Consider the following 55949-nt stretch of genomic DNA (forward strand, 5'->3'; position numbering starts at 1 on the left):
CAAAACTTCAGAAATCAGCCTAAGGTCATATCATACTCCTCCTCTTCAAAAAGATTTATCCCCAAATCTTGCTAAGTAAAACAATAAGAAAGATGATAGAATGATAGTAAATCGAACTCAGAGTGTGATCTGATACCAAATGTTGTGAATCTCCCAAGAACTCAACACTCTGAATTGGCAGGGATAATCCTTGACTTCAATGAAACGTAAAATTCCAAAGAAACAAGGCGGTGGAATGAATGGTGACACAAAAAATACGGAAAGCTCTTGAGTTACCATGGATCGTTAGGTTGCACAGAGGATGCAGAAGTACTATGATATTCCAACTCAAGCCTTAGGATATGACGCACTTAGGACGAATCGGTTTGATCCCTTGGATATGACGCACCAAAACGGATCAAAAAGATCAATGGATTTTACATTGAAAGAAAAGTGAGAATCATTCTCAAGGTTCCAAAAATAATACTCAAATCTTATTTTATTTTAATGGAGATTACAATTTATTTATAGGAAAACAAAACTTGCAAACAAAGCTAGGTATTTATTATTCTAGGAAATCTCAAAAGCAATGCAAGGAGGAGAATAAATGTTCTTGAAACAAGCATTCATTGCATGCAAGAAAGAGAAACTTTTCATGCAATTTAATTGTTGATTTCGTCACTTTCTTGGAAATCAAAGAAACCACTTAATTTTGATTCTTCTTGGGCTTGTAACTTCATAAAAATGGGATAGAAATGTTAGCTAACATCCTGGGTTGGTTTTTGAAACTTTATAAATCAGCCCAAGATCACATCATAGTCTTTCATATGTTCATGCTTAAAAGATGGTTGTTGAGGTCAAAATCGGTTACGACAAAATCAACGTCGGAAAAACTTCCAATAAAAAATTATCTTCCATAAAAACAAAAAAGAAGTTCAGAAAGAACGGAAAAAACTATCAAAGGTCTAGTGATCAGTTCATCGGATCGAACAAACTAGATCATCCGTGAAATTCAGCTCGGCCATTCGCCGAGCTGGATCGAACACGGATTCAGATCAGCCGTTCGCCGAGCTGGACCAAGTTCAATTCGGCGAACGGCCGAGCTGAATCGCACATGGATTCAGCTTGGCCGTTCGCCGAGCTGGACCAGTCCTGTTCGGCGAACAGCCGAGTTGGATTGACCGAAGTCCGTCTTCACCTCATCCTCATAACTCCACTCCCGAGATTGCATCGAGCCCATTCTTGTTTCATCTAGATCGGAGGTATCATTGGAACTTTACAATTTAAAAACCGCAAGAAATCGTTTTTTCTCGAAGAACATTCGAATTGGTCGTATAAAATGGGAACAGTTAGCTGAACACCCAAGGTTGCCTACGCTATACAAGGAATTTGAATGTTATTCGGAATCGACGTCCTTTCAGAAGCATTCTTATTATAAAATTATAAAAATGCCAAAGTCAGAAAACGGCCCAGAAAGGACCAGAACACGGAAAAGAGCACACTTATGATTTTATAGAACCAAGCCCAGTCGTTACGACATTTTATCACTTATCGCCTAAAAAAAGATAAATGTCAAGTTTCCAAAGATAAATGTCATGTTTCTGAAGATAAATACAGAGATCAAAGAAAAATAGAATATTTCCGCGAAGCGATAAACCTGACCGAGGGCAGAAAGGAAAAAGGTAAACCACCTTAGAAGGAGTATATAAGGGGATCGAAGCTGAAGGGACAGGGGACACAAGAATTATTACTCAGAGCAATACTTAGAGCAACAACTTTCCGTTTTTGTTGAACTGCGACTCAATTAGGTTTTTTGTAGTCTTAGGTGATAGAACTAGGGATCTCGCCGACAGCTCTCGCAGCCAAGACCCTTACCTTTTGTAACACCATACGCAAATTCGGAATAAGATCAATTTTGCTCTCTTTTCGATTCTCATCTTTTTTCGTCTGTCTTTTCGTGTTCTTGATTGCTTGACGTGTGGTTTAGCAGATATTCGAGACCTCTGTGAAATTAGGGTTTTTCTCACTTTCCTAATTCAACAAAAATCGACAGTGCGAATTTCGGTTCCCACATTGGTTTCTTTTATGTGATTTATGAACATATTGGAATAAGAAAAAATGTGAAATGAATCTCTGCTTTCTATGTTTACTCTCTGCTTTCTTTCGGCAATTGGGTAAATCTCTAGAATTGATTAACATCCCTACGCATTGTATAGGAGTAAGAACATGCGAAGAATAGATGATCGCGAGTCTCATCCTTTTCCCCCACACAAAACACACTCATGATGAATCTCCCAAATCCTCATTCTATCACCTGTTGAAAGCATGCTCCTGACTGCCAACCAAGTTATGAATGCATAACGCAGAACCCCCTGCGGAAACCAAATGCTACAACTCTAACTCACCTCATCACGCTTATCTGCGGAAACCAAATGTAAGTTTGTTTCTCATTTTTATTTCCTAAAAAAATTCACCTGATTTTGATTTTTTTCTCTAATAATTCATTTTTATCAATTTCTTACATATTCATTTCTTAATTTCTTATTTATTTCTAATAAAATCATTTATTTGATAAGATTTAAAATAATACTCATTTATTTTAAAATTTTAAAATTTGAACTAGGCTTTAATTTTATTAAAATAAATTATTTATTAGCTTACAATATTAAAAGGGCTTAAGCTCAATTCTTAGCGTGACCACATCATTTTAAAAATCACAATGAGAATAATGTGTTTTCGCCATGACATTCGCTCTTTTATGGTGGCCTGTTAATAATTGGTGTTGGCCAGTAACCCAAATCATCTCCCTCATGACCGTCTATATCCTTTTCGCCCCTTTCACTTTCCTATCTTTGAAAGAATTGAAATGCCTCGGAACGATGGAGATCATCGCAACCGATAAGTTTACACTGTGGCCACATCCATGCTTACGGTGATCATTAACTTATGGTCAAAGCTGGGTTTCTGGCATTCTTTCCGAAGACGTGAAGATCTATGCTGCGTCGTTGGTGTTAACAATAGTGTATCCATGCGCCAACGTCTGTTCTATACATGATTAGATGTCCAAGCTTCTTTCTCTCTTCCCCAACCTTCACGCTGCCTTCCTCTCCCGTGGTCCCAGTGGCGGCTCTGCTACTGCCTTTCCCAGCGCCGATGGGAAATCACCTTTATGGGGATCGAAGAACGCGACGCAGATCTATCCGATCAGAATGATTAGGAGCAGCGATGTAGTGAATACGGGTTCATGGGTTTCGACCTTGGTTCTGGATCTGACCCGGTTATCCAATTGACGTTTTTTCTCAAGATGATGTCAGTTTTAAAACTTACTTCTATGTTTTTAGTAGTTATTATAATCGACAGCTTCTGATCGATTTCTTTGTTCATTGCAGATATGGTTATTTTCCTGTCATTAAACACAACATGGTGAGTTCTTCTAAATGCTCTCCCATTACATTTTCCTTTTGTGTCGATCGCTCGGTGAAATTAAATTGTTTGTTTTCTACAGAAGATGAGGACATCTCAAAGATCCATCATGAATTTGAGCGGACGAAACATATGCCTAAGATGAATCCTCAAAGTTTGCCATTGACTTTAACAAAAAAGGGTTTATTATGTTCTTTGATTCTCAATATTGATTTTGTCGATTCATACATTTAGCTATATATGTTAATAAGAATCTCATATTGGATGCATACAAGTTTACTGATTTGATTGTGATTACCCATTGGCACATTATATTGCGCCTCTTACTTGCCCAGTTAGGAATTTCCAAGAAGCACATGGTTAATGAGGTTATCTATATGACCTTTTTCTTTGTTGTTCATGTTTTTACAGACTTGTGTATTTCTTGAGAAGTATATGAGCTCTAGTCTTGCAGTTTTGATATAGTTTTTGTGCAGACAACTATTTTGGTTGTCGTAAGGTATTGGTAAGCAAGAAAATTTCTTTCTGAATTGCAGCTTTGTGATAAATGATTTGATCTCTTCACCATTAATATGATTTTGCAGCTTAGTAGTACGGTAAACAAAAAATATGTATACATGTGTCATGATCAAATGAGAGGTCTGGTGTGATTCATGGACTTCTTATGCTTCAGCAGGGTCAGTTAACATACATTTAAGCAATTTGGGCAGAGTAAAATTAGAGACATAGATGGATTTTCATCCTACAATTCAAAAAACATCAAGCACAGATCTACGTACTTGCAAGCCAACTTCCCCTAGAAAATTATAACGTTTCTTAAAGTTTGTCGGTGGTGATAATCATGAATTTAGGTTGCTCTCTTAAAATGGGTTTCCATCGTCTAGCCTATACATATATTTTTCATTCCAAGAGATGTATATTATATATCTTATTTTGGTACGATGCAAATTTTCTGATGAAGGCAGCTCATATAACAAGTGCGTTGCACAGAAAATATGGCAAGCTGCACCAGGAGTTTGTGAAGAGTCTATGCACATACAAAGACATATTTGAGCTTAGAAACCGAGTCGAAGCATTTGCTTTGCAGTATGAGATGCATGCTTATAGCTATCAGAGAGATTGTACACTTGGTAACCATTTCTCCATCATCATCTTAAGATTTCTCCTGTTATAGTTATGTCTCCCATCAACGAGTTTTGTTGTTTGCCTTAGCTGAACCAAGTAACATCCGTATTACACACTTTACAGAGGACTTCTGACTTCTAGGTTTTGATTCCTATAATTCTATAGAGTATGATCACCATTGAGCCAAACGGTTGCCGCTTTTGAGTCACTCTCAGGTTCTTCCACCTTTTTGTTTCGCAATTTTCTTAGCCTTTTCATTCATAGTTATAGATGATTTGACATAGTGTTGATATTGTTGTGACAGACTAGATGCTTGACAGTGCTTCCGGCTATTACTAGAACCAGACCAATGGTCTGCACTATAAATTAGATTCTCGATTCAATTATAGTGACTCGATAGGTACATAACAATTATAGATTTTTTTTTATTTTCTTTCGGATAGAATTGTATTCAATTTCTTTCTTCGTGTGGGAGTAAACTGATAATGAAAAAGGACGTTGGATGACACAAGATGAAGCATACTTTGCCGTTAAAGAAAACGTGGCATGAGGCAACCAAGTGAAGTGCGCCTAGGATGGTTGGTAATCTGCTTTATGGAGTAAGTCCAGTGTCAGCTACACTCTCTGTTGGGAGACAAGAGCTATATGCTCTGTTTGTTGAAGAAACTTTGGATTTGAGCAGTATCCATAGGTAAAAACTCAAGTAAACTTTGAAGCATCATTTTAACACGGTTCCTGATAAGAGATACATTGTTTGAGTTTGATCCTGATTTCAGTCTGATGGAAAATGAACAAGAAGGAAATGGATTGACTAGGAGTCTAGGAGATTCTTCAAGGAGGGATATATTTTTAGTGGCGCAAGATCAAGAAATCTGCTTCGGGGATGTTTCATAACCGATGAAAACTTTTAATGCAATGCATGTGCAGGAGTGACAGAGTGAGAGTACATTTTGGATTATATGCAATGCATGTGTATGAATGAGAGTACCTTTGTATATGTTTTAAATTCCCACTACTCTATTTCATACTTCCTTAGAATCTATGGTGAAAGTCAAATTTTCTTTCACACTGAGAATTTCATTCAACCATGGAAAAATACAGAGAAAGTATATATATTTGAGTCATGTATATAAATAAATCTCAAATTCTCATAATAGATAAAAACTGAATCCCAATTATTCGTTCATCCACACATATTATACACACACATCGAAGTAAGATAAAGTGCCGGTTTCTGTAATTTGGTTTGAATTGTCCTTATTATTATCCCTAAAGAATTATTTATTTTGGTTTTATCATTGTATGTATTACAATAACCAATATACTACCGAGATGGCAAATTTGATTTAGAAGTAACATAAATTTCATATTTTTAATTTTCTTTTAGTTTGAGTAAAAAGTTTCTCATATTTAAAATGTATATTATTTAGTTTTCAAAAAGTATAGTCACATTCAACCACATTAAAATTTTCTCTAAGTTATAATATATTTTTTTGATGTTAAACATGGCTAATTATATATTTGATACAAAATTTGGACTAGGCACAGTCTGTACATCATAGACGAGGCTGGAAAGAATAAGATAACAAATGAAGTAAATATGAAAAATTGCAACAATACATTCAAAACAAAGTTTATGGCCGAAAACCGAAAAGAAATAAATAAGATGAACCAAAAGTTAGAAAAGACATTTAAAATTGGTTCAAATAAAGAATTTAGACGAAAATTTATGACAAAAACGGAATCATAAAATCACTATAAATATATTCTCAAAAGTTAACACCAATAACTAACTTCACAAAAATCAGTAAAATATAATCACATAAGTATTAATCATTGTTGTATCAATCATCCCCACAAAACAATTACATACAATAACAACAAATTAATGTTAATGTAGAAGTAAAACATTCAATAACGACATGTATCCGCAAAAAGCTGAACCATAAACACATAAAACAAGCAGTTAAAAGTGCTAGCTTGACAACCATTTTTATGTGATACATGATAAATCTATATACCAATAATTAATCGACTGGTTAGAAGTGTTAATCAAAAAATATATAAATGTACTTTCACAACAAATGAAATCCTACTATCAATTACAACATATATTAAACCCAATTAAAAGTAAGAATAGAAAATTAATATTCACTTTTATAGCAGGAGAAAAATCCTAGTCTGATAAAACAATAAGTTGTATCCGGTGGTTTGGAGAATATGAAATTCACAAGTGTAAATATCATATTTAATATATAATTGTAAACGGACATCAACTTCAAAAGAATATAAAATGTGACATTTATTGAGTTCAAAATGCATTTTCTCATATAAATAAATATGTTATAATATTATTGCAACCAGAAATGTAATATTATTGAAATAAAGATAATATTTGTTATTAAAACATCTCCTCTTTATAAATAAGTGTGTTTCTTTATTCACCAAAACATAAAAATTTAAAATGAAAAAAGATGAACGACTATACGACACATGAGAGTAAAATAATCTAACAATACTCAAAGTTCTTAAAGCTCAAAGGAGAGGGTGTACACGTCACTTTAAAAATTGACCAATAATGAAGCTTCCTTTTGCCACATCACTATTATTCATCTTTCCAACTCTTCACTTTGTCTTCAACAGGTCGGTTTCTCTGTAATCTCGGTTATTCCAGCTCTTCGTCATCAATCAAATGTGCTCTTAATGCCTTATTTACTGTTTCGTTCTACCTCCCCTCTTTCTCCTTATCTATAAATTTCTAACTTGCTTCATCGACACTTGCTTCCAAGCAAACTCCAAAACCTTTTTCCCCGTTATAGTGCCGTAATTTTCTACAACGAGGACGACATCTCAAGGATCCGTCACGAGTTTGATCTGGCGAAACAGAGGTTCCTTAATGCGCCTAAAGCTCTAATTAATATGCCTAAGATGCAAACCTCAAGGTTTGCCATTGACTAAAACAACTCTTGTGGGTTTCCTGTTGTTACACATTCACATATTATTCCTATGATATATGATCACTGTTAATGAGGTAATCTATATAACTTTTTTGTGTTTTTGGTTCATTTATTTATTGTTTCGACAATCGATTCATTGACTGAGTTTCTTATGGTTTTCCGTAGCTTCGTGGCACCAGAATTTGATTTGTAAGCTCAAGAATGTGAATTTGCGTTGTTTAGGTTATAAGTGCGTCTTCTGATTTGTGTTATTCTCTTTTTGTGTTTGTGATGCAGATACTCTGATCCAGATTTAGTTATGTGAGAAGAAAGATCTTAGGACCTAGATAGAAGGACTAACAAAACGATTCACGTAACAAAAACTATGCACGTTACTTATCTTTTAAATGGCAGTGAGGTGAATGTTGGTCTTATTGAACTGCAGATTCTTGCTTGGAATCCGTGTTGAGTGACTTGAGTCTCTGATGCGAAATTCAAACAGTGAATTCAGAGTATGTTACAATATTCACCTGTTATTTTTATGGGAAAGAGTTGCATTGAGTTTATGTCCACTAAACTGAACATAACGAACTCTTTTTCAGGTGGTTATATCACAGATGAATGAACAAGACTGTGCATTCAGATCTCATATCTTTACCGTTGGAAAAAGTGGAAAAATTGTCTTAGGATGGATAACAAAGTCTACATCCATGCAGGTATCTTGAGATTGTGAACTGACATATGTCCTCATGCTATTTCAGAAGAAATAACTCTTTTTGACATTTTATGAAACTTTTTTACAACTGTATATGTCTTTTTGGTATATCAGTTATTCAGCTCTGTGGAGTTAGAGGCAATAATAAGACTCTTTCCAAGGCATCTGCCGGCAACCAAGAAAAGAGCCTAACACAGCCATAGTCCTTGCTCACAATTTCGATTTCATTGTAAGCAAAACTATCCAGAATGTTAAATATTTTTGTTAAAATTATATTTCTAGACATTAGAAATCACTGTGGTTTTTACACAATACAATTATAAACATGGGGGATTACATGAGAGCCTTACTTATATCTGTTGTTACATAGCTTGGGCTAGATGATTAAACAATGGTGAATGAGACACTCTCATTAACCACAACCACCAGTTTTTATTGTTTTCTGTGTCGTCTGTTTTCTTTGTTCTGGTTCAAAGAAGGAAGTGCAAGTTTGGGTTTTCAGTTTCTCACCGATCATCCAATTAATATTGCGGCATACAGTTTTATTATTGGCAGCAGATTTTTTTATTTTCTTTTTCCCTTCTTTTTCTGGATCATCAGTTTGGTTTGGTTGCCATTTCTGATTTGTTTTGGTTTGTTTGATTAATTTTTGGATCATATTGTTAAGTATGGCCAGGTCGCTATTTAACATCGCTCTCAAATACCACACAGCCGATAGAGAAGAAGTTCCCTACAATCTATGGGATTAACATTGCGGAAAATAAATTTTTCTTATGATTTGTCTTACTGGTGCTGTTATGTCACGGCGACAAACACTCTTACCTCAGCAACGATCATAAGACTTGACATGGTGCAGCTGCAGAGAACACATACACTCCGATTAACTTAGCTCATAATACATATTGGAACTTGGCTGTAGCGAGTCATGAAAAGTTTTTGACCACATGATCTAGATTTGGGATCCGCATGTCACCTGTGTGGATAAACACACAATTCCTACATGCGAGATTTTGCCGGGAATGGGAACTCCTTTCGGTTTCACCAATGAGAAATGGATAGTAGAGTCTATAGGAGAGGTTGGTATCCGATATGATAACAACTACGCATTGGACTGCCCTGATTAAGAGAAGGACAGGCTGAAACACGTGACAAAGCTAAGGGAAGGTGCGAGTGGAACAGGTGGTTTTAGATGTATGTGGTTTTGGTGCTAAAGGATTGAAATAAATGGCCATTAAATAGCGTTTGAGCTCTTCAACTTTGGTATGATCCTATTGTTCTAAAATGATCTTATGGAATTTCCTGTAATCTCTTTATGTTTTCTTTACGATGGCTTTGTCTCCGGGAAGTCGTTACACTTCGCTGGCTTTGGACTCCCATAATCATTTGGGCTTTGTATCGGTTCATCCGAGTGATACAACTCAAATTACCCTAAGGAGTGTTACTCTCATCAAAAGAAGTTCAGGTGTAGTACTTAGGGATCGAATCCACAAGGAGCTAGGGAACAATTAAACATAGTGTTATTAATTCTAAAGGTTGTAAATGTTTAAATGAAATAGCAATAGTAACAAGCGAGTAAATAATAAATGTAACTTGGTTGGAAATGATATTAGATGCAGGGCCACTATTCAGGTGTTGGAGATTATAATACCTATAGATGCCTAACTGTTGCATGCATGATATATTAGAGCTCATTTGCTTAACTCAGTGATCAGCTGTCGCATGTACTACTGGTTAACAGACTAGATCTCGTGTCTCACCGGTTAGTATGCAGACAACGAGAGAGTGTCGATCGATACTCTATTAAGACGTCGACCGATACACCTTTGCCAACGTCGATCGATTGTCAGTTGAGGACATCGATCGACGGGTTCTAGCCAGGCCTATGCGCGAGTATGAAATGCCATACTAAGATTCTAAATTGGCGGTTAGCCCTCTCTAGCAATCCTAATATGATAGATAGATGCCAGGATGGGATAACAAGGGTGCTTGAATATGCAATCCTATGATCAAGTTCTAGTTAGCTAGGCTAAAACAAGCAATGAATACAAATCTATCATGAATATCACAACAAGGCAGATCTATAGTTTTGGGCTAATCCCACAAATCTATCTGAACCCTGGATCTAACAGTTGAACTACTCAGACATAGCAAAGCAATTCATATCAATAGAGAAATAGAAACTCATAGAATAGATGAAAAGAAATAGAAACAAGGAGTTCCAATCACAAGTGATCTTCTCTCCCAAATGAAACTTGTAACAAAACTAGGTCTAGAAAAAGCTCTCTTTTTCTGCCGTCAAAATACTTAGGCAATATATATTCTACTAGGTTAAAAACTCGTCAGGGCATTTTGGTAATTTGGCTTCGCCTTGGTTTTTAAGTCTGCTGAATCCAAAATGTCGTGTCTGGTGTCTCGACATCGATCGATGGTACTTGTGTACATCGATCGATATTAATCTTCATCTGTCGAGGCATTTCCTGATATCGATCGTCAGCACTGATGCGCATCGATCGATTGTTCTTCCTCTCGTCGACCTCTAAGTGGTCAGCTCGGGTGAAATATCTTTTAGGCTCCAAAATGCTCCAAAGTCATAGCTTTACTCCGAAATGCACCTGAACCTGAAAACATACCTAGAAGAGTAGAAAACATAGATATATATATATAGTAAAATACTTATATACCATGGATAAAAATGGGTCAAATCCAAGGTATATCAACTCCCCCAGACTTACCCTTTTGCTTGTCCTCAAGCAAAACATACAGGCAGTCTCTCTGAAAGAGGTTTGAAAATATTTGGAGATTTAAGATTTTAAAACATAGAAATCTTTCCTCAACAATTTTGCAACCACATTTGAAAAGTCCTAATCACAAAAGCACACTATGAATATCCTAGCTTAGCAACCGTCTCTAACATAACACAACTCATCAATTCACGTCTGACATCCCCTCTACTGATTTCATTTCTTAGCATAAATATAAAGTGAATGCTTTACCTTGGGAGTATCGATCACATGATGCAAGGATTTCAGACAGATATCTGGAGCTGCAGGTAAAAGTTAGTTCCTAGTTTCTCTCTCTCTAAATTTCCCTCTTGAGTCAAAGTCTGCTTCCATTGTAGGATCAGTGACCAAGATTGGACAGGCTTCCATGAATCAAAACTTAATGGTGGTTGCCACCAAGTTCTGTTCACTTCTTTTTGACCTATATCCAAGAGTTCTTTGCGAAAGCGAGCCTTGAAGATTGCTGCCTCCAAGTCCCGTTTCGAACTCTTTTATTTGAGTCCTTATGAATCAAGCCTTAATGGTTTTAGCCACCAAGTCCTGTTCAGACTCATCCTAATTAAACAATAGATCTTATTTATTATTATTATATTTTTATTATTATTATTATTATTATTTTTTTTTTTTACTCACTAACTAATCTAGTGTCGAAATTTAGAGAGAGAAAATGTGATAAATAATCTAAACCAGACGTTACCTTCCAGACCTGTCTGAAGAATCCGATCTCATGTATACCAAGCCCCAAGACAAGCGGTTATGTCAGGTTTAGTGTTGGAAATCATCTTTGGTTACTTCATACGGTTCAAGGTAAGTGTGTAGTTGATAGGTTGATCCGCTTTAGCATCTTTAGTGCTATCTGCAATCAGTAAATCTAAAATGGTGCTAAAGATTGGTTAGATATTCATGTTTAAATCAATATAAGATTATAGTCCCTATTTTCAATAGCTAACCATAATTTATTTGAAATTCCTTTTTACATAAGAATAAAATAAATTATATCAGTAAATCTCCCCCTAGACTTAAATTACACTGTCCCAGTTTAACTCAGCCGGAGTTATGATGAATAGTTTATGATGTACGAAATGTAACAAGTAGGGAAGATACATCTGACCGGATTAGATATCGATCGATGGTTAAGTGTTACATCGATCGTCGTGTGGTTACCTATGTCGAACGATGTTGACGTCTCGTCGTCGGTCGATATTCAGGTCCTCCTACTTGGGTCTCCTTAATCTGAAAGAAATAAAACGAAAAAAATTAAATGCTAGCTAATAAAACCTAAGTAAAATACCTAATAGTGGGTTGCCTCCCACTCAGCGCTTGGTTATAGTCATTTAGCTTGACTGTGGTAGTGATTGGCTATTGGGTGGAGAAGCAGCTGCTTGTTGGAAAGCAAGCATCCACGTCATCTCTGCGCATTCTGGACCAAGATGCAATGAAACTTCTTGTGGCCTCATCATTTCTTGTCCATTTGTCATCCATCTTCTCAAGTACTTTGGAGATGTTTTGTAGCCTTTCTTGAACGTTGTCAATGCTGACCTGGTGCCAGCCTATGTTGTCATAGGCGTATGCTGAAAGTTCTGTCAGTTCCTTTTGCATTGACTCTACCGTCTTGTGTATCAGCTGCTCGCCGATTGGTGTAGACTCGGCGTCGATCGATGCGATTATGTTTTCGTTGGTCGATCTCGGCGAGTTACCATCGATCGATTTCGCTAGTGTCCTGTCGATCGATGCTGATATCTGGTGTTGAGCTGCGAGTTGCCTCTGAATGGCTTTGACTTCTTTCTGTAGCCATTCTGCGTGGTTGTCTAGTCCACTGATTTTGTTGTCGAATGGAAAGTAGATGTCATTGCAGCGTTTGTCAAGTCGTTCCTCCATGGTGTCTAGAGCAGTGTAGATCTTGGATGTGATCTTGTCAACCTCTGCTGCTGTGTAAGGAAGTAACTCCACAGGTTTCTTGCCATCGATCCAAGGCCCTCGTAGCCTGTCGATCGATGCTGATTTTGCCTGCAAAAAACTTTGATTAGTAATGTTCTCAATATCCTTTTGGGCATGAAGTAATTGACTAGACAATTTGTTTAAATCTATCATGACTGGTGATATAAAGCGGTCATGCATATCCTCGTAAGTCCTCAGCCTCTCATTCATGGCTGAGACTTTAGCGTCGAGCGATGTGAAGGTACACATGTCGATCGATGTGGCTGGTTGTTGGTCCTTCTTGCGAATGGTGTCCAGATCTTGCTGTAGTAGCTCGATTTTAGTGCTTAGCCAGTCCACGTTGTTGTTGAGAGGGCAGTAAACGTCGTTTATCCTTGTGTCGATGTATGAGACTTCCCATTCATCCCTGTGTTGTGTTGAACATTGCGGTTCTGCAGGGATCTGAGCTGTAGGAAGACTGACGTCGATCGATGTTGCATGTGGTGCGTCGATCGATGCTGAGGTCGTAGCTTCCTTCTCAAGTTGCTGACGTAAACTCTCAATTTCTGTCCTCATTTCTGCCATACATCTGAAAAGCTCATTGTAGCCTCTATCCAAAGGCTGATGTGTATCTTCTACCAATGTTTTGAGCTCCTCTCCCAGTTTCTCCTGAGCTCCACAAATACCAAACACCATCTCATCGATTTCATCTTTGGTGTAGAGTTCTGGTGCCAGTCTTGTGAGTGTGAAGGAAGTGGCATGTTCTGGAAGACAGATGTGGCTCTCTTCAAAAAGAGATGCTCTTTCCAGTATTTTCCTGATGTTGTCCTTTGTGACAGGTATCATCTCACCAGCTACGCCTCGTGCGTGTCCACGCTCATCTCTGTAGACTCCATACTCGTCCCTTTGTTCCCAAGTGAACTTTCTGGCTCCGTACATGTCGAAAGCGCGGTTCCCACATTCATACCGTCTGTCGATCGACGTCGGGTCATCCCTATCGATCGACGTTGGTGTTACCCTGTCGATCGATGTCTCCGTTGTACCGTCGATCGATGCTTGCCCTTTTGGTTGGCGTGATAGATCTGGGTTGATCTCTGTTGTGGCGACTCCTGCGTGGTTGTTAGGATCTGTTTGAATGACGTCTGGAGTGCCACGTTGCTGTGAGAATAGGTTGTCAGGTCCATTGGCTACTTGAAGGATGTCTGCTATGTCCTCTCTGGACACTTGTAAAATCCTTCCATCCATTGCACGTGCGTTGCCATCTGGGTCCCTGAAAATACCAAATTCATCAGGTGTTAGAAAACCGTAATCAATGTTTAAATAATCATTCAATTTAGAAATAGAGAGATTAGGGTTTAGAGTAGTATCGATCGATGTAGATACAGTTGCATCGATTGATGGCAAAGTAATTTCTGCAGAACTTGTGTTCTTAAGATGATTGCTCTTCATGGCTTTTTCTGTTGATGTAGATGGAAGAGTGTTCATCTTTTTTGCTTGTGTGTTTGCTCTGATGTGTGTAGGTGGTTTCGGAGGTGCAAAACGATTTATATAGGTATCTATAAACCTAGTTGGGGAGGGAATATTCTCCTGCTCCTGAATTTTCGCTATGGCGCGAATATCGATCGATGTTCCTTTACGGGTATCGATCGATGTGAGCGGTTGTTTTGCTGGACGAGGGTGAGTATCGACCGATGTGGAGTGCACAGCGTCGAACGATGTTGCAAACGTGTTGGTGAACTTATGTGTTTCAAGTCTTTCATCCTGCAAAGACATTTCTATTGCACGTTCTTTCCAATAATCCTCATCGTATTCTTCCGTATGTTCCTCATTAGGTGAAGTAATTACAGTGTCAACTGCATAAGTTTAATGGAAACCACTGTTTGCCCAACTGCCTATGGAATAATCATCATGTCCTCTCTTGCTTGGAGGTTGGAAGGCAAAGTGTTGGTAACAATGATTAGGTGAAGCGAAATGGTCAACTGGGTGCATTACATCGACTAACATGTTGTTGCGGTCATCGGTCACCGTTGACACATTGGAATCGATCGATGGAAAGGTTGGGGTGTCGATCGATTCTGAGTACTCTGTTTTGTACTCCGATTCATACTCTGCTCCACAATGGCATGCGCCATTGAAGCCGAGTTCTTTCCCATAATCCACAGAATTAATGACCTTTCTCTTAGGTCAGATGGGGTCGTAGTGGATGTTTGGGTCTATGAGCGTTAGACAAAATTTGTTTTTGTTCATGTCACATACGGCTCCTACTGTAGCTAGGAAAGATCTTCCAAGCAGAAGTGAAGAGTTTCAGTTAAGCTCGATGTCTAGGACATGAAAATCTACAGGGACAAGGGTATTACCAATCTGTACCTCCAGATCTCTGATGATACCTCCTGATCGTTTTTCTGAAAGATCCACGAAATTGAAAGATTCCGTTGAGGGTTCGATGGTTAAACCAAGCTGGTCTGCCATGATCCTAGGGAGGATACTAACTGATGCTCCTGTGTCACACATTGAATGGGGAAATTCAACACCCTTGACTACGCATGGTATTGCAAACTTCCCAGGATCACTCTTCTTCGTCAATGTGATCATGTGCTTCATCTTCTCTCTGACTTGATGAAACATTCTCCTAATGTCCTCCTCGGCTACCTTTGTTTCTCTGAAGAACATCCACAACCGGTGTGTGAAGTAAGCTTCATCCACAACCGGGATTCTGAGGACTCGTTTAGTGAAACCATCCATCTCCTTATCATTAGCTTCCCTCTTAAGATTTTTAGGAATCTTCTCTTTTCTTTTCCTTAACCTTTTCCCTTCAGATTCTTGTTCTTCTTGAACTGATTCTTGTGAACTATTTAAAGGGTTGGGTTTTGGTTCGGGTGGGTTTGCTAATGGTTTAGGTGGTGGTCTGAGTGCGTTGATGTAATCATTATCGATTGAGGGTAACCGCACTCGGTATGTCAGAGGTGTCTGTCGATCGATGGGAGGTATGTTGTGACGATCGACGTCGGACTCACTCTATCGATCGATGGTTGGCTCAACTGATCGATCGATTTTATCATAGAAAGGGGAGGGTGGGTGAGGATGCTTAGCTGCGAATTTTTCATGAGTTAGAATTCGAACCGCATTGCATTCAGTCGATTTGGCAGACGACATCGATCGATGATTGGAGTAATCCGTCCATCGATCTTGATCATGGTCTGTCGATCGATGCGAGTTCATCGACATCGGTCGACACCATTGGGATCCGCCGAGACTCATGAAGCTTTCGATTTCGCCACTGTTTACCCAAATGCCTATGGAATAATCATCATGTCCTCTCTTGCTTGGAGGTTGGAAGGCAAAATGTTGGTAACAATGATTAGGTGAAGCGAAATGGTCAACTGGATGCATTACGTCGAGTGACGTGTTGTTGCGGTCATCCGTCACCGTTGACTCATTGGAATCGATCGATGGAAAGGTTGGGGTGTCGATCGATTCCGAGTACTCTGTTATGTACTCCGATTCATACTCTGCTCCACAATGGCATGCGCCAATGAAGCCAAGTTCTTTCCCGTAATCCACAGAATAAATGACCTTTCTCTTAGGTCGGATGGGGTTGTAGTGGATGTTTGGGTCTATGAGCGTTAGACACAATTTGTTTTTGTTCATGTCACATACAGCTCCTACTGTAGCTAGGAAAGATCTTCCAAGCAGAAGTGAAGAGTTCCAGTTAAGCTCGATATCTAGGACATGAAAATTTACAGGGACAAGGGCATTACCAATCTGTACCTCCAGATCTCGTATGATTCCTCCTGATCGTTTCTCTGAAAGATCCACGAAGGTGAAGGATTCCGTTGAAGGTTCGATGGTCAAACCAAGCTGGTCTGCCATGATCCTAGGGAGGATACTAACTGATGCTCCTGTGTCACACATTGAATGGGGAAAGTCAACACCCTTAACTACGCATGATATTGCAAACTTCACAGGATCACTCTTCTTCGTCAATGTGATCTTGTGTTTCATCATCTCTCTAACTTGATGAAACATTCTCCTAATGTCCTCCTCAGTTACTTTTGTTTCTCTGAAGAACATCCACAACCGGGGTGTGAAGTAAGCTTCATCAAATGGTTTTTCGATTGGGATTCTGAGGATTCTTTTAGTGAAACCATCCATCTCCTTATCGTTAGCTTCCCTCTTAAGATTTTTAGGAATCTTCTCTTTTCTTTTCCTTAACCTTCTTCCTTCAGCTTCTTGTTCTTCTTGAACTGATTCTGGTGAACTATTTAAAGGGTTGGGTTTTGGTTCGGGTGAGTTAGCTAATGGTTTACGTGGTGGTCTGAGTGCGTTGATGTAATCATTATCGATTGAGGGTAACCGCACTCGGTATGTCAGAGCTGCCTGTCGATCGATGGGAGGTTTGTTGTGACGATCGACGTCGGACTCACTCTGTCGATCGATGGTTGGCTCAACCGATCGATCGATTTTATCATAGAAAGGGGAGGGTGGGTGAGGATGCTTAGCTGCGAATTCTTCATGAGTTAGATTTCGAACTGCATTGCAATCAGTCGATTTAGCGGACGACGTCGATCGATGACTGGTGTAATCCGTCCATCGATCTTCATCATGGTCTGTCGATCGATGCGAGTTCATCGACATCAGTCAACACCATTGAGAACCGCCGAGACTCATGGAGCTTTCGATTTTGAAGTCTTCATCCTCGAGCTTTTCATTTCTCACCACTTGCCAGAAATCATCATCTATGATGGCATTTACGTGGTGTTTCCCTTTGTCGGCTCCTGCCTCTCTAGCGAAAACTTCTTGCCTCTTTATAGTCTCGCCCATCTGAATTACTTGGGTTTCAAGTTTTCTCACCTGAGTCCCTAAGGTCTCAATTTTGGTGTTCAGATTATTGTAGGCGGAGTCTATCTTACCGTTGAAATCCACGGTGATTTGTTGTTGTCCCAACAGTACTCGATCAAGCATTTCTTCGATTTTGCTTTCCTGAGTCTGGGGTGGTGGATTTTGGTAGTACGAGTTCGAGTAGCTTTTGCTGTTGTTGAAGCGTTTTTGAAATTATGAACTTTAGTTACTTCTTTGACCATTTTCAAAGAATTTTCTGTTTCCGCCCTCGTTTCCAAATTTCTGGAATCCGGTACCTCCGATCTAGTTCACATTTTCTTCTCCTTCTGTATCTGCTACTTCTCCTTCAGCTGAACAGACTTGCTTCCTAAGAAGCTCGTGCACCACATCTAACTTAGCTCTTACTTCGTCCATCTGTTCCTTCCCGATAGAGGCTACAGACTTCTTCCGTTCAGAGTCAGTGTTTTTGGTGCTGCTGCTGTTAGCAAGGTTTTCGATAAGTCTCACAGCTTCCAACGGATTTCGAGTAGTGAAGTTTCCTTCACTCGCCGTATCAAGAGCCATTTGATACAGTAAGGCGAGACCTCGGAAGAAAGTGCTTAGCAGCTGCACTTCGTTAAATCCGTGGTGTGGACAGTCTCGCTGGAAGAACCTAAATCTAATCCACGCATCTTTGAAGGACTCTCCAGCCTTCTGCGAGAATGTGGAAATTTTGTTCCGAAGTTCTTCAGCGCGCGCCTCATCGAAGAAGTTTCGTAAGAAAGCATTCTTGATGTCGGTCCTGGATGTTAAAAATCATGTGGGTTGCTGCCTAAGCCAGTGCATCGCTTCTCCATTCAGCGTGTATCTGAAGAGCTTGCACAGCAGGTAATCTTCGGGGACTCCTTCCATCCGAATAGCAGCGATTAGATCCTCGAACCGTTCCAGATGGTCCATAGGATGCTCGTGCGGTAACCCAGAGTAGGATATCTGCGACACGAGAGTGTAGTATTGAGGCTTCAGCTCGAAATTCTGCTTTTCGATCTCCGAAAGTCGAATAGCTGATCTTTTGGAATAGTACTCATCTGGGCGATTGTAGTCGGCCAGTGGTTTCGATCGAGCGTCTTCATCTACAGGTTGAGCAGCTCCTGTAGCATCAGCATCAGGGATTACAGTCCCCTGAGCATCTATTTTATGACATGTTGCATTACGCAGATGACCGGCCTGGTCATACAGGTTTCTGTTCTCGTCCTGTGTTAGAATAATAATGTTTACCATTTTTGACGACACGGTATCGATCGACGATGATGGTCTGGTGTCGGTCGACGGTTGGTTATGCGTATCGATCGACGACGAAGTTGTTGGGTCGAGCGATGTGGAACGTTGACCTCTACGGATGGTGCGTTCCAAATGAGCAGGATCGTCTGAGAACAGCAAGTCTTTCTCCTTGTTGCTTCTGGTATGGCTGGGAATGCACCTGAAAAGACAAGAAAAAGATTATTAGAAAGGGGTAGAGAAAAGAATAAGAATCAATAAAACTAAATCTAATGGTGATCAAAGCTCCCCGGCAACGGCACCAAATTTGATACCACTCAAATTACCCTAAAGAGTGTTACTCTCATCAAAAGAGATTCAGATGTAGTACTTAGGGATCGAATACACAAGGAGCTAGGGAACAATTAAATCTAGTGTTTATTAATTTTAAAAGTTGTAAACGTTCAAATGAAATAGCAATAGTAACAAGCGAGTAAATAATAAATATAACTTGGTTGGAAATAATATTAGATGCAGGACCACTATTCAGGTGTTGGAGATTATAATACCTATAGATGCCTAACTGTTGCATGCATGATATATTAGAGCTCAATCGCTTAACTCAGTGATCAGCTGTCGCATGTTTCACTGGTTAACATACTAGATCCCGTGTCTCAACGGTTAGTATGTCGACAACGAGAGAGTGTCGATCGATGGTCTATTAAGACGTCGACCGATACACCTTTGCCAACGTCGATCGATAGTCAGTTGAGGACATCGATTGACGGGTTCTAGCCAGGCCTTTGCGCGAGTATGATATGCCCTATTAAGATGCTAAATTGGCGGTTAGCCCTCTCTAGCAGTCCTAATATGATAGATAGATGTCACGATGGGATAACAAGGGTGCTTGAGTATGCAATCCTTTGATAAGGTTCTAGTTAGCAAGGCTAAAACAAGCAATGAATACAAATCTATCATGAATATCACAACAAGGAAGATTTATAGTTTGGGGCTAATCCCACAAACCTATCTGAACCCTGGATCTAATAATTGAACTACTCAGACATAGCAAAGCAATTCATAACAATAAAAGAATAGAAACACATAGTATAGATGAAAAGAAATGAAAACAAGGAGTTCCAATCACAAGTGATCTTCTCTCCCAAATGAAACTTGTAACAAAACTAGGTCTAGAAAAAGCTCTCTGCCGTCAAAACACTTAGGCAGTATATATTCTACTAGGTAAAAACTCATCAGGGCATTTTGGTAATTTGGCTTGGCCTTGGGTTTTAAGTCTGCTGAGTCCAAATGTCGCGTGTCAGGTGTCTCGACATCGATCGATGGTACTTGTGTACATCGATCGATATTAATCTTCATCTGTCGAGGCATCTCCTGGTATCGATCGTCAGCACTGATGTGCATCGATCGATTGTTCTTCTTCTCGTCGACCTTTACGTGGCCAGCTCGGGTGAAATGTCCTTTAAGCTCCAAAATGCTCCAAAGTCATAGCTTTACTCCGAAATGCACCTGAACCTGAAAACATACCTAGAAGAGCAGAAAACATAGATATATATATATAGTAAAACATCTATATACCATGGATAAAAATGGGTCAAATCCAAGGTATATCAAAAGGAGAAGAAGAAAATGACACTAGGGTTCCTTATCTCACCAGTGACCAGATTTACAAAGAAGGCAAGGAGAGATCTGGACATAGGATTGGATCGGTTCATCGGGGGATCTCCAACGGCTTGGCTCCGGATACAGCAAATGACGAGGAGAAAGAGGGATGCAACAGACAAAAGTGAAGAAAGAGGTTGTCCACGAGAGAACAAAAGAGAAACTATGACGGCTAGGGTTTTTAAATCTCTCTGAACACTGCAGGGCTTCACTCCCTCTAGTTTCTAAATGAAAGAGAAGAGAAGGGGAAGACTCATTTTTATAGGAAAAGAAGAGGAAACCCTAGGGTTTACTACACATGCTAGAAAAGAAGCACAAAAGCTAATGGGCTTTGGTCTAAATCAAGTTTACAATTAAAAAAATCAAAACCATTCCGGTTTGGAAGAACAAGGATGTGACAACTCTCCTCCACTTAACTAGGAATTCGCCTCGAATTCCATACGGAGCTAGGGAGAACTCAACCATTAAGTAAGAGATTAGGAACAAGTTCAATTCATATTGGTTTGAGTCGAGACTGACCCTCTAGGTTACGACTAGAGAGTCTTTCCTCGGCTCTTATACCACTTGTGACACCCTGACCCAGCGTAGCTGTAATGGTCGGCGATATCATGACACTTGTCTCCAGCCACAAGGCTGAAACAATGTGTCTTTAGGAGCCCAGGACGTCTCTGACAAAAAAAACCACCAACATGAGTCGAACCTGAAATGAAAAGGAAGAACAAGGGGTGAGCATTTCGACAAAAGCTCAGTGAGAGAACCTCCAAGAGCCCCGAAATCATCACCCGACATTCACCACACAACATAACAAAAGCTCTACCTAGAACATCCAATAAAGCAATATCAAACAACAAGGAACGACGATAATCCCTGATGGTGCCAACATGAGACTAACGCCACATCACGCTGTCTCCACGCCTCTCATGTCGTCGTGTGAAAACTCAACACATCACGCTGTCTCCGTGAGTTCCACACCTTCACGCGATCACGCCACATCATGATGTCTCCACGTGATCCGCCACCATGTTCATATGTTTCACGTTATCTCCACGATATCACGCTACTATGTTACTTCACTTACAGGCACGCCGCATGCCCGCTCCGGCGATGAATCATGCCAACTCAGGCGATTGCCACATGATCCAACAAGAAACAATGTAACGCCCGAGACATACATATATGTCATTCCACCACGTTACACCTACACACATAGGCCTTATGCCTTTCTCTAACTCATATACATCTCCCACATATACATCACCTACATATACCATAACTCCAGTCAATACAATCATTAAATACAATCCTCAAACATCATTCAACCATATTCATTTAGCAACATGTGAATAGATCTAGTTGTTCACACATTTCAATACAATATAATATATCTTTATACATAAAGTACAGTTTGAATCCCTCCTAGGACATCCACATCAGAAGACACGTAACAAATTTGCTTCATGTCGTCGCGACACGTGTCGGGTATGGACGAAACTCGTGTTTCATTAAAGCTCGAATGACAATGGACTTCACTGTGATTTGCATGTTGGGCTCCGGTTTTGTCGCTCTTTTCGGCCCGAGACCATGGGATTCACCCTCTAACCCTAATTTCTCTATCGGCAACCTTGCAGTTCATCTCTCCCTTTCCTGCGACAGCCACTCCTAACGCCTGAGTTTCCTCTCCCTGTATGAAACGGACGGAGTTGTGACTTCGCCTTTATTCCAATTAATTTTCATGTGTCGTTCGTCTCTCTGAGGCAGTGTTAGATCGGTATAAATAAGTGGTTATTTCTCATATCGAACTCATCCTCTGTTTCTATCTCTTGCAATATACTGATTCGTGTTGTTATGGCTAATTTCGAGAGTTTGCTTCTCCAACTTGAAGTCCGGCGGTTGCTCTTCTGTCGTGGAGGCTAGGCTGCTGTGGTTCTGGGAGGCAAGAAATGTCATACATGGTGTTGGGCTCATGTGGGTTGAAATGATCTATGTAAATGTAAGTTTGTTGCTTCCAGTGTTTTTTTAGATATGTGTTCGATCGTTCCGGCGACTTTCTTATTGTCTTTAGTGTAGTATTAGATATTTAAAATCAATATAAAATTGTGTGTTGAGCTACACAGAGATTAGGGTTCATCATCTTCTTTCAAGTTCTGAATAACTTAACCGATGATGGAGTTTCATGAGGTTGTGTGAGACGAATATTCGTGAGGAGTCTTTGGGTTGGTTATTGTCTTCATGATTTCAGCTTCTGTCTTTTCCCATGAATACAGGCTCCATTGGTTAGTTCCAACCACAAATGCTTCTACAAGTCTCACTGATTGGGTTTCTGATAAACGGTTTCAAGTCGGAGACACCAGTTGTAAGTATACACCTAAACCCCGATAAATTTTTCACTTCAATTCTTTTTTTATATCATTATTCTTTATGTTTGTTCTTTGTTTAGTTCTCTGTGGTTAAAAGGATTAAGTACAAGAAAGATTCGATTACGTAAGATAAAACTCCTGGGAAGAGAGATTCAGTGAACACAAAACAAAGAAATGCTGCTGGGTTGGATTGAAGACGTGTTCCAGAAATGTACACCAAACTGGGATCGGAAATCTTTGATTAAAGTGCTCGACTTTGTTAGTAGGATATTACGTGGAAGCGAAGATCCACGAGGTACTACACTATTGTGATTTAGCAGAATCAACATCTTAATATTAATGTTTTCAAGTTCAAACTTAAAATTAATAATGGTAAGTGTATCGAATTTTGTTTATTTATGAATGAATATTATTTTGATTAGTCTAGACGTTTTCTTTACCATGTCACTGAAGCTTGATATTGAGAGCTAGAAGAAAGCAGAGAGGAAGAACTAGAGAGAATTGTGAGGCTGAAGCAAGCAAAGACAGACATTCTCCACCTAAAAGCTAACAAAGAAAAGTGGAGGCTGATTGGTGGATTATTTGTAAGGACGTGGACAATATTCAAACGCTAGATGCAAAGCTGTTTTGATTACTTGATTTGCTAACACCACCGTCAGTTTATTCTTACCTTCATCACCTTATCTCTTAAGAGTTGCACAGATTTTTTTATTTCTTTCACTAGAGAAACAGATGCTTATCATTAATTTGTTCCTACTATTGACCACTCTATTCTGTTTTCATTGTTTAAGGTATGTGCATGTTGCAGAGTTTAAACACCTCCTCCGTGTTAAGCTAACACCAAAGAATGAATACTTATGTTTACCTGTTCTAAGCCATGACAGAACTCTCAAGCTTCCAAAAGAATATGATACTACAACCGTTTGGTGTTTGTGCACCAGTATTGGAAGGATCCTCGGTCAGTCTTATATGCTTGCTCCAACGGGATTGTGCATCGGTGGCACAAATTACATGGTAATCCAGTGAGAGCCATATTTTGTCATTCGAGGGAAGAAGGTAACATAACTGATTATGATGAATCTATTACCTTGTTTTGGTAAAAATCTTTTGCCTTTTTGTTCCAAGGCAGTTGTTTTTAGTGAATTAGTTATACTTTTTGCTTTACATTGTTGGGATCTGGTGGTGTTTAACTCAAGAAGACCACCCAACCTTTTGGTCTTTTCTGTGAAAAACCAATGACTCCTGGACAATGCAATATGGTTGTACAGAGGCTTGGTGACTACCTGATTGAATCAGGAATCTGAAACTCAAGCTGCTGCTATGTTCATGTCACCAATATTGTCTTCATATTGAGAGGAAAACTATTTATATTATGAAATGGGTTCGATCATTTTAATATTCCAACTGTGTCTTACTTTCTATCATACGATGGATCTCGGGATTGTATGATTCTAAAGCAGTCTGGTATTGTCTTCATTTGTGTCAGTAGGAAATTGTAATTCATGGCAGTGTCGTACCACAGCTTTTTATAGAGTTTATGATTAGTTCTTGAGATTAATTTTTTCTGTGGTGTGTTCAAAGAAAAAAAAATATTTCTGTGAATCCGAATGTAGAATTGATTCACAAGATCATAGACACATGTAATTACATTACAGCTAACAAGTAATCTCTTTTCTTTTCTTTTTTTGACTAAAGGCATAACTAACAAGTAATCTATGTACATCAATCCACTAAAGAAAGAAAAACAAAATCTTAATTGTACCAATTTCTAGACAAAACCATTGAAAAAGATATCTCTCATTTTTCTTACTATTGTTACATACTTACATTCACTCTGAAAATACGTCAAAATATGCAAAAATGATATGCACTACAATAAATTAAATAATTAAAATAAAAATGTTAACCTAATAAAAGTTTTAGAACATTAGTTAGAAATTCAGTCTACAAATTTACCAATTTCTAAAGTATTATTATCAACTATAAATAATGATATACTCCCTATGTTCCCAAAAAAAAAGATTTTCTAGAGTATTCACGAATATTAAAGAAATAATTATTTTTTCACAATTGAATTTATTATTTATTTTACTATACATTATCCAATAAATATCAATAAATAGTATTCAACCAATTCAAATATTTTCAATTAATGTTTCTTAAAAGTATACAACTTTTCAACATTAACTACTAAAATTACCTTAAAATTTTTGAAAATCTATCATTTTGGAACAAAAAATAAATCTAAAAAATCATATTTTCAGGAACAGAGAGAGTAGTTTTTTTTGTAGATTAGGCAAGTTTCTAAAACAAAATAAAACAATAAATGAGTTCAGTTTTTTTCCTTTTACCCAACTAATTTATAATCAGACAGCATAAATTTCAAAATTATTTTGTAGAATTTTTTTATATAAAAATTAATTTATAACTAAAAATAGTAAGAAACAAATTTATAAAACACAATCCGCATTGCATGCAGACAAGAGATCTATGGGTATTGCTTCGTCAGATGCTGGGACGGGTACGGTCGGCACTGCACATAAGAAGACGGATGTGGCATCGTCGAAGGTGGTCAAGAAGGCGCATGTTGGTTGAGATGTAGCAACAATTAATTTAAGATCAGACTCTCAGTTTTATAATGTTTATGAACCTTTGTGTGCTTTCAAGTCTTTAATTAGTTATGTTTTGGATATTTGCAATTATATGGACAATTTAAGTTTGTTTCCGACTATCTTTATTCGACTATGAATATAAGTTTCTTAACCAATAGAATAGCTTTATCCTGACTACTACGAGTATTAGGTGCCATTAGTAATGCATCATATATATATATATATATATATATATATATATATCTTTATATATATAAAAGAGTTTTCTCTCCTCTCATGCTGCCACCTAGGATTCCAGCTAGGAAATTCGCTTATTGTGAGTGCAACACGTGTCTCTTTTCATTAAAACTTTGTGTTTCATTTATTCAACTTTTAATTTCGTTTGGGCTTTTGACTGTACATGGTTTTTAATAAGTTTGGTAAAGTCCATCCTGAATAAGAGACACGAAACGCGTCGTTTTCTATCTCACGGGAAGGGTTGAACTCTCATCATTCTCCGCCTTCACGCTCCAACTCTAGGGTTTTGATTCATCTTCTTTCTCCGACCCAGAATTTTACCAGACGAAGGCGTAACGGTCTACTTACATTCAATTTATGGCTTTTACGTTCTCATTGACTCCATCAAACCACGACTCCACTAACTCACATTCAAGAAGAAGATCGTCTTCCTCGACCTCGAAGGTTACGAATCTGAACCTATATATATAAAGATATATATATATGGATGTAGACTTCAGTGAAATTCATCACTTTCTCAATCTTTAAATGTAAAGCTCCTCCTTCTGCTTGCCGACGTAAAATCTGGTCGTTGTGCTAAGACTGTTGACTTGAAGCCCGGCAGGCGGCGAGCTTACAAGTTGAAATGTTGTCCTTCGATGAGCAGGTGATTCCGGCGACCATTGACTGCCTATAAGTACTTTTCGGGTGGGCTTTGCTTTTTAGGTAATCCACGGTTCCCTCAACGCTCTCTCTCTGATTATACAATTACCATGTCCATACGCCTCTCGCACACCTTGGTGTTTTCATTCTTATATCTATGAAAGATTAAGGTATGGTCTTTTCATATTTTTAGATCAATCACCTAGAATACTGAAATTTGCTGTGTTGATGTTTTGATTCACCTTTAGGCATTTGAAGAAGCCATCGTTGAGCTTCACACACTGGGAGAAGAATCCTACAAAGCAAACACTCTTATTATGCAGTTGTTGAGAGACAATCTAACCCTCTGGTCCTCTTCATATCCTTTTTTTACTCACACCTTGATTCCCTACTTGACCTTCAAAGTCATCTTTAAAGTTGTTTTCTACTTGCAGTTTTACTTTCTTCACTATGAGAATCATGTCTTTAACCATGATATCAGTTCATCAACAAAAGAAAGATGTGTTTGCTTGACAATATTCAATTGGTTGAAAACTGTGAGTAACTTGATCTTTTACGTTTTCTTCTTTCTAACAATTTCTTTTCATGACCAAATGTGATTACATAAAAAAAAAAGGTGATTACATAAGCAGTATTAATATACAGCCCTTAGCTTTTGTTTCCAGCTCGGTGAGACAATTGATGACTTTATCATGGTCCACTTTCAAACTTCTTGCACATATTGTTGTATGCTGATGGTATCTTGAATCGTTGGGTCTGCAGTCAGTGCAAGCACTTTCAGATTTATGATAAGTGAGAGCTTTTCTTTTCGTTTTTGCTCCTTGATTTTTATAAAAAAAAATTGTTGTTGTCTGGCATATAAGAATACTACTCATTAATAAAATGTTATCCTCCTCCTTTTTAGGGGTTATGAAAGGTGTTATGAGGCTAAACAGAGGCATGAAGACATGAAAGATATCCTGTTAATTTCAAGTACACTACAAGAAAACAGCGTAATTCTGATGGATATTCTGACGGAAAATGAGATCCTCGGAATATTCCGACGAATTTCCGAGGAAATTCCGAGGAAAACCAAAATTTCGGTTTCCTCGGCATTTCCTCGGAATATACCGATGAAATACCGAGGAAATAATATTCCTCGGAAAACACCGACGAATATCCGAGGATATATTATAGCCGCTACAGAGCCCTTGGGGGATTTTAAAAATTCCGAGGAAATTCCGAGGGATAATAGGATTTAGGTATTTCCTCGGAATAGTCCGAGACTTTTCCGAGGAAGTAGGGTTTATAAACCGAAAATAACGTTTTGCGGTTTGAATAACACTTATATAACCTTTATTAAGTGTCTTAGACTGATTATGAAGTCAAAAATTTGTTTCTTACCCTATAATAAACACTTTTCCGATCGTATGAACGAAATCCCCACAACATAAGAGAAACACTTATACATTTTAATGAACGGTAAAGGGAATACTTACAATTCGTTTTGAAATTTTGTTATTTCATGGTTTATGATCATCTATACAAAGATTCCTCAATGGTATGCATTGCATTTGTATAAGAAATGATATAGGACAAAAAAATTTGATGTTTTGAAACCCCAAACATGTGTTCCTCGGAATTTCCTCGGAATATTCTGAGTAAATTCCGAGGAAGTAGGGTTTTTAAACCGAAAACAACGTTTTGCGGTTTGAATAACACTTATATAACCCTTATTAAGTGTCTTAGACTGATTATGAAGTCAAAAATTTGTTTCTTACCCTATAATAAACACTTTTCCGATTGTATGAACAAAATCCCCACAACATAAGAGAAACACTTATACACTTTAATGAACGGTAAAGAGAATACTTACAATTCGTTTTGAAGTTTTGCTATTTCATGGTTTATGATCATCTATACAAAGATTCCTCAATGGTATGCATTGCATTTGTATAAGAAATGATATAGGGCAAAAAAATTTGATGTTTTGAAACCCCAAACATGTGTTCCTCGGAATTTCCTCGGAATATTCCGAGGAAATTCCGAGGAACACTTGTTTTTCCTCAGAATTTCCTCGGAATATTCTGAGGAAATTCCGAGGAAGTAGGGTTTTTAAACCGAAAACAACGTTTTGCGGTTTGAATAACATGTATATAACCCTTATTAAGTGTCTTAGACTGATTATGAAGTCAAAAATTTGTTTCTTACCCTATAATAAACACTTTTTTGATTGTATGAACAAAATCCCCACAACATAAGAGAAACACTTATACACTTTAATGAACGGTAAAGGGAATACTTACAATTCGTTTTGAAATTTTGTTATTTCATGGTTTATGATCATCTATACAAAGATTCCTCAATGGTATGCATTGCATTTGTATAAGAAATGATATAGGGCAAAAAAATTTGATGTTTTGAAACCCGAAACATGTTTTCCTCGGAATATTCCGAGGAAATTCCGATGGATATTTAAGTGGCCGTCGGAATTTCCTCGGAATATTTTCATTTAACCGGGCAAACAAGCCGCCAAATATTTCGCGAAAATTGAAATTAAAAATACCGAGGAAATTCCTACGGATAGTTTCCGTCGGACCCTAGGTTTTATAGACACGAAACACTTCTTCTTCCCCCATTTCTCTCTTCTTCCTCCGGCGATCTCTCTCTTTTTCTGGCGATTTCCCCCTTCTCTCGCGACGATCTCTCTGGCGAATCCTCTCTATTCCTACACAAATCATGTAAGGACCCTATCCCACTCTCTTAGGTTCTATTTGTTAGGTTTTTAAGTAGATTTGATGATTTTAGAAGTTTTTTGTTAGATTTTTGTTAGGGTGATTGGTTAGGATTGTGATTTGGTTGTGTAATAGGTTTAGAATTGTGATTTGGTTGGATAATTTGTTGTGTTGAATTGATTTAGAACTTTTTTATAAATTTTTTCTTATTTTTGTATTTATAAAATCGATTTTGGATTTTACAAAACGTTTTTTGTATATAAATTCAATTTTTGGATTTATAAAAGATGATTTCATATTTATAAAAATATTTATATTTATTAAAACTAATTTTGTATTTATAAAACATTTTTTTGATTTATAAACACTATTTTATTAGTTTTTTGTATTTATAAAAACTATTTTGTATTTATTAAAAGATGATTTCATATCTATAATTATTTATATTTATAAAACTAATTTTGTATTTATAAAGCATTTTTTTGTATTTTGTATTTATAGAACATTTTTTTGATTTATAAACACTATTTTATTATTTTTTGTATTTATAAAAACTATTTTTAAATATATAAAACGTTTTTTGTATATAAATTCGATTTTTTTATTTATAAAAGATGATTCATATTTATAAAAATATATATATTTATTAAAACTAATTTTGTATTTATAAAACATTTTTTGATTTATAAACACTATTTTATTAGTTTTTGTATTTATAAAAACTATTTTGTATTTATAAAAAGATGATTTCATATCTATAAAAATATTTATATTTATAAAACTAATTTTGTATTTATAAAACATTTTTTTATTTATAAACACTATTTTATTATTTTTTATATTTATAAAAACTATTTTGTATTTATAAAAAGATGATTTCATATCTATAAAAATATTTATATTTATTAAAACTAATTTTGTATTTATAAAACATTTTTTTGATTTATAAACACTATTTTATTATTTTTTGTATTTATAAAAACTATTCTGTATTTATAAAAAGATGATTTCATATTTATAAAAATATTTATATTTATTAAAACTAATTTTGTATTTATAAAACATTTTTTTTTATTTATAAAAACTATTTTATTATTTTTTGTATTTTAAATATGTTTTCTATTTCAATTTTAATTTTATATTTTCGAATTTCAATTTAAAAAAATAAATTTATAATTTTTTTAAAAAATTTTGGAAATATTCCGAGGAAGTGTATCCTTTGGGATATTCCGACGACATCTTCCTCGGAATATTCCGAGGACTTTCCGACGAACTTGTGGTCCTCGGAATTTCCTCGGAAATTCATTTCCTCGGAATTCCGTCGAAAATTTCCGAGGGATTTCCGACAAAATATGAATTTCCGAGGAGTTATTTCCGAGGACTTTTTTCGTCGGTATGTCGTCGGAATAGCGTTATTCCGACGACATACCGATGATTTTTTCCCTCAGTATGCCGCTGTTTTCTTGTAGTGGTATATGCATGTATTATAAACCGTCCAAAAAATTGAGAACAAATTTTGTAATGCTCAGGTTTAATTCTTAGAATATAATAATTTTGATAATTAGAGTTAAACTTTTCGAATGCATGGTTTTAAATATAAACAAGAATAGGTTAAATTTATATTTTCACAAACACAAAAACTGTAAATTCTGATTCTTATTTCTGATTCTTTTACAGTTTAAGCAGACAGGAATGTAAACATGGTTGCCGTGATGCAGCTACCTTTTTAATATTGTAGGCTTGGCCCATATTCGCGTTTTAGCAAGCTCATCTTATTGTTTTCGGTGTAGTTTCTAATTTCTACAAATTAGGTGAAGGATTAGGATTCGGCTTTGCTTAAGCACCTTATTAGACCATAAGTGTAAAACTATTAAAAGAAATTTAATTATTAGCATAAATTAAAGATGATAAAGATTCAAGCTTAGTATAACTATATTTTACATAACATTCCTATGGTTTAATCAAATAATTTATAATTCATATTAAAATTCTAAAAATATTACTCAAAATCTTGCATGAAATAAAAAAAATACACTGACAGAAAAAGTAAAATAATATAACTAAAACCAATAACAAAATAGAAAACTCCACGGCATCATAAAATACTAAACCACTTAAATTATTTGGTCTATTTATTGATATAGATAATTATGAGCTCTATAATTGTTACAAGTGTAAGACGAAAATGAGAAACTAAAGCAATAACAAACTCTTATAAATACTGAAAAGTGGCAGAAGACCCATATGTCAATGATGTTTTCACTTTTAATATGCAAACCATAATGTTACTGATGCTTTGACTTTTTAGAGATAGAAACGAGAAATCACATATATGAGAGTACAACAACGTAGCTTGCATAAACTGGAGAGGATGGACACTATAAGAAAAAGTGGAATTAGGGGAATGTTGTTACCTACGCTATTTTGATTCCAAGTTCTGTGCAGATCCAGTAAAGTCCACTCCTAATTCTACTATGTTTCTCTCTTCATGTAGTTTGAACATAACCAGTTAATAATAACAGACCGTTTCAATTTAAAAAGTGGAAGGGGGGTTGAACTATGATTTTCACATTTTAATTAAACATACATATACCAAGTTACTCACACTAACAAAATATTGTTTTGGCCAAAATAATATAAGTCTTTCTTTAACATATTTCTCTAGCATGATCATGTGGCATCAGTAGTCCTATTATATTAGATTATTTTTCGATAGAATAATGAAAGTTATTATCATTTTATTTCAATCCAAAAATAACATGATCTCCGAATTCTATTTATTTTTTGATTATTTATAATATCATTTTCAATCTATAATTTTTTTTTAAAATGCTTCATAAAATTAATGTAAATTTATATAAAATAGGTTTTTATAACTTCCCGCCCGTAGGGCGGGCCGATCCTAGTATATATATATATTTAGCATTCCGGTATAAGTTTTTTTGTTTTAATACACGTGTTTAGATCTTATAGTTTTAAGTTATGCGAAAATGAATTTCTGTTGTGATTTACGTAGCTAGCTATATAGTATGTTGAGCGTCCTCTGTTCCACTAAAGGCGTTAATATTTCAAGAAATACTAGATTTTTCACCCGCACATCCGTGCGGGTAGATTTTTATTTTATAAATATATAACAGATACCATCGCAAAACTTTCAAAGATATAATTTACATTTTAGTGTTATATATTGTGTAAATCTATAATATTATTAGTTATGTTTCTTATTCGATATTATTAATGTATAATGATTTTTTTTATACATTTTACTTTATTATTAATTGTTATTATATATTAATTGGTAAACTAAATTTATAGTATGAAATAAACAAATTGAAAATCTCCTTCATTTTTTCTAATTTTTACAAACTAAATACAACACATTTTTATTTAGTTAATATAGAACTGATATTTTCTTAGCATAATTTATATTTCTATGTTATAAATTTCAGTATATTGTGGGATTTTATAAGTAAATAGATTATAATAATACTATATTATTAATTATGAAATCAATCGTTGCATTAATTTAAAAATATTTTAAAATTTTATTAAGATTTTGTTAGATTTTGTTAGATTTTTTCCAACATATTTTGTTATAAATAGAAATAAAATTTAAATTTACAGTTCAAATTTATTTATTAATATCTATATAGTTTATAAGATTTTTTAGAAATGTTATGTATTAAATATATTAACTTAAATAATCAAATAGATGTAATTGATGAAATAGACCTAGTATGATGTTTTATGGTATTTCTTTTAATAAAGAAGATATAGAATATAATTATAAAATTTAAAAAATAGCATACACTTTTATTTTGTTTTATAATAAAATCTTATTTAAATTAATGTATAATAGTATATATTATTAATTACAAAATTAATTAATGGTATTAATATAAATAAAATGTTTTAAATTTTTAGAAAGATTTTGTTAGACTTTTTCTCAATATTTTATTATAACTAAAGATAAAGTTTAAATTTACAGTTAAAATTGATTTATTATTAATATCTTTATATATTTAATAGATTAATATAAATAATTAAATAAATGTAATTAATGAAATAGACCTAATAAAGGTAGTATGACTTTTTTTATGGTAGATAAAAATGGTACTTCTCTTTTAATAGAGAAGATTCTATATCACATAATCTCGAAACACACATATACCAAAAGGATATTATTACAATAGTCATTGTGCATAATAGATACTTTGGGCCGCTTAGTTATTATTGGGTAACATTGTGGCTCATCCAATATACAAGTAGACAATAAGCTTTTAATAAAAATCCATTTAGGAAAACATACACCTTTGAATTTCCTTTGAGTTTCACATATATATATATTTAAGTTGAAAAAATCAAGGATATTAGATTTAAATATTTATTTAGATTTATATAATATATAGTTTACTGTAAAAAATATATATATTAAAAATATATTTTCCGTATGGTTTTAAAGTCACTAGAGATTTTTTCCGTGCTTCGCGCGGATTGTGTCTTATAAATTTATTTTATTTATAATATTATTTGTCGGTTTTTTTCTTTTACATTAACTTCTTGTTTTACCAATGTTAGTTTTTCTTAATTTAAATTTATATGTTTATAATTTTTCATTTTTTATTGTTGTAGATGGAAAATTATATTTTTTATTGATGGTTTTTTGTATGTGACATAAACTTTTTGAAATTTTAAAATAATGTTATATATAGTACGATTAACACATTAAAGAAGAGAAACATATTCAAGCATATTTTACACAGGTTTTATATGCATAGTTTTAAACATTATATATGTATATATTATAAGTTTGAAATATGTAAATGCTTTCTAAAGCTAAATACTTGTTCTGAGTTTTATCTCTTTTTAAATTCAAATCATAGAAAAAAATATCAACAAGTCAGTATAGATGGGTTTCTTGGGCTTTTAAATCAACACTAAAAAATTACACAGATAACAACAGTTTTATAAACAACTGGATAAAATTTGACCGAGCCAAAGATATTCACACAATATATTCTTTCTTCTTCTAATTGCGAAGAGCCTATAGGCAGAAGAAAAAAAAATCATAACTTTTGTTTTCACTTATATAACATTTTTTCTCCTTTACACACGAAGTTTATTACACTGCTATAAGCAATGGAGAACTCTATTCATATAAGATTCACATCTATGCATTTTGGCAAAGAAGAATTTTAGCCATCTTTAGTTTCGGAATGGACCAACTTTAGTCATATACACTATATTTTCTCTATGATTCAAATCTTACAATTTTAATATATGTGCAGATTTCCATGTGAAAAAGCACGCACGCCATCTATCATTCAACCTATTACTTTTTCCAAAGTAAACACTATAATCTTCGTTTGGTTACCTCCACAAACTAATCTCTTTCGATCAGTTTACTAAAAAAATATGGATACTAATGTCAGAAAAGAATATAAACACTATCAAAAACAAATATTGGCACAAGACTATTTGGTTCAAGGAACATATTCCACGTAATACGTTTATATCATGGCTGGCTTTGCGGAGAAGACTGCCAACCAAGGATTGCTTGAGGTGTTGGGGGTTAAATGTCTCAGGAACGTGCGTCTTTTGTAATCTGGAAATAGAGACTCACCATCATCTCTTCTTTGAGTGCTATTTCTCTCGCTTGATATGGGAGTCTTTTGCTGCTGAAGTTTGGATTTCTCCTCCGGCTGATCTACACTTTGTTGCAGCCTGGATCAATCAACCTCGCGTCAACGCAGATGCGCATGCTACTCCAGTCATCAAGCTCTACTTTCAGTCAGCCATCTACCTGCTGTGGAAAGAGCGTAATGCTCGTATGTTCACAGCTGTCTCCTCACCTTCATCAGTCATCCTTGCCTCTCTCGACCGTATGATGTGTGACCGTCTCCTCTCTTACCCGGCAAGTTCTTCTTTCTCCTCTTCTCTACTTCTTTTTATCTTTCTTGTATAAGACCTCCTTAAGGCTTTTTTACCTTGAGTTGTTGTTGGTTATTTTTGTTTTCTTGCTGTAATAAGTTGTTTAAAAACAACAGTGTAACCTTTCAGAAAATGATAATCTTAACATCTTACCAAAAAAACAACAACAAATATTGACTTATTTATGTGAATATATATTTTATTTTAAATCATTATAGTGGATGAAGAAAGCACCATAATTTGTACAACAAATTTTCTTAGATTCACCTCATCATACTCACCATTTTACCATTTTAATTACATAATTTTACATGAGCTTCTTCACCCTCCTCGGTTATTTTCTCTTTATTTACAACTACAATATAAAGTTATAAACTATGTATATTATAAATTAATAATTTATTTACCCTTGAAGTCTAACGATTAAAAATAGAACATAATTCAATATATATATATATATATATATATGATTCTATTAATAAATTAACAGTTACAAATTTGAAATTTCTAGAAATATCAAAAGTCGTATGTTAGTTAATTATCTTCTATTTCTATTTTTTTATGAGAATATTTTGGCTGAGGTGGATAGTCCCAAAAGCCTTGAATTTAGTCTCTTTTATATAGTAGGATTTGTATTGATTTTTATAACAAAATACAAGGAATGATGTAAGGCCAAATTCAAGTCTTAATGTATAACTAAAACATAGGTTACATATCTATATATATAAAAATATGTTCGCCTCACTCCTGCTTTGCCACGTCATAAAGTCAGTTCCTGACAGGCCGACACGTATCCGGGTTGGATGATACTCACCGTTTCACTTAATCACAATTATTAATGGACTTTTCTCTTTTTGTTAATAAATATTTCATATCAGTGTTTTGGGCTTAACATAATTGGGTTTCTGGGCTGTAAGATACACATGAGGGGGTCCCACATGAGACGACTTCTTCTCCAAAAATAATGTCGACGAACGAAAGACTGATCTGCTGCGTTTTAACAACTCCGGTTCAAACCTACGGCCAATGAAGATTTGCTGCACCGGCCACACTGAATTCCGATCAAGGTCAGTTGGAATGCGTCGTATTTGGCTGTTCGATTCCACTTCTTCTACCCTTGGTTGAATTTTGGAACCGTTATGGAAGTCGGTTGGAATCATGCATCCTCATTGACTATCACATTAAATCATTCAATGAACCCCCTCATTAAAACATTTTAACTCAAATATAACTAATCTTAACATAAATAATCCTTCGACACCCTAAAATTCTATCAAACAACTACGTGTATGCTTATAGATAACACGTAGGTATGAATGGTTTAGCTAGAAACTCCTACTATGAAACGATAATGAAAGAAAGAAGGAAGAGATCACATCAGTCCTCACCTTGGCCTTAGATCTAAGAATGGAAAAGAGAGTAGAACCAGATCTGAAGCTTATGGCTTTCCACGAACCAGATCTACAAATAAACGTGTAGGTGTTACCACCAAAGACCCGGGATAAGAGAGATCTAAGAAGAGGAATAGAAAGGAGAAGAAGAAAATGACACTAGGTTTCCTTACCTCACCAGTGGCTAGATTTAGAAAGAAGACAAGGAGAGATCTGGACATAGGACTGAATCGGTTCATCGGGGATCTCCAACGGCTTGGCTCCGGATACAGAAAATGACGAGGAGAAAGAGGGATGCAAGAGACAAAAGAGAAGAAAGAGGCCGTCCACGAGAGAACAAGAGAGAAGAGAAAAGAGAGAAACCATGACTGCTAGGGTTTTCAAATCTCTGTGGAACTCTGCAGGGCTTCGCTCTAGTTTCTAAATGAAAGAGAAGAGAAGGGGAAGACTTCTTTTTATAGGAAAAGAAGAGGAAACCCTAGGGTTTACTACATGGGATAGAAAAAAGCACAAAAGCTAATGAGCTTTGGTCTAAATCAAGTTTATAATTAAGAAAATCAAAACCTTTCTGGTTTGGAAGAACCGGGATGTGACAATACATATTTTATGATGACCAACGTAGAACACGATTCTTCCCTAAAAACCAAATTCCTTCATGGTTTGCTGGTCTTATAGCTGCAGTATCTACAGCTATACTACCTCACATGTGCGCTCAGCTGAGATGGTACTAAATTCTGGTCATCGATGTCTATACCTCAGTCTTGGCTTTCGGCAATGCTTATGGAGCTGGTCAGTGCCAGCAGAGTATTTGGCAGAATAGAACACTTACATGTTGGTGGTAGTCTGGTAGATAAAATGAGTAAAGTGAAGAAAGAACCTTTGAAAGAGCACCCGTGGGAATAATTATATGTGGATAAGTTTAGGATTTTAATGGGGCATGTAATGAGTAAATGTGATGAATGAGTAAATGTGATGAATGGACAACAACAACAAAAAAAAAAGGTTATATGATGCCATGAATGAAATGACACAGTGAATTTTGTTGTGGAACAAAACAACTTTTTTAAATAAAAAATTGTATAAGTACCCATTATTTATATAGGTCTATGGAGAAAAAGAATCTACGATCTAAAAATAAATCTGTTTTTAGTGGAATAATATAACTTTGTAAAAGAAATAGTATACGCACCCATTATTTATATAATTTATTATAGCTAGCTCTATGCAAAAAAAGAGTCTACGATCCAAAGATAAATAGATTTGGAAAAACAACAGAAGTAAATATTGTATTCATACAAGTTAAAGAAATCACGAGACAGCTACATACCACAAATAACGTTAATCATTTTAAATTTGTTGGACATAAAACAATGAATGCATAAATAAACAACTTTCAGGAGATCATCTACGTGTCGATTCCGATTCCGGTTCCGAAGCGGAAAGCCGACGTCCGATAAAACTTCCGTGCAACGTAGATACTCAACAAAAACTCCAAGCAATTTAGTTACAATAATAATAATACATTACAAACTAATATTACAACAAAGACACACAAAACCCAATTTAATTTACCGTCTACTCTACATGTTCTAAAACTAATTAAAAACAGTGAGTAAAAGTTAGTATTCACCGCAAGAGGGGGTGTGGCATGTAGCCAACTCTAATTTCCTATTTTTGTTTCCATTATAGTTAGTGCAGAATCTATATAAATATACTTAAACATTAAAACTAAGCATTAGTTATGAAAATGGCTATATGCTCTATAGTCTATACCAAAAATCTTTTTTGTATTCTCTTATCCATGCCATAAAAGATAAGCGAATTTTAACACCATCTTCTTTGTGTTCATAAAATGTAAAAATAATACAAGAACAAAAGCTAAGTGGTGCATATACAATTTATTTAAGAAATAGCCCAAATTAAAAAAGCAACAAAGTAGAAAAAAAGAAAAATTGGTAAATATACCATCAAAAATTAAAGGAAAATTAAATACAAGTAAAACATATTCACATATTAATAAATAGTTACAAATAAAAATTTAAAATATATATTCTGCGCGGCGCGTAGCGCAGATAAAAGATTTAGTATTAGTAAAATTACATAACCACATATAAAACAATAGTGGAGTTTTATTAAAGTGTATTTTATGTCAAAGAATTATTTTATATCGTGTGTATGTTTGTTTGTGCGTTTAAAAAAAAGATAATAGTTATGTTCTCTTAATTTTGTTTTTTATATTATATTTTTATTTATATATCAGTATAACAGTATTGAGTTTTTTTGTCATCCAATTTAAACTTTGTTATGGTTGAGTTCAAATCTAGGCAAAGACACCATATGAGTATTGAAGTATAATTTTATATTTAAGTATTTAAGTAACTTATTCTTTATAATTATGTTTTAAAGTTAAATCATTACATACATATTAAATTAAAAAACTAAAATAATATTTTATTATTAATTATATAGCATGGGCCTAAATTTAAATGCATTGAAAAGCTGAGGTAAGTTTTGCTTGAAAGGTACAAAACAAAACTGAGGGGTAGGCAGCAGAGGAAGGGTACGAAGAAGTGAACTTCAGAGAAAGAGGCATGGTATAAGAAGAAGAAAGCAGAGAGTAAGACAATGATGGAGGAAGCGGAAGCAAAGCTTAGGGTACAAGTGATAAGGAATGGTACAAGTAGGGGTGGGCACAAGCCGGGTACTTGGTATTTTCGGTATACTTAGTACTCGGCTTGGGTTGTCCGAATATTAAAATTTTGGACATGTACTTGGTTTATTAAAAACGAGTACTTATAGTTTCAAGTACTTGCGAAAAATTGATGGACTTGGTAGTTACTTGCCTTACTTGTAATTATTTACAAATTATTTGATAATTATTGGTAAATTATTTGATAATAAGTTGAAATTTAAAAGTAAATAAATTTATTATATATAAATAAAATGTCTTTGTTTTTATTTTGTCATTGTTTTTCCTGTTTTTAGTCATTCGTAAATAGATTAAATTAAAAAAGAAAAATTCCAAAATTCTTATATAAATATATCATTTATGTTTAATTCACTTATAAAAATTGAAATATAAATGAGTTGTTTTGCTATAATTTAGGAAAATGTGTCTTTGTTCAACTAAAAAATGAATAATAAACCAAATAATTAATTTTATTCTATGATTTTGTATTTGTATGTATTTGCAAGTAGTTTAAATATACTGCTTGATACACGTCTTGGTCAAAACAAGTATTAGACTTTAAAGATCAAGTACCAACCAACCAAGTAGTGAACATAGACAAGTAACAAGTAATTGTAGCCATTCATAAAATACATAAACTTTAATTAACTAATGAAATATATACTAAGTATTTAATAAACCAAATAATATATAACAAATAACTTAATAAGTAAAAGATAACAAGTAATAAACCAAGTAATAAACTAAGTAACAAACCAAGTAGCTAAAAATTTAAATGAACTTGATACTTGACTTGTACTTGCGAGTAATAAAATCCGCTTACTTGTTACTCGACTTGATTGGAGCAAGTATTTGTTTTTTCAAACCAAACCGAGTCAAGTAGCAAGTACAAACCGAGTATCAAGCATTTGTGCCCAGCTCTAGGTACAAGTGATAAAGAATAAAGAGGTAAAGAAAGAGCTTCTTTTGCTTTTCATTCTCTTCTCCCTTTTGATGTAACCATTTTGGAATGATACTGACGTTTCTACTGCTGAGGTAGAAAGTCCTGTAAGAGCTCTGTATAGTATTAATGGCAAATGGCTTATTGCAGCCTTATGTATCAAGTACATTACAATGAAATACAATCATTGACTGTTATGATTCTAATTTTTTATGAGCCTTCTGAATCTTTTCTTGATTGATAACAAAAGCGCAGGTCCTAGAAGTGGCCATGTCGAGACTATAGCAATGTAAGCTAATAGCCATACCGATTTCCTGCTGTATCTTGAAAGCTGATCCACTCTATTCATTAAAGGACCGATTAAACTGTTATAACCTTGACGAGTGTTGTCTTTATGTAGATGATAACTTGTCTTTCCAATTTGAGCACTATCCTCTTCTTCTGCATTAGCTCTTGTTGTCTCCACTTCACTTGGTGCTGCTGCTGCAACAAGCCCGTCTTCTCCAGTTTCCACAATATATGGTCCCTGATCAATCGAAGATTCCAATGGTTCCGGGATGATCTGCGTCTGAAAATATAATATGATGAATATTTTGAAAGAGGCTGAGTGTGGATCATGTCATGCTAATGGACTAAAAGTAAATTCCCTTGTACCTTTTGTCTTCGGTCTGCATAAGGGCTGGAGAGAAGCACTTCAAAATATTCTTGCACGGCCCTAACCCACCTATACATAACAGTTTTACACATTTTATCTTCCCTCCTAAGGAAAGAAGTCTTTGTAGATAGAGTGTGAGATAATTACGCAGAATGATTAATTACCACATGCTTGATGCTGTAATTCCTTCATAATAAGCAAGATGACCACCATGAGTTGTGGTTGCCAGAACTATGTTTTTGTTTCCCCTGCAACAGTTGAGATCTTGGAACATAAGTTTCATTACACATGCAACAGAAATACACAACCAAGAAACTCATCAGTTTTCTCCTAGAATGCCCAATGTCGCTCGCTTACTAATTTAGCCACACTGACGGAACAGAAAAACTCCGTTTTTTCCAGAATTCACCAACTCAATTTGGCAACAGTAATCTTGTCAAATCTTATCCAAGAGCAAAACCAAATCTGAATAACTTCTAGGGCCCAATCCCCCAAATACTATGATATCTTCACATGCAGTTAATTAAAGTCCATTGTACTAATTGTTCCCTCTTAACTATTTTCTGAATGAATCCTTTAAACGACTTATCAGTGACCCTAAGTGAAGGAGAACCAGAGGAATGATGCCTCTTAATAGTGATGACAGAGTAAAAGCAAATAGATTCTTACCTACATTCATCCCAGGGAATAGCTTCCCTAGTACAAACTGGATCATCCAAAGCACTGATGCAAAGGAGCGGAACACCGACATTTCCCACAAACTGCGCACTGCTCGAATGTCTATAGTATGCATCAGTTGTCTGCAAGAAAGATTGGATGTTCTACTGGTTAAGTGGAAGGAGATGATATATAAACAAAGAATACCTAGAAATATGCAACGAATACTGTACCTCGAATTTGGCTACAAGTCTGGTGGCGTAGTTGTCAAACTCTCGAACAGAACGTGACTAAAAACAACAAGACACAAAAAGGAACGAATCTTTTCAGTCAATTAACTTAATTAGGTCATATAAATCAAATATCAAATAATCTACCTTCTTAATGCCTTCCCAATCGGCTATCCGAGAAATGATGGAGTGGTGCCTGCGGGTACAACCATGTGCAATGAACAATAAAGACAAGACTAAAGAGAGATGAAGGTAGGTACAAGACAAGAATATTTAGACATACAGTTGTGCATAGCCTTGTAGACCAACAGTAAGAACTCTGTCATAGAGTTTTTGCACGAGTTTGCGGTTGATGAATCGATCACATATCTGCAGAAAATATTAATTTTAAACAGTAAGGCATGGTAGAGCAAGAACTCGTAGAGTGGAGGAATATTACAAGACAAAATTTATATATAAGAATGAACCCAAAAATAGAAAGTGAAATGAAGAGAAACATCAACAAAAGCGAGTAGGTAAAGAAACCCAACCATGTTTTTCAGAAGTACTAAAGTGACCCAATGATAATGATTTGAAACAGAAATAATATTCGTGAAATAAAGAGAGAAGTTATTTTCAGTATCACAAAATGTCAGTTACTGACCAAAAGATCCCAAGGAGAGCACACAGCTGTAGCTCCAACAAGAGGTGTATCAGTGCCATCTTCCCCAAGATATTTTACCTGGATGAGGTTGCAATTAAAAGAGTAAGGATGTCCAAACGTTAAGCTAATAAGAACAAACAATGGTCGTTGCAAGACTAAGGATATAGAGAGGCAAAATACCAGGACGTTGGCACCGATGCTTGTTCCAACAGCAAACAAAGGAGCATCTGGGAACTGAGAATGTATGTGATCAATTACTTTCCGAAGATCTTCTGTCCATCCAGCATTGTAGACGCAGTCAGACTGGTTAATGATTCGAAGTTTCAGTCAGTCAATCATATGTTTCCCAATCCACAAGCATAATTAAAACCGTTTAATAATGTAAAGCATATGACATGTTTAATACGAACTTGATTGCAAGATTGTTGGTCACATAGAGAAAGAGTATGATCATGAATATCATGAGGAACTTGTGAATCGAGTTAATCAATACCCATACCCACAAATATTACCTAGATACAAGAAAAAGAAGAATCAAAATAAATACAAAGAAACTCACAGTTAAAGAAATGCCTCCAAGACCACGGTGGTTGCTCACAACAACATTCCATCCTTCCTTTGCCAGTCTAAAGGCAAGATGTTTAATATACTATGAAAAAATAATTAAAAAAAAAAGGTTTCAAGTAAGCAAAAGCAACCCATTAAAGAAGAATGTAGAGAGGAAAAGTAAAACAAGATTACAGCAGCAGTAGAATCACTAGTGAGGCCTGGAACCACAATAGCAATTGGATTCCTATCATTTCCTGGAGTTGACCCGTTGACCACTTGAGATATGCCTTCCACGACTGTGCATGATAAAAAAAAAAATTGCTCAAGGCAGAAAGAGCTAAGAGGGAATCAAAATCTCGAAACAGCAATGTACCATCAGAATGCATTAACCAGTCCAAAGCAATAGTGCCACCATCTGTTGCTTGAAAGAGATTTCTGACACAACACAGGGAAAAAAAATGTAATAAGGAACACATTAACAAGATGTGGACAAGCAAAAGCGCTCACCGCTTATAGCAGAAAGGAGGTGAGTTTCCGAAAAGGCTAAGAAAGGCCGTCTGAAGATGAGGGCTTGAAAGCCAGATGGTAGGAAAGTAGCTGCAAAATCGAAATGTACATAAGAAAGAGGTGTTTCTACCAACATTGAGTTGGCCTAGTGATAAAAGGGTTGCGGCTGTAACTTCAGCCAGGTTCAATTCAGAGTGGGAAGCACTATTTACAATATTTGGGATCTCGGCAAAAAGGTGAAAACACTTTTTTTTTACACACAAACAAAAAAAAAAAGAGGCGTTTCTTTTTTTCCTTTCGAAGATTGGATAAAGACGAAGATTACCGTCCGTGAAGGAGGCGACACTTGGAGACGATAAACTGGCACAAGTCGGAGTTGGGATTGAAGGTGAGCGAAATAGGATCTGATCTGGGGAAATGAATCTCGAGGAACAAGTAGAGGAAGAGTAAGATTGCCAAGAAGAGGAAGAAGAGATAGTGAAAGAATGGGATGAGACAGAGAGATTTGAAGAGGATGAGGTAAGGAGAGACCAATTCCTCCTCTGTGATTGTACAGTTCATTGTGGGAATCAAAAGCGATGACTTTTTCTTTCTTATGTTGCAGAAAAGTGGGAGATCTGATTATTACACCCAATGTGTTAGTGTGTGGAGGAGACGAACGACTTTTGTTTGAACTTTGCGGATCATCTCTTTTTCCATATGGCTCTCAAATGAACAAAATTTTCTAATATATTATCCATTTTATTTGGACACTAATCTTAATTGGCCCTCATGACATTTTTTTTTTGTTACAACCCAAAATAATCTACATCTAACATTCCACGATCACTCGAAAGGCCATATATATTATTTTAGATAGGAAAGAGAACAGGAAGAACAATTGTTAGATGTCGTCTAGACTAATCTATTGGAAATGAAAACATGCATGAGAAATTTTCTCATTCTGCTGTAAAATATATGAGATTATGGGGTCCGGTCCTAGCATACATTCTCATTAAACCATAGAGGAAATCGAAAAAAAAATCAAATTTGACAAATGGTGGCTGGATAATGAAGAATTGCGGCAAGTCATTTTGAATGGATGGAAATTTTCGGATCTTCCTTTGGATGCAAATATATAGAACATATTTCGAGTTGTTGTAGAGCTCTAAGCCAGTGGAGAAGAGAGCACAATTTGAATACATGAAAACTAGTGGAAGAATTCAAAGATAAGGTGGAGGAACTGCACTTGAATGACGATGCTACGATGGAGGAAAATAGCAGCAATTGTGAAAGAATAATCTGATGCTTTTAAGGCAGAGGAGATGTTCTGGAAGCAAAAAAAGTCAATTTTTTTGGATGATAGAAGGAGATAGGAATACAAAAGTTTTTCATGCTTTGACGAAACAAGGGAGAGCAAAGAATAAAATCACACAACTCCTTGATGCAAATGGAAATGTTATTAGGATGAGGAAGGATTATTAGCCATTGCTTCTACTTATTTTAGACAAATCTTAGAGTCCTCTAATCCAGAAGATATAGATGACATGTTGTTTGAGGTATCCACTACGATTAGTGAGTCAAATAACGAAGATCTTACAGCTCTGGTCACTAAATGGAAGGTCAAATTAGCACTTTTTGCTATACATCCAAAGAAGGATTCACGGCCGGATGGGATGACAACTTTTTTTTACCAAAAATTATGGGATATTGTAAATAAGGATTTAACTCTTATGGTTAATCAATTCATTATTGATGGGTCGATGGCGAGTGGACTGAATGATACACATATTTGTCTAATCCCGAAGACAACTAAGCCTAATGTGATGTCTCAGTTTCGGCCCATTAGCTTGTGAAATGTAAGCTACAAGATAATCTCTAAGGTCTTATACCATAGATTAAATAAAGTCTTACCTGGCAAAATTTCATAAACCCAATCTGCCTTTGTTGCTGAAAGACAGATTTTAGACAATATTATGATTGCCCAGAAAATGTTCCATGCTCTTAGAACTAAACCAAGCAGACGTAATAAAAGGATGGCCATTAAGACGGATATGAGTAAAGCATATGATAGGATAGAGTGGTCGTTCATCGAAGCAATCATGCAAAAAATGGGATTTTCATAAACTTGGATTACCTTGATATTACGATGTATCACCTCGGTTAAATACAAGGTGCTTATGAATGGGCAACCCAGGGGGAATATTATTCCAGAAAGAGGTTTACGTCAAGAAGATCCTTTGTCTCTTTTCGTCTTTATTCTATGCACGGAAGTGCTTGTTAGCCTTCTTAATCATGCAGAGAACAAAGGAAAGATAACGCAGATGCGTGCTACATGCTCTTGTCCCTCGGTATCTCACCTTATCTTTGGTGATGATAACTTTTTTTCTTGTAAGGTCTGGTTTCTCTACTTTATGGACTTAGGGTATTTTGTATTTTCCATAAATTGTTTATACGAAACACTGAAATTTTTAATCTAAACGTTCTAATGTATTCTTTGTTCATATGAACATAGTATAATTATCAATATGTAACATCGAATCTTTCATATTAACCACATACATATAACATAAGTATTATATAGTTGTAAATATATAATTATTGCTTTAATATTAATTTTAATGTCTGCACATGCGTGCAGATGGTCCACCTAGTTTAATATTATATAAACGATAGTTAATACTAATTCTAAAACTAGATTTTAATCCGCACGTCCGTGCGGATAATTTTTTATTTTATAAATATATTTGATATTATTACAAATGTTTTAAATATATAAATTTCATTTTATTATTATATATTGTGTAATTCATAATTTTATTTTTATATTTCTTATTCAGCATTATTAACATATAGTGATTTGTTTCATACATTTTACTTTGTTATTAATTTTTATTACTTACTAATATATTTTCGAGTTAGGTCCAATAAAATAACAATATAAAATAATCAAATAGATAATCTCCTTTAAAATACGTTTTTTTTTTAATTTATATATTTTGCTATAATACATTTTGAAAAAAAAAATATTTATATTATAGAAAAGAAATATGTTTAAGATAATTCATATTTACATGTTATGTTTAAAAAATATATTTTAACATATATTATTTTAGTATTTAGCGGGATTTATAAGGAAAAACACTATTTTGTTTAAATAATATAGCCCTATTATTTAAGAAGATTTTATACATAGTAGCATATAACACATTATTTTAGTAAATTTTATTGATATATGATATTTTGGATGTTATGATATTGAGTTTACTTTTTATTTTTAATTAAGATTTCAAAATATTAGATTGCTTTAATTTTTACAACATATATAGTTTGTTTTTTCTTGGTGCATTTCAAAAAGTTATTCTTTATTAGCTATGATTTTATCTTTTTGTAAAATTTGAAATACTAGAGATTTTACCGCGCTACGTGCGGTTTGTTTGTCTATAAACATTAAATCTCATATTTAAAAACAAAAATTAAGTTATTTTTTTAATATTATATCATTTATTTGTTTCGAAATATTTATTTGTTTGAAATGTCATTAATTTATGTTAACATATTAAATGTCTCTATTAATCTTTTCGTAACCATGTTTAAATATTTTTTAAAATTTAAAATACTCTACATTTAATAAATAAATAAAATTCTATCATCTTATGTATATTATATATTTTCTTATATATCGTCTAATTGATTTTGAATTTTTTTTTTGAACTATAGGTAAATAACCTTTATTTCATATAAATATATAATTTTATAAATGTGTAATAATTTTGAATACTTAAATCTGTAAATTTTGATAACCAATAAAATGATTCAGCAATTCTTTAAGTTTTGAATCCATCATTTATTTTCAATATTAAACTTTCTGGTATTCATTATTTTGTAAATAATTATTTGTTATAAAAATGTGAAATATGTAGCAGATTTCAATATGAACAATTATGTATTTAGTTACTACACAAAAAGGATATTGAGAACCATTAACATATTCAGAGATGGTCACTTATTTAACTAATCTTAAAAATTATCTCTTAACGTCAAAAATTCTTAAGTTGAGTTTCAGGATAGAATCTTGTTAATATATTCTCTCTCTGTTAGAAAAAAAATCAGAGACGTGTATGAAATCGGAAGCATAATATTGAAATATGGACACATGCCTCTCCATCAATCATCAGCATCTCAAGGCCGAAAAGAATGCCTCCTTTGAATTATTGCGAGCTTTCCAAAAATAGATTAGCTTAAAAAGAAATTGGGAATCTCCAGGTCTTGATGAAACCTTACTGAAGAAAAGTGGAGAATGAACTTGGGTGGTGGTGAATGCCGTTTGATTTTCCATAAAGCTACGAATGGATTTAAGGATATGAGCAATAGATTTTTGGCTTGAGGAAACATTGTTATGATTGAGTAAGAGGAGGGATGTGGAAAGTTAGATGCCGATTTATCTGAAGGAGTAATTAAGTAGCTTTAATTCGTCATTATAGCCGTCACAGTCGTTATACGGAGGAGATAGGAAGACAATTAGTTCTGGAAGGTCTTTTGTAGACGTTGTAACAAAATTAGGTTGGAGTAAGAAGATGTCAAAACAAAGGTCATTAAAGCTAAGTGGCCTATTACGCAGCACAGATTCGTGGCCCAACAACTTAACATCCATGATGACATGAACAAATGATTGGTTGCGATTTTTTTCGCTGACATGGACAATTAAAGAGGGTTTCATATTCTCCTTTTAATAGTGTAAAATTTCTCAATTATTTTATGAAAGCGTAACTGTTTTAATTTGTTTTAAATGTTTAATCTACTTTAACTTTATAATAGTATAAATTTTATTAAAACAAATTTGGTCGACTGAGTTTAATACAAAACAACTGATTATTTTTATTTTTTATTTGTTTAGTTTTAAATTCATTGTTCTCTTTATATATTCTCTTAGAATTCTTGTTTTAGACGATTAAAAAAGGAATAGTAACTTTATTATAACAAAAATTACTTTAAGTTAGGTAGGTAGCATGAAAACCTAATATCAATCGTCACTATTTAGAAATGCAGATATTTATTGGTATTTTATATATGTTATTATATATATATATATATATTTTTATATATGTTATATGTTATTATATTTGGATATCAAGTAAACTATATTATCTGAATAACTAATTATAGTTTTTAATGTAAGTGTTATTGATTAAAAATATGAGTTTACATTGACTTTATTATATAAGTTATTTCGTATAGTAATTTACTATATTTTATTATTGATTTTTAAAAGTTATATTTTAAATTTGTTACAATTTTAGTTTGTTTGTTTATTTAAAAGTTTTTTTTTTATATTTTTAAAATGTATTTATCTATATGGGGTTCCTCCTACTCCGCTTTCTTTAGTATGTTTTATGAGAGGATAGGAGAGCCATGACTCCTAAGACATAGACATATAGAGTGAATAGTTAGTGTAGAATCAGGTTTTGACTTTTTATATATAAAGTTCCAGGGCAATTAGCAGAAAACAGCAGCTCAGTTAGTGTAGACATAGACGTAAAGAGTGAATAGTTAGTGTGGAATCAGGTTTTGACTTTTTATATATAACTTTTTATATATAAAGTTCTGGGGAAATTAGCAGAAAACCGCAGCTCAGTTTCTGCAAAAATAAGGTTATGTATATATAAAGTTCATTCATGGTCATTAAAAGAGAATTCATGAAACATACAGAGCCAGCGTGTCAAATTCAGGTCATTTTGTAGCTAGAGCTAAGAAAGTTAAGTTGCAGCTCTATACACATGCTTGAGTACCGGAATGTCTACATCAAACAGTTCTAAATGATGATGAAAAATTGTAGAATCTCAATCTTTCACAAAGTTTTTGGCAAAGATCTCATATATTAACACAGTCCAAATACATGGTTCCTTTAACGCTGAATGTATTCTGCATTCAAGACAACCTATTTGCATTTCCTGATCCCAACTGGACCATCTTTAAATCCGTAAAATGTACTTTCTTTATCACGCTCCTGCAAGTGATCCGAAACCGAAAAAAAAATTACAAATCAATAGTAGACCAAATAAGATACAACAATACATAAAGCATCATTTTGAGACATACAAAAATGTCTTTTAAACACTTACCAAATGGTCCATATATGACAGTGTGCCCACCAGGTGCTTGACCTCCAGAGAGAATAATACTGATCTTCAGTTTCTGTGATTTCGAAGCTGCCCATAGTGGCTTGTTCCCGTACCATGTTGAATTGTAAGACTTATGAGCTTCCAGTACAATGTACGTGTCTGCAAAATTGAACAGCTGCTTTGCATATTTTTGAAGCCATGGCTGCAGCAACCTCAGTCCCTGGAGTGTCTGCACAATTTTAATGGGTCTCTTTTCTTTCATGGTCTCTGGTCTCTCCCAGCAAGGATGATTTACATTTGAATCCCTTGCCTGAGTGCACTTGCTTACCTAAGAATCTATCGATAAGGAAAGAGTTGCAACGTTTGTAAATATCAACTTCTCTCTAAAAGGTATTGCAAATACCTTTCTGTTTCAAATATTTCTGGACTGACAGTATCATGTCGAACCTGTCAAAGAAAACAGTGTAAAGAGTACATAAACAACAGAGAATATTGCCAAAATAAGAGCTAACTTTAATTTGTAGCAGCTATAGGGACTCCATGGCTGCCACCCAAGGTTCAGAACATAAGATAATGTTGATTTCACATATTAACTCAACTAAATCCCTAAATACCCGACAAAAGCAATTTTACAAACATAATGAGAAAGATGAGAGATTCGTTGCTCAAACTTCAGAGCTATATATTGAGGAAAATGAAGCTGTGAAACAATGGTAACAGAATCATGCTAATAATATAATCTTAACCTTATACAACGGTGATCCAACAAACACTTGTCCAAGACCACCTTCCCCCCGATTTCTCTTTACCTTATACAACGGTGATCCTCCAACTTGGACCTGATAAGAGACATATCATTAATCATCACCTTAATGAGCATAAACCAAAAATATTAAACCAAAAATATGCGTAAATGATCATCTTTCAAATTTCTCGCCGCTAATCTCGTCCTTGGTCTCCACTCCGTCTCTCCACGGCTGCTTCTGTTACTCCGCCAGAACCCCTGTTGCTGTTACTCTTCCTCTGTTTCTTTTTTTTAGGCCGATTCAGAGCTACAACGTAAGTTACACAGCCACGGCAACGCTCCAGCATATCTAAAACTATGCAATCGATGGTCCGATTCGGATTTGGACAGAGCGGTAGAAGCGTTTGGTTTCATCACAATGGCGGAGGAAGCGGTGGACTTCCCGTTTGGTCTTGCAGTCTCGGAGGAGGCGACGGTCTTCTCGTTGGTCTTGCGGTCGCTGGAGATTGAAGAGTTTCCTTTAGGTTGGGATGATTGTCTGAGAGAAGCTTTTCAATTTTAATCCACACATAAGTCAAGAGAATGAGATTTGTAAATAGACAAATAGAGAGGAAGATGAAAAGAATCCATTGAATGAGATCACGCAAGGTTTGATTAGAGCAGTTAGTGGTGAAAATATGCGTTAAAATGGATTTGAAGAGAAGAGCAAGGGAAGGTACGGAAGTCGAAAGGTAAGAGAAGAAAGGCATGATCATCCAAAATAGAAGATAGAATCAGTCGACAAAGGCAAGAGAAGAAGCCCTAAACAAAATAAAGAACGGTAAAATAAAAAGTCCAAAATCAAATACGAAGCCCAAATCAATATCATAAACAGATGACATGTCCCATTGCTCCAACCTCATTGGTTGATTTTCTGATCTGATGTGGCATAGCTAAAAAGGCTTCTTATTTTCCTTTTAGTATAGTATAGATATCATTTTGGGTTTGAATATTTATTTTCAAAATTTATATTTTGTCAAGAAAACTTTAAAAAATTACACAACTATTTTTCAGTTTGGAAGATTACATGAATTTTGAATTTGTTTTTGTTATTATATTACTACATTATCTTATAAGAATATTTGAAGTTTTGGTAATGTATTCTATTTTCTTCTCAACATATTTCTTTATAATTAAAAAAATAATTAAAAATTGAGTTTTCATTAATATTTTAAATGAATTACTAAAATTTAATAGTTTTCTAATAACATATTTTTTAAATAGTATATGAACTAAAGGTTATTATATACTATTATATTTGTATATAAACATTTTAAACAATATATTGTTGAGAGTTTAAAAATAAATAAAAAGATAATATATAGTTGTAGATATAAAAGTTGAACATATTTTAATAAATTTATTTTTGTATAAATTTGTTTTTTTAATTTACCTATTTAACAGAATTTTGTCATATTTAATTCATACTAGATTTTGACCCGCGCTTTCGTATTTTTTTGTTGATCCTTTTGACAAAATTTTCTTGAATTTAATTCTTATTAAATAAATAATTTTTAAGTTGTTTTATCATAATGTTTGAGTTTGAAGCACCATTTTTATATCCAATCCCGACTCATGGTCGCAACTCGACGACCCAGAATATAATCCAGTTCACATTTATAAAAAATATGATAAATCTAATAACAATTCAAAAATTTGCTATTAACCTGTAATACGATACCGATTGATCTCATATAAACTCAAAAAAACATGATAAAACTTTTTGATTAAATTTTTCATATATTTAGAAAGCTAAAATTGAATAAAATTTTATTATATCATTCGAAAAATGTTAACAGAAAAAAAAATTATTGATATAACAGTATTAGTTTATTTTTGTTATAAATAACTTAGTACAAGTTTATGTTTTCATTTTAGGTTTAAAAGTTAATTTTATAATATTTTTTCTTTAATTATTTATTATGTTAATTTTTAGGTAAAATTTTAATTTGGTTTTACGGAATATTAAAAAAAAATGTTAATTTTTAGGTTTAAAAGTTAATTTTATAATATTTTTTCTTTAATAATTTATTATGTTAATTTTTAGGTAAAATTTTTATTTGGTTTTATGGAATATTGGAAAAAAAAATTTATGATGGATGAAAATTAAAATAAATGATATTAAAATATGTATATGATATATGGTTTACAGTATAGTATTTTAGTTTATATTATAATTTTTTTGTTATTTTTAATATATGCATAATATTTGAATGATTTATTTTGAATATTGATACATAGGTTTTTAAAAAATAATTAGATGTCATTTTGTTTGTTAATCTATAACCTTTTATTTCTTTTAGTTCTGAATGATTTTGAATTACAGAAAAAACATAGATAAGTTGTTAATTAGTATAAAAATCTTAGTGCATTTTTAGTATGTTTACTTAGTCCATGTTTAGAATAAATATTTATTCTATGTGATTTGATTCAATATTCGAAATGAATAAATATTAAATAACCGCTCTTGTATTTGGTAAAATACCTTACTAACCTATTATTGTGGGGTAAAATATAATTAATTTGGTCGATTTTATTGTTAGCTTTAATGTAGTTAAATCCCAAAAATTAAAAGAATATTCTGCTATTAATGAATGTCTTATTCTCTGTTAATATTATTGATACTATATAAAAGAAGACATGTTAAATTTCTAACAAATAAGTCCAACAACCTTTTATAAGTAGATTTTTTAAGAATGCTTCCTTTTTAATAGAATAGATAGCACTTCTATTTTTATATAACACAGAATATAATTATAGAATTTATAAAGAATAATATATAATTTTTATTTTCTTGTTTTATAATAAAATTTTAATTAACATTGATTTATAACAATATTATATCACTAAATACGAAATTAATTAATATGTTATTTTATAAAAATATTTAAAATTTTCAGTAAGATCTTGTTATATTATTTCTCAACAGATTTTGTTATAATTAAAAAAAAATCAAATTTATAGTTGTTTATTATTAATATAAATAATTAAATATGTCATATTAACTAATTCTATAGGTGGTTATACTATAACTTGTTAATAGTAGATAAAAATAGAACCCTAAATTAATAGATTAAAAGTATTGTAGTTAACGACGTATGACCATTGTTTTGTCCGAGTATGACAGTCTGTTCATTTATTTTGAACTAAACTCTATTCATTTTTCATCACTCGATTATAAATCGGGCCCGTCAAAAAGTCTAAATATTGATCTACGGACCCAACGTCTCTATGATTATGGGCCTGTTTGTTTCTCCATTTGGATGGATCATCTGGATGAAGATGAGAGTTTTGTTTGTTTAGGCACTAAAAGTGCAATTCATTCAAATGGATCATCCGGATGATTTTTGGAAATTTAGGCTTAATTTTAAAGTCCATTCAGCTGAACCAATTTGGATCATTTGAATGGAGATGATTCATTCAAAATGGTATAAAGTCTATTATGCCCCTAATGTAATTCACAAATTACAAACCTAAAAATAAAATCATTTTTGTCACAAACGAAAACTGACAAAACTACAAACACTTTTCCCGTGCTAAAAACTATTTTTTTACGCCAAAACCCCAAAACGTATTTTCCCGCTAAAATTGCACAAAAATATTTTTCCGTCAAAATTGCAAAAACGTGTTTTCCCGCAAAAATTGAAAAACATGTTTTCATGCACACATCACAAAAAAAAATGTTTTCACGCCAACACCACAAAATACATTTTTACGCCAAAACACAAAAAAACATGTTTTACCGCCAAAGTCGCAAAACGTGTTTTCCCGCCAAAGTCGCAAAAACGTACTTTCCCGCCAAAATTGCAAAAACGTACTTTTCCGCCAAAACCAAAAAAACATGTTTTCCCGCCAAAACCAAAAAATGTGTTTTCTCGCCAAAACCGAAAATTTGTATTTTTCCGCCAAAACCGAAAAATCTTGTTTTCCCGCGAAACCGTAAAAATGTGTTCCCGCCAAAAACGTGTTTTCCCGACAAAATCGCAAAAACACGTTTTCCGCCAAAATCGCAAAAACGTGTTTTCCCGAACGCGTTTTCGCGCCAAAACCGCAAAAATGTGCTTTCCCGCTAAAACTGCGATTTCCCGCCAAAACCGCAAAACCGCATTTTCCCGCCAAAACATCAAAAGCATGTTTTCCCGCCAAAATCGTAAAAATACGTTTTCCCGCCAAAAACATGTTTTCCTGCCAAAACCGCAAAAACGCGTTTTCCCGCCAAAGCTGCAAAAACGCATTTTCCCGCCAAAACCGCAAAAATGCGTTTTTTCGCCAAAATCGCAAAAACGTGGTTCCCTCCAAAACCGCAAAAACGTGTTTTCTCGCCAAAAACGTGTTTCCCGACAAAACCGCAAAAACCTGTTTTCTCGCCAAAACCGAAAATTTGTATTTCCCCGCCAAAACCGAAAAATCTCGTTTTCCCGCCAAAACCGAAAAATCTTGTTTTCCGCTAAAACCGAAAAATCTTGTTTTCCCGCTCAAACCGCAAAAAAGAAAACTCGTTAATTTTGAAATAATTCTAATGTAAATATATTAAATTAAATAATTAAATGTAATATAGTTAAAATTAATGTCAAACATATGATTAAATCAACATAAGGGTATTTTGGTAATTTGTTTGCTAAACTCATTTGAATGGAAATGAAAATAAAGAAACAAACATAAGTTCCATTTAGATGATTCATCTAAATGAGCTATGTGGATGGACAAACAAACAATCACAAAAATCTGAATGGATCATTTGAATAGAGTATACAAATGAATCATTTGAATGAAAATGACAAATGGTAAAACAAACGGCCCCTATATAAAGTATAAACAATCCAAAATTACATACATCAAAAATTATGATCATATATATATCTTAAATTATATTTTATAATTATATACACTCAAACACTAAAACAACACAATAACATTATTTTTGGTAAGCGATATCACAAAAGAAATTGAGACAATTGGATCAATATACCCAAATCACACATAAATTAGGAAACTACCATAAACCACAAAAAAAAACTAATATCCACTGTTTATATTTGGATCCCTTTTCCCGTTTTACCCCTACCCGAAAATTTAATCTTGTTTCTCTTTCTTTCCCAAACTCACATCTCTCTCATTTATCACTTTTCTCTCACTTTTCTAGATCTTTATTAAAATTAAAGCTTTTTCAAATCAATCGATCTTCTTCTTCAATCTCCAAATCATCGCCAACTCTATTTTCTCACAACTACATCTTCATCATCGTAACATCAATAATGTCGGTGTTGGATGCACCAGCAAGTGAATATTAGATTCAAAAAGCCAAACCTTCCAAAGGGATTACTGATTCTAGGATTTTATGGCTTCGGTAAACTGCAACTAGTTACGAAGAGAGAGAAAAACAGTGCATAAAAAGAGAAGAAAGTCAATAAATTATTAGTATGTTAATAAAGTACGTTTACGGTAAGCTGTAACATTACATATTATAGAAATTGTTAGTTGATAACTTGTTTAGTAGAAAAATATATGAACGAAAACCATGACATCAAATCTAATATATTACTTACTATATATACCACAATGTTACATTATATATGCTACAATAATTGTTAACCGCTAGACATATTAGTTGAGGAGATAATGATTTAGTTAGCACGATAACATATTTTGTAACTTATAATAATAATAATAAAATATATATATA

The 55949-nt window shown here is 34.3% G+C and overlaps 1 protein-coding gene, 3 long non-coding RNA genes and 1 other non-coding gene across 9 annotated transcripts; 4 read left to right on the plus strand and 1 right to left on the minus strand.

The window, feature by feature from the left end:
• Positions 1-2016: 2016 nt before the first annotated feature.
• LOC117128994 lies at positions 2017-5562 on the plus strand. Its single transcript, XR_004452540.1, has 5 exons — positions 2017-3288; positions 3369-3402; positions 3485-4532; positions 4615-4742; positions 4832-5562. It is a non-coding gene; the product is annotated as an uncharacterized LOC117128994 (long non-coding RNA).
• A 1914-nt stretch (positions 5563-7476) lies between these two features.
• LOC108870150 lies at positions 7477-9586 on the plus strand. The gene is made up of 5 exons (XR_001956595.2): positions 7477-7673; positions 7761-7836; positions 7909-7975; positions 8066-8179; positions 8293-9586. It is a non-coding gene; the product is annotated as an uncharacterized LOC108870150 (long non-coding RNA).
• An 8747-nt stretch (positions 9587-18333) lies between these two features.
• On the plus strand, positions 18334-18439 carry LOC117129423. Its single transcript, XR_004453072.1, has one exon. It is a non-coding gene; the product is annotated as a small nucleolar RNA R71 (small nucleolar RNA).
• Positions 18440-22166: 3727 nt separating this feature from the next.
• On the plus strand, positions 22167-24615 carry LOC103843881. 5 transcript variants are annotated; one of them, XR_001956592.2, is made up of 5 exons: positions 22167-22617; positions 22892-22980; positions 23065-23279; positions 23438-24040; positions 24253-24615. It is a non-coding gene; the product is annotated as an uncharacterized LOC103843881 (long non-coding RNA). The 5 variants fall into 5 exon arrangements; XR_628170.3 differs by having other exon boundaries at positions 24184-24546; XR_628169.3 differs by having other exon boundaries at positions 23438-23638; positions 23776-24542.
• Positions 24616-40231: 15616 nt separating this feature from the next.
• On the minus strand, positions 40232-44092 carry LOC103843880 (phospholipase ABHD3). The gene is made up of 14 exons (XM_009120656.3): positions 43707-44092; positions 43382-43471; positions 43248-43309; positions 43067-43170; positions 42885-42974; positions 42506-42628; positions 42326-42403; positions 41966-42051; positions 41830-41878; positions 41686-41742; positions 41465-41595; positions 40960-41043; positions 40795-40864; positions 40232-40708 (listed from the first exon to the last, which is right to left on the minus strand). The coding sequence occupies exons 1-14, from the start codon at positions 43940-43942 to the stop codon at positions 40343-40345; spliced, it is 1626 nt and encodes a 541-aa protein (XP_009118904.1). The 5' UTR covers positions 43943-44092; the 3' UTR covers positions 40232-40342.
• Positions 44093-55949: the final 11857 nt, after the last annotated feature.

Source organism: Brassica rapa, chromosome A10, assembly GCF_000309985.2.
Source record: "Brassica rapa cultivar Chiifu-401-42 chromosome A10, CAAS_Brap_v3.01, whole genome shotgun sequence".
In the NCBI taxonomy this organism is placed as follows: domain Eukaryota; kingdom Viridiplantae; phylum Streptophyta; class Magnoliopsida; order Brassicales; family Brassicaceae; genus Brassica; species Brassica rapa.

Bases quoted from the DNA above. Each gene is read 5' to 3' on its own strand.
- LOC103843880 (XM_009120656.3), bottom strand. From the start codon at position 43,942: ATGAACTGTACAATCACAGAGGAGGAATTGGTCTCTCCTTACCTCATC. The intron at 42,629-42,884 runs GTGAGTTTCTTT...ATCATTAACCAG, and splicing joins TTGGAGGCATTTCTTTAACT to TCTGACTGCGTCTACAATGC. The intron at 42,052-42,325 runs GTCAGTAACTGA...TATTTTCTGCAG, and splicing joins GCTCTCCTTGGGATCTTTTG to ATATGTGATCGATTCATCAA.